The 72,089-nt window shown below is 44.3% G+C and overlaps 2 protein-coding genes across 2 annotated transcripts; both read left to right on the top strand.

Moving 5' to 3' along the window:
• The first annotated feature begins 44,010 nt into the window (after positions 1-44,010).
• On the top strand, positions 44,011-47,017 carry LOC125550388 (14-3-3-like protein A). Its single transcript, XM_048713377.1, has 6 exons — positions 44,011-44,160; positions 45,132-45,572; positions 45,673-45,751; positions 45,953-46,075; positions 46,454-46,570; positions 46,663-47,017. The coding sequence occupies exons 2-6, from the start codon at positions 45,166-45,168 to the stop codon at positions 46,720-46,722; spliced, it is 786 nt and encodes a 261-aa protein (XP_048569334.1). The 5' UTR covers positions 44,011-44,160; positions 45,132-45,165; the 3' UTR covers positions 46,723-47,017.
• A 3,518-nt stretch (positions 47,018-50,535) lies between these two features.
• Positions 50,536-58,920, top strand: LOC125550387 (protein CASP). The gene is made up of 18 exons (XM_048713376.1): positions 50,536-50,817; positions 51,587-51,876; positions 52,436-52,585; positions 53,190-53,278; positions 53,421-53,530; positions 53,628-53,722; positions 53,995-54,047; positions 54,231-54,396; positions 54,901-54,993; positions 55,321-55,449; positions 55,665-55,784; positions 56,046-56,126; positions 56,852-56,959; positions 57,153-57,296; positions 57,377-57,475; positions 57,564-57,643; positions 58,302-58,394; positions 58,472-58,920. Exons 1-18 carry the CDS (start codon positions 50,697-50,699, stop codon positions 58,536-58,538), a joined length of 2,088 nt encoding a protein of 695 aa, XP_048569333.1. The 5' UTR covers positions 50,536-50,696; the 3' UTR covers positions 58,539-58,920.
• Positions 58,921-72,089: the final 13,169 nt, after the last annotated feature.

Raw genomic sequence — 72,089 nt, 5'->3', positions numbered from 1 at the left:
CCCTCGACCCCCGCTGCCATTTCCCCTACGGCCCCAGTGAGCACGCGCCTCACTTCCTCCCTCTCCCTCGCCGCTCGCGCTCGTCGCCACAAGCCCCCGCGCGCGCTCACCGCATCGGCCGCGCGCCCCGGCCGAACCGCCCGCGCCACTGCCTTCCCTCTCCCCGGACTCTGCTGCCGCGCCCGCTGTCACATCCCCTCGCCCGAGCTCACACGCGCCGCCCCCGCCGCGGCCCCTGCGGGCCGCGCTCGGCCATCGCCGCAGGCGCATCGCCCTCCCCCCACCCCGCGCGTGTATGCTACTGCGCTGCTGCCGCGCTCGCTCGCCTCTGACCTCGCCTTGCCTCGCCTCCGGCCGGCGCTTGACCGCACCCCCCACGCCGCTCGCGCAAGTCCCGCTCGCACGCCTCCTCCCGCGTCCGTCGTCGACGCTCGCCTTAGCTCCGCTCCGGCGCCGATCGCCGCACGTCCTCCCGCATCCCTTCACTCGTCGGTGGCTGCTGCTGCCCGCCTCCACTCGTCGGCGGCTGCGGCGCCACAGTGCTGCCCCGGATGCCTCCCCTGTCGGGCGCCCGGCGCCCGTCGCCCGGGCTCGCCCCATCGGGCGCCCGTGCCCGTAACCCGTGTGCCCGCCCTGCATAGGCCCCCGGGGCCACTGACACGGGGGCCCCATGGCCCCAGAACGTTTTATTAAAAAAGGAAGAATTAAAAAAAAGGATAAATATAAAAATATATAACTAATTTTGTGCTAGCCTTCTTAAGGCAAACTTGTTTAACTTATGTCTGTACTCAGATATTGTTGCTTTCGCTGACTTGTCTATGATCGAGCTCTTGTATTCGAGCCCTCGAGGCCCCTGGCTTGTAATATGATGCTTGTATGACTTATTTTATTTGTAGAGTTGTGTTGTGATATCTTCCCGTGAGTCCCTGATCTTGATCGTACATGTCTGCGTGTATGATTAGTGTACGATTGAATCGGGGGCGTCACAAATATATATCCAGATTGAGATTTAGAGTCATCTGGACCAGTGTCAAAATTTGCATCGACATAACCCTTTACGACGAACCTTTTTGTCACCTCCATAATCGAGAAACATATCCTTATTCCACTAAGGATAATTTGACCGATGTCCAGTGATCTACTCCTAGATCACTATTGTACTCCCTTGCCAAAAATAGTGTAGGGTATACAATAGATCTGGTACATAGCATGGCATATTTTATAGAACCTATGGCCAAGGCATAGGGAATGACTTTCATTCTCTCTCCATCTTCTGCCGTGGTCGGGTTTTGAGTCTTACTCAACTTCACACCTTGTAACATAGGCAAGAGCTCTTTCTTTGACTGTTCCATTTTGAACTACTTCGAAATCTTGTCAAGGTATGTACTCATTGAAAAACTTATCAAGCGTCTTGATCTATCTCTATAGATCTTGATGCTCAATATGTAAGCAGCTTCACCGAGGTCTTTCTTTGAAAAACTCCTTTCAAACACTCCTTTATGCTTTGCAGAATAATTCTACATTATCTCCGATCAACAATATGTTATTCACATATACTTATCAGAAATGCTGTAGTGCTCCCACTCACTTTCTTGTAAATACAGGCTTCACTGCAAGTCTGTATAAAACTATATGCTTTGATCAACTTATCAAAGCGTGTATTCCAACTCCGAGATGCTTGCACCAGTCCATAGATGGATCGCTGGAGCTTGCATATTTTGTTAGTACCTTTAGGATTGACAAAACCTTCTGGTTGCATCATATACAACTCTTCTTTAATAAATCCATTAAGGAATGCAGTTTTGTTTATCCATTTGCCAGATTTCATAAAATGCGGCAATTGCTAACATGATTCGGACAGACTTAAGCATAGATACGAGTGAGAAACTCTCATTGTAGTCAACACCTTGAACTTGTCGAAAACCTTTTTGCGACAATTCTAGCTTTGTAAATAGTAACACTACTATCAGTGTCCGTCTTCCTCTTGAAGATCCATTTAATCTCAATGGCTCACCGATCAATGGGCAAGTCAATCAAAGTCCATACTTTGTTCTCATACATGGATCTCATCTCAGATTTCATGGCCTCAAGCCATTTCGTGGAATCTGGGCTCATCATCGCTTCCTCATAGTTCGTAGGCTCGTCATGGTCAAGTAACATGACCTCTAGAACAGGATTACCGTACCACTCTGGTGCGGATATCACTCTGGTTTACCTACGAGGTTCGGTAGTAACTTGATCTGAAGTTACATGATCATCATCATTAGCTTCCTCACTAATTGGTGTAGTAGTCACAGGAACAGATTTCTGCGATGAACTACTTTCCAATAAGGGAGCAGGTACAGTTACCTCATCAAGTTCTACTTTCCTCCCACTCACTTCTTTCGAGAGAAACTCCTTCTCTAGAAAGGATCCATTCTCAGCAACGAATATCTTGCCTTCGGATCTGTGATAGAAGGTGTACCCAACATTTTCTTTTGGGTATCCTATGAAGACGCACTTCTCCGATTTGGGTTTGAGCTTATCAGGTTGAAACTTTTTCACATAAGCATTACAACCTCAAACTTTAAGAAATGACAGCTTAGGTTTCTTGCCAAACCATAGTTCATACGGTGTCGTCTCGACGGATTTAGATGGTGCCCTATTTAATGTGAATGTAGTTGTCTCTAATGCATAACCCCAAAACGATAGTGGTAAATCGGTAAGAGACATCATAGATCGCACCATATCTAATAAAGTACGGTTACGATGTTCGGACACACCATTACACTGTGGTGTTCCAGGTGGCGTGAGTAGTGAAACTATTTCACATTGTTTTAACTAAAGCCCAAACTCGTAACTCAAATATTTTACTTCTACGATCATATCATAGAAACTTTTATTTTTGTTACGATGATTCTCCACTTCACTCTGAAATTCTTTGAATTTTTCAAATGTTTCAGACTTGTGTTTCATCAAGTAGATATACCCATATCTGCTCAAATCATCTGTGAAGGTCAGAAAATAACAATACCCGCCGCGAGCCTCAACACTCATTGGACTGCATACATCAGTATGTATTATTTCCAATCAAGTTTGTTGCTCGCTCCATTGTTCCGGAGAACGGAGTCTTAGTCATCTTGCCCATGAGGCATGGTTCGCAAGCATCAACTGATTCATAATCAAGTGATTCCAAAAGCCCATCAGCATGGATTTTCTTCATGCGCTTTACACCAATATGACCTAAAGGCAGTGCCACAAATAAGTTGCACTATCATTATTAACTTTGCATCTTTTGGCTTCAATATTATGAAAATGTGTATCACCACGATCGAGATCCAACAAACCATTTTCATTAGGTGTATGACCATAGAAGGTTTTATTCATGTAAACAGAACAACAATTATTCTCTAATTTACATGAATAACTGTATTGCAATAAACATGATCCAATCATATTTATGCTCAACGCAAACACCAAATAACATTTATTTAGGTTCAACACTAATCCCGAAAGTATAGGGAGTGTGCGATGATGATCATATCAATCTTGGAACCACTTCCAACACACATCATCACTTCACCCTTAACTAGTCTCTGTTTATTTTTCAACTCCCATTTCGAGTTACTACTCTTAGCAACTGAACCAGCATCAAATACCGAGGGGTTGCTATAAACACTAGTAAAGTACACATCAATAACATGTATATCAAATATAGCTTTGTTCACTTTGCCATCCTTCTTATCCACCAAATACTTGTGATAGTTCCGCTTCTAGTGACCAATTCCTTTGCAGTAGAAGCACTTAGTCTCAAGCTTAGGTCCAGACTTGGGTTTCTTCACTTGAGCAGCAACTTGTTTGCCGTTCTTCTTGAAGTTCCCCTTCTTCCCTTTGCCCTTTCTCTTGAAACTAGTGGTCTTGTCAACCATCAACACTTGATGTTTTTCTTGATTTCTACCTTCGCTGATTTTTGCATCACGAAGAGCTTGGGAATCGTTTCCGTTATCCCTTGCATACTATAGTTCATCACGAAGTTCTACTAACTTGGTGATGGTGACTAGAGAATTCTGTCAATCACTATTTTATCTGGAAGATTAACTCCCACTTGATTCAAGCGATTGTAGTACCTAGACAATCTGAGCACATGCTCACTGCTTGAGCTATTCTCCTCCATCTTTTAGCTATAGAACTTGTTGGGGACTTCATATCTCTCAACTCGGGTTTTTACTTGAAATATTAACTTCAACTCCTGGAACATCTCATATGGTCCATGACGTCCAAAACGTCTTTGAAGTCCCGATTTTAAGCTGTTAAGCATGGTGCACTAAACTATCAAGTAGTCATCATATTGAGCTAGCCAAACGTTCATAACATCTGTATCTGCTCCTGCAATAGGTCTGTCACTTAGCGGTGCATCAAGGACATAATTCTTCTGTGCAACAATGAGGATAAACCTCAGATCACGGATCCAATCCGCATCATTGCTACTAACATCTTTCAACTTAGTTTTCTCTAGGAACATATAAAATTAAACGGGGAGCAACATCACGAGCTATTGATCTATAACATAGATATGCTAATACTACCAGGACTAAGTTCATGATAAATTAAAGTTCAATTAATCATATTACTTAAGAACTCCCACTTAGAAAGATATCCCTCTAATCCTCTAAGTGATCACGTGATCCAAATCAACTAAACCATGTCCGATCATCACGTGAGATGGAGTAGTATCAATGGTAAACATTAATATGTTGATCATATCTACTATATGATTCACGCACGACCTTTCGGTCTCCGTGTTCCGAGGCCATATCTGTTATATGCCAGGCTCGTCAATTTAAACCTGAGTATTTCGCGTGCGCAACTGTTTTGCACCCGTTGTATTTGAACGTAGAGCCTATCACACCCGATCATCACGTGGTGTCTCAGCACGAAGAACTTTCGCAACGGTGCATACTCAGGGAGAACACTTATACTTTGATAATTTAGTGAGGGATCATCTTATAATGCTACCGTCAATCAAAGCAAGATAAGATGCATAAAAGATAAACATCACATGCAATCAATATAAGTGATATGATATGGCCATCATCATCTTGTGCTTGTGATCTCCATCTTCGAAGCACCGTCATGATCACCATCGTCACCGGCGCGACACCTTGATCACCATCGTAGCATCATTGTCCCGGATGAGATCCCGGACGTCACGAGGAGTTCCGGAATGGTCCGGAGGTAAAGATTTATATATAGGAAGTCCTGTTTTGGTCACCGGAAAAGTTTCGGGGTTTATCGGTAACGTACCGGGACCACCGGGAGGGTCCCGGGGGTCCACCAAGTGGGGCCACAAGCCCCGGAGGGCTGCATGGGCCAAGTGTGGGAGGGGACCAGCCCCAGGTGGGCTGGTGCGCCCCCCACAAGGGTCCAAGGCGCAAGGGAGAGGAGAAGGGGGCAAACCCTAGGGCAGATGGGCCCTAAGGCCCATCCTGGTGCGCCTCCCTCTCCCCCTCCCCCTTGGCCGCCCCCTTAGATGGGATCTAGGCTGGCCGCCACCCCTAGGGGTGGAAACCCTAAAGGGGGCGCAGCCCCTCCCCTTCCCCTATATATAGTTGAGGTTTGGGCTGCTCATAACACGCGAGTTCCTCTCCTCTATATGACGCAGCCCTGCATCTCTCCTTCCTCCTCTCCCGCGGTGTTTGGTGAAGCCCTGCAGGATAGCCACGCTCCTCCATCACCACCACGCCGTTGTGCTGCTGCTGGATGGAGTCTTCCTCAACCTCTCCCTCTCTCCTTGCTGGATCAAGGCATGGGAGACGTCGTCGGGCTGTACGTGTGTTGAACGCGGAGGTGCCGTCCGTTCGGCACTAGGATCTCCGGTGATTTGGATCACGATGAGTACGACTCCATCAACCCCGTTCTCTTGAACGCTTCCGCATAGCGATCTACAAGGGTATGTAGATGCACTCTCCTTCCCCTCGTTGCTAGTCTCTTCATAGATAGATCTTGGTGACACGTAGGAAAATTTTGAATTTCTGCTACGTTCCCCAACAGTGGCATCATGAGCTAGGTCTATTGCGTAGATTCTATGCACGAGTAGAACACAAAGTAGTTGTGGGCGTTGATTTTGTTCAATATGCTTACCGTTACTAGTCTTATCTTGATTCGGCGGCATCGTGGGATGAAGCGGCCCGGACCAACCTTACACGTACGCTTACGTGAGACCGGTTCCACCGACTGACATGCACTAGTTGCATAAGGTGGCTGGCGGGTGTCTGTCTCTCCCACTTTAGTCGGATCAGATTCGATGAAAATGGTCCTTATGAAGGGTAAATAGCAATTGGCATATCACGTTGTGGTCTTTGCGTAGGTAAGAAACGTTCTTGCTAGAAACCCATAGCAGCCACATAAAACATGCAAACAACAATTAGAGGACGTTTAACTTGTTTTTGCAGGGTATGCTATGTGATGTGATATGGCCAAAAGGATGTGATGAATGATATATGTGATGTATGAGATTGATCATGTTCTTGTAATAGGAATCACGACTTGCATGTCGATGAATATGACAACCGGCAGGAGCCATAGGAGTTGTCTTTATTTATTTATGACCTGCGTGTCAACATAAACGTCATGTAATTACTTTACTTTATTGCTAACCGTTAGCTGTAGTAGTAGAAGTAATAGATGACGAGACAACTTCATGAAGACACGATGATGGAGATCATGATGATGGAGATCATGATGATGGAGATCATGGTGTCATGCCGGTGACGAGATAATCATGGAGCCCCAAGATGGAGATCAAAGGAGCTATATGATATTGGCCATATCATGTCACTACTATTTGATTGCATGTGATGTTTATCATGTTTATACATCTTATTTGCTTAGAACGACGGTAGTAAATAAGATGATCCCTTACAACAGTTTCAAGAAGTGTTCTCCCCTAACTGTGCACCATTGCGACAGTTCGTGTTTTGAAGCACCACGTGATGATCGGGTGTTAGATTCATACGTTCATATACAACGGGTGTTGACGAGCCTAGCATGTACAGACATGGCCTCGGAACACATGCAAAACACTTAGGTTAACTTGACGAGCCTAGCATGTACAGACATGGCCTCGGAACACAGAAGACCGAAAGGTCGAGCATGAGTCGTATGGCAGATACGATCAACATGAAGATGTTCACCGATGTTGACTAGTCCGTCTCACGTGATGATCGGACACGGCCTAGTTGACTCGGATCATGTAATCACTTAGATGACTAGAGGGATGTCTATCTGAGTGGGAGTTCATAAGATGAACTTAATTATCCTGAACGTAGTCAAAAGGATTTTGCAAATTATGTCGTAGCTCGCGCTTTAGTTCTACTGTTTAGATATGTTCCTAGAGAAAAATTAGTTGAAAGTTGATAGTAGCAATTGTGCGGACTAGGTTCGTAAACTGAGGATTGTCCTCATTGCTTCATAGAAGGCTTATGTCCTTAATGCACCGCTTAGTGTGCTGAACCTCGAACGTCGTCTATGGATGTTGCGAACATCTGACATACACATTTTGATAACTACGTGATAGTTCAGTTAAACGGTTTAGAATTGAGGCACCGAAGACGTTTTGAAACGTCGCGAAACATATGAGATGTTTCGAGGTCTGAAATTGGAATTTCAGGCTCGTGCCCACGTCAAGAGGTATAAGACCTCCGACGATTTTCTTAGCCTACAAACTAAGGGAGAAAAGCTCAATTGTTGAGCTTGTGCTCAGATTGTCTGAGTACAACAATCGCTTGAATCAAGTGGGAGTTGATCTTCCAGATGAGATAGTGATGTTTCTCCAAAGTCATTACCACCAAGCTGCTAGAGCTTCGTGATGAACTATAATATATCGGGGACATATATGATGATCCTTGAGATATTCGCGATGTTTGACACCGCGAAAGTAGAAATCAAGAAGGAGCATCAATTGTTGATGGTTAGTGAAACCACTAGTTTCAAGAAGGGTAAGGGCAAGAAGGGATACTTCATGACACGGCAATTCAGCTGCTGCTCTAGTGAAGAAACCCAAGGTTGAACCCAAACCCGAGACTAAGTGCTTCTGTAATAAGGGGAACAACCACTGGAGCAGAATTACCCTAGATACTTGGTAGATTAGAAGGCTGGCAAGGTCGATAGAAGTATATTGGATATACATTGTGTTGATGTGTACTTTACTAGTACTCCTAGTGGCACCAGGGTATTAGATACCGGTTCGGTTGCTAAGTGTTAGTAACTCGAAATAAAAGCTACGGAATAAACGGAGACTAGCTAAAGGTGAGCTGATGATATGTGTTGGAAGTGTTTCCAATGTTGATATAATCAAATATCGTACGCTCCTTCTACCATCGAGATTGGTGTTTGTGTTGAGAATAGACATGATTGGGTTATGTCTATCGCAATACGGTTATTCATTTAAGGAGAATAATGGTTACTCTGTTTATTTGAATAAAACCTTCAATGGTCTTACACCTAAAATGAATGGTTTATTGAATCTCGATCGTAGTGATACACATGTTCATGCCAAAAGATAGTAATGATAGTACCACCTACTTGTGGCACAGCCACGTAAGTCATATCGGTATAAAACGCATGAAGAAGCTCCATGTTGATGGATCTTTGGACTCACTCATTTTTGAAAAGTTTGAGACATGCGAACCATGTCTATTGGTGTGTGTGCATGAAGAAACTCCATGCAAATGGACCGTTTGGACTCACTTGATTTTGAATCACTTGAGGCATGCAAATCATACCACATGGGCAAGATGACTGAAAGCCTCGGTTTCAGTAAAATGGAACTAGAAAGCAAATTGTTGGAAGTAATACATTTTGATGTGTGCAGTCCAATGAGTGCTGAGGCATGTAGTGGATATCGTTATGTTCTTTCTTCACAGATGATTTGAGTAGATGTTGAGTACATTTACTTGATGAATCATGAGTCTGAATTATTGAAAGGTTCAAGTAATTTCAGTGTGAAGTTGAAAGATCGTCGTGACAAGAGGATAAAAGATCTATGATATGATCATAGAGATGAATATCTGAATTACGAGTTTGGCACAAAATTAAGACATTGTGGAAATCGTTTCACAACTAATACAGCCTGGAACACCATAGTGTGATGGTGTGTCCGAACATCAGAACTGCACCCTATTGGATATGATGCATACCATGATGTCTCTTATCGAATTACCACAATAGTTTATGGGTTAAGCATTAGAGACAACCACATTCACTTTAAATAGGGCACCACGTAATTCCGATGAGATGACACCGTATGAACTATGGTTTAGAGAAACCTAAGCTGTCATTTCTTAAAAGTTTGGGGCTGCGACGCTTATGTGAAAAAGTTTCAGGCCGATAAGCTCGAACCCAAAGCGGATAAATGCATCTTCATAGGACAACCCAAAAACAGTTGGGTATACCTCCTGTCTCAGATCCGAAAGCAATAAAGGATTGTTTCTAGAATCGGGTCCTTTCTCGAGGAAAAGTTTCTCTCGAAAGAATTGAGTGGGAGGATGGTGGAGACTTGATGAGGTTATTGAACCGTCACTTCAACTAGTGTATAGCAGGGCACAAAGAGTTGTTTCTGTGGCACCTACACCAATTGAAGTGGAAGCTTATGATATTGATCATGAGACTTCGGATCAAGTCACTCCCAAACCTCGTGGGATGACAAGGATGCGTACTACTTCAGAGTGGTACGTAATCCTGTCTTGGAAGTCATGTTGCTAGACAACAATGAACCTACGAGCTATGGAGAAGCGATGGTGGGCCCGGATTCCAAAATGGCTCGAGGCCATATAATCCGAGAGAGGATCCATATATGAAAACAAAGTGTAGACTTTGGCAGAACAGCTCGATGGTCGTAAGGCTGTTGAGTGCAGATGGATTTTAAAAGGAAGACGGACAATGATGGTAAGTATTACCATTAAGAAAGCTCGACTTGTCGTTAAAATGTTTTCTGACAAGTTCAAGGAGTTGACTACGGTGAGATTTTCTCACTCGTAGCGATGCTAAGAGTATGTTGGAATTATATTAGCAGTCACTGCATTATTTATGAAATCTTGCAGATAGGATGTCAAATCATTGTTTCCTCGACGATTTTCTTGAGGAAAGGTTGTATGTGATACAACCGAGAGGTTTTGTCAATCCTGAAAAGATGCTAATAAGGATGCAAAGCTCCAGCAATCCTTCTGAGGACTGGAGAGAGCATCTCGGAGTTGGAATGTACACTTTGATGAGATGATCAAAGATTTTGGGTTTATACAAAGTTTATGAGAAACTTGTATTTCCAAAGAAGTGAGTGGGAGCACTATAGAATTTCTGATGAATATATGTTTTAACATATTGTTGATCGGAAATGACGTAGAATTTCTGGAAAGCATATAGGGTTATTTGGAAAGTGTTTTTTCAATGGAAAACCTGGATTAAGCTACTTGAGCATTGAGCATCAAGATCTATAAGGATAGATCAAAACTCTTAATGGTACTTTCAAATGAGCACATACCTTGACATGATCTTGAAGTTGTTCAAGATGGATCAGTCAAAGAAGGAGTTCTTGCCTGAGTTGTAAGGTATGAAGTTAAGACTTAAAGCTCGACCATGGCAGAATAGAGAGAAAGGACGAAGGTCGTCCCCTATGCTTAAGACATAGGCTCTACAGTATGCTATGCTGTGTGCCGCACCTGAAGTGTGCCTTGCCATGAGTCAGTCAAGGGGTACAAGAGTGATCCAAGATCGGATCACAGGACAGTGGTCAAAGTTATCCTTAGTAACCAGTGGACTAAGGAATTTTCTCAATTATGGAGGTGGTAAAAGAGTTCGTCGTAAAGGGTTACGCCGATGCAAACTTTGACACTAATCCAGATTATTCTAAGTAGTAAACTGGATTCGTATAGTAGAACAGTTATTTGGAATAGCTCCAAATAGAACGTGGTAGCTGCATCTAGGAGATGACATAGAGATTTGTGAAGCACACACGGATCTGAAAGGTTCAGACCCATTGACTAAAACCTCTCTCACAAGCAACATGATCAAACCCAGAACTCTTTGGGTGTTAGTCACATGGCGATGTGACCTGTGAGTGTTAATCGCATGGCGATGTGAGCTAGATTAATGACTCTAGTGCAAGTGGGAGACTGTTGGAAATATGCCCTAGAGGCAATAATAAATTGATTATTATTATATTTCCTTGTTCATGATAATCGTTTATTATCCATTCTAGAATTGTATTGATAGGAAACTCAGATACATGTGTGGATACATAGACAACACCATGTCCCTAGTGAGCCTCTAGTTGACTAGCTCGTTGATCAATAGATGGTTATGGTTTCCTAACCATGGACATTGGATGTCGTTGATAACGGGATCACATCATTAGGAGAATGATGTGATGGACAAGACCCAATCCTAAGCCTAGCACAAGATCGTGTAGTTCGTATGCTAAAGCTTTTCTAATGTCAAGTATCATTTCCTTAGACCATGAGATTGTGCAACTCCCGGATACCGTAGGAATGCTTTGGGTGTATCAAACGTCACAACATAACTGGGTGACTATAAAGGTGCACTACAGGTATCTCCGAAAGTGTCTGTTGGGTTGGCACGAATCGAGACTGGGATTTGTCACTCCGTGTAAACGGAGAGGTATCTCTGGGCCCACTCGGTAGGACATCATCATAATGTGCACAATGTGATCAAGGAGTTGATCACGGGATGATGTGTTACGGAACGAGTAAAGAGACTTGCCAGTAACGAGATTGAACAAGGTATCGGGATACCGACGATCGAATCTCGGGCAAGTGTCGTACTGATAGACAAAGGGAATTGTATACGGGATTGATTAAGTCCTTGACATCGTGGTTCATCCGATGAGATCATCGTGGAACATGTGGGAGCCAACATGGGTATCCAGATCCCGCTGTTGGTTATTGACCGGAGAACGTCTCGGTCATGTCTGCATGTCTCCCGAACCCGTAGGGTCTACACACTTAAGGTTCGATGACGCTAGGGTTGTAAAGGAAGTTTGTATGTGGTTACCGAATGTTGTTCGGAGTCCTGGATGAGATCCCGGACGTCACAAGGAGTTCCGGAATGGTCCGGAGGTAAAGATTTATATATGGGAAGTCCTGTTTTGGTCACCGGAAGAGTTTCGGGGTTTATCGGTAACGTACCGGGACCACCGGGAGGGTCCCGGGGGTCCACCAAGTGGGGCCACCAGCCCCGGGGGGCCACATGGGCTGTAGGGAGTGTTCCTTGGCCTACATGGGCCAAGGGCACCAGCCCCACTAAGGCCCATGCGCCTAAGAGATGGAGAAGGGGCAAACCCTAATGGGATATGGGCCTTAGGGCCCATATTGGTGCGCCTCCCTCTCCCATTCCCTCTTGGCCGCCCCCCTTGCTCCCCATCTAGGGCTGCCGCCCCCCCTAGGGGTGGGAACCCTAGAGGGGGCGCAGCCCAGCCCCTTCCCCTATATATATGAGGCCTAGGGCTGCCCATAACACACGCGATTCGATCTCTCGTTGGTGCAGCCCTGCATCTCTCTCTCCCTCCTCTTCTGTGGTGCTTGGCGAAGCCCTGCAGGATAGCCACGCTCCTCCATCACCACCACGCCGTTGTGCTGCTGCTGGATGGAGTCTTCCTCAACCTCTCCCTCTCTCCTTGCTGGATCAAGGCGTGGGAGACGTCACCGGGCTGCACGTGTGTTGAACGCGGAGGTGCCGTGCGTTCGGCACTTGGTCATCGGTGATTTGAATCACGACGAGTACGACTCCATCAACCCCGTTCACTTGAACGCTTCCGCTTAGCGATCTACAAGGGTATGTAGATGCACTCTCCTTCCCCTCGTTGCTGGTCTCTCCATAGATAGATCTTGGTGACACGTAGGAAAATTTTGAATTTCTGCTACGTTCCCCAACAATCTTCTCGTGAGTCCCTGATCTTGATCGTACATGTTTGCGTGTATGATTAGTGTACGATTAAATCGGGGGCGTCACAAGTTGGTATCAGAGCCGACTGCCTGTAGGAATTCCCCCTTCCACACTCCTTGGCCGAAGTCGAGTCTAGACATTGCAAAACTTTTACTAACATGGTTGTGTGCCTTACGGGCCCACGTCGCCATCTGGGTGGTATTAGGATCTTTTACTCCTCGATCCTTACTCTGGGACTCTGAGCTCTCTTCTACTCGGGTTAAATGAATTTTGCTAAATATAACATTAGGATCTCGTTATCACTTTCACCCGGAGAGCCCCTTATTACTGATGATCGTCTGCTGCACGTGAAGACCCTGAAGATACTCTCCGCTGTTAACCCGAGAACTTGTGTTCATCGCGTTTGCAATTCCCCTTCCACCATCAACCCTTATGGATAACTACTTGCAGTTGTTATTCTTACATTCATCCCCAGTTGGTCTTGTTATTACAAGATACCCCGAATTACTCGTCGATGTTTCAATAATCCTTTAAGCTTACTGCCTTGCAGTTATTTGTCACCTGAATACCCCTATGGAAAATTCTCACACTTATCGAGTATCCGCTCATCCCCCAGTTGTTCATGTGTTTCACAATGGTCTTCGAAATACTATTCGATCTTCTGAAAATCCCGAGCAGCCTATTGCTCTTGAAATTCTCGCTTTCTTAAATTGTGGTTAATCCGATAAGTTTCGTAATCTTATTGGCCTCCCTTGTCTTTATCATTTTAAGTCTGTTGGTTCAATATGTTGAGGATGCCCGCATTCCTCAGTCGAATCCTAGGATTCATCCTTCCGGCTCAGACGTCATTTGGATATGAGTTGGTTCTTGACCAATCAATGCCTTGATCGTTTGTGCTTCCAAGTCTATTGAACTTATTCATTTTTGATCAGAACGATTGCTTCTGATCCCTTGATTTGGGAATCATAAAATTTCTTTGCATTAAGCTTTGAATTAGTCAGTTGTTTCTGTAATCCGATGACTTGGCATTCCTTCTTCCTTTGATTGAGTACCGATACTCACATCAGCCCCGTTGTGGACCGCCATACCCATTGCCGGGTTATTTACCGACAGCGTCCTTCATATTCAATAACCTTGTGAGCCTTCCCTCGGATACATAATGCCTTTGGTAAATTGTATCATCTGCTTTTGAACATGCCCTACCATCGAGTTTGTGTTATTTACTCCTGAAGTTCGTGGTATATGTTCTAAGGAGCCCCGATAGCTTGAACCTATGCCTTCCTTAATCTGTGCAAACCCGGAAGATTTCACGGGTCATACTTATCTGGTATTGCACCAGGTAAAACTTTCAACAACTAATGTCATTATCAAAATACAAGAGGTGAATGAAAGGTTATGCGTTGAACAAGTGGGAGCCGACCTTAAACCCTGTGTTCATGCCCATGGACACGATGTATACCTGATCATGGAAGCTTCTCTTAAAATAATTATCCCCTTGTTACAAGATCATCTTGTATCCTTGGATGTGGTCTCGACCAAAAATTTCTTCCTTTGATCCATTTCTTGGACAAGTTAAAGTACTTGTCTTCTGCAGTTCATTATACCTGTCCAATCCTTATTCTGATCTACCTTCGAGTATTACCCTCTGGTGTCTCGAGAATAACATGGAACTACATAACTTCTTACGAGTTCTTCATCAACTATTATTCTCGTCGATTCCATTTTTCCAACGGGTTCTGAGTTGTTAGAACCCCTCAAGGACACCAACAAGTGAATCAATTCTGCACTCCGACTCAATAAGTTAATCTCCGTTGCTTATGAGTTTAATAATCCTTCAAGTCACTCCTAGCCTGATCGGCTATATCATTACCATGTTAAATTTTAACTGTGCTACCCGGTCCTTCTTCCCGTAGCACAATTATCTGACAATGAGCTAAGCTTACGTCGATTTTCCTCATCATATCATTTTGCCTTGAACAACAAGCTTGATTTCGAGTTGTGCCGTACCCATGGTTCCAATAACCTTTCGCTTCATCATTCCTTTGAATTGATGTCGTCGTTGGTTGATTACATCTTCATGAAACCTCTTGACAAAAGTGTCGTGATCATCATCAACATTCTGAGTGTTTCCAGGATATCAATTGAATTCTTGATGAGAAATAGCATCCTTTGCCCTCGATGATTTGGGTTATCATCGACGACATTATTGCATTCCCTCCAACACAAAACTTGTTCCTGATTTGTGTTGTACCTTGAGTTCCTTGCTATCCGACTTATGATATGTTCTACCGCAGAGTATTACCATATTTAATGTCAAGAAGGTTGTGAGGATTGCTCCACCTCTTAAGAATTCTTGCTATAATGATACTTCTCACCATCACCATTCTTTCTTGGTCCTCATGTTGATTCCAACCGGGGTACCCATAAGTGAATGGTGGGGTATGGATTCTGCACTTCTAGCAACCCTATTGCTTTGAAGTTAATGATCGATAATTCATTCTTAGACTATCGGTTGCTGAACCACCATTCTAACATTGATCATGCTACATAACCCCATAATTCGGGTGCACCTTTCAACCAATGTTTAAATGTGTATGTTTTCCTCAAGCATACCTCCTTATGTCATCTGATCTGAGAAATGTTATCTCCTTATTCACATAGTTGCGGAAATCCATCCTTTTGGAAATCTCGAGGAATTGACGCTGAGTCCATCAGCCACCTCCTCGTCCTCTCCTTGGTTAAATGATGAACTCTTGATTTGGAACTTGCTTCCACAGTTCAATTCCCGAGAATCTTACAATGTCATCTTGACAATTTGTGTTGCACCTTTTCTTCTCAGGCATCCTGAGTCTAAGGTATCCTAACACCGATCAGATCTGAATCTCGGTCAGATATGATGGTTGGAACATTTTCCAAGAGTTATAACACTGGTCTTTTATGACCCGGTAAGGTGATGGCATGCCCAACACACCTGGCCGGAGGCCCTATTGTTATAAATTCCTTTTCAGCAAGGTTAGCCATTCTTCCACGAGGAAATTGTAAGACTTATTCTATAAGTTGTTCCTGATGGATCCTTTGCATATCCAAAGTCCGATCTTTGCTTGAAGACCATGTCGATGCTATCTCGAAGCATGCCTGTGGTACTTCGATTTTCAATAAAAACATTTGTAGCATAATGCTAAATGTTACCTGCTCAATTATCCAAACACCGTTGCATGGGTAATGTCATGAAATTTCTCTCCCCTTACCTCAAGAGTTTTCGACATAATATCATGTCATGGATATCGTGCTCTGCTTGTCCTTGGGAAGGATATACCCCTGAAATATGTGTTTAAACACATTTTCCTTTCCCTTGTTCTGTTTAATTTGATAATCATATTTTCCTTTCCATTGTTTGGTTTAACCTTTCTTGTGATCTATATGATCTAAGCAGTAATATTCTCCTGCTTATGTAAACACCTCGGTGTACCATTCTGTCAGCAAGACCCTGTTACTATTGTTGAAAACTTTCTGGTAACCGCCGATGGACGAGAACTCTACCTATTGGTCCACCTCGTTCAACGAGCAGGAAAATGGTTCTCTTCGTCCCTCGCCCTTGGTACCGATGTTGTTGCTGACATAACCGACAGACTATCCTCTGACATGCCTTGCTTTCATGATCGTGCAATACGTCACCGCCCTTCCTGCTTTTAACCCACATGGTGGGCCCATAACCCACAGTTCCTCAGGATTGAAACCTGACTCTCCTGTACACCCCCTATTCCCAAAGTTATTCCTCACGCGTGGCCTCGTGTGTAAGTCATGAGCCACCTTCTAATGAGATCATTAATCTGGTATCTGACGCAATACTTATTCCCATTGCTCTGAACCCCTTTCACACTTCAGGCAACGAATGATTGCCTATGCGCTCGAAACTTCCCATGTTACCTCCTTACCTTGCTCTCGATATTTTCGTAAATTTCAATTCGAGAGTTACTTTTCGCCACGTTCCCTAATGATTATCTACCGGATAAGCAACCATGCAGAATTCCATTCTTCCGGTATACCCATCCTTTACTCATCTGTAAGTATGATGGAGCTCCCAAAGGAAGGACGACAGCTTCCTCATGATGCATGGGTGTAGAGAAATGAAGACATCAACGCTATGGATCAACCTCTTCAAGAAGGGCAACCAAGACCGAGAAGACACGTTAGAATTTCGTAACCAGAACTTCCCCCTACTCCCCTCTTAAATCTCGGGACGAGATTTCTTGTAGTGGAGGAGAATTGTGACGCCCGGATAATCAAGCTACAGTAACCTCTGCTAATGATGCCACGTCACCACTCTTACTGTTGTAAATCTCACGATGGTTCAATCCCGTTCGAATTCAAAAATTCAAAATCAGGTCAAACGGTAAAGTTTTCAAACATTAAAATTAAAATGTTCTAGAGGTGGCAAATAATGCTTAGTTAATTATGGTGGAGGATCACATTTTTATAAAATAATTAAAAGCACTGAACTAAATAAAACAGTGGCTTATACAAATAATTAGATGCATTTTATAAATATTAAAACATTAAACTATTTTATTAGGTATGAGAAATTAATGTGGCAATAGAGTATTTATAAATACTAATTTAGGGGCTAGTGGTATATTTTATAAAGCCAAAAAAATAAATAAAACAAAAGAAACTACAAAAAACAGAAACAAACAAAAAAAGGGGGAAAGAGAGAAAGGCCCCCACTGGGCTTCGGCCCAGCAGGCCGGCCCACTCGGCCACAGGCCCAGGCCGCCCCCCACTACCCCCTCCTTATCCACTCCCCTTGTAACCCTAACCCTCACCCGATCCCCACTCCCCCCCCACTCTCCCCTCACTCCCTCGATCCAAATCGGGATCGAGGCGACCACGCCCCCGACCCCGATGACATCGCCCCGACGCACGTCGCCGTCCTCGGCGCCCCCCCACCGGAGCACCACCCCCATCGCCCTGCCGTCTCGCCGTCCAGCTACCCCATCGGTCGCCCCCGACGCCGCCACCGGTTCCCGTCGCCATCACGCCGGCGCCCCAATCCGCCTGGACCGCGCCTTCGCCGGGCCTCCCTCACCGGACGCCGCCACCTCGCCGGCCCTCCTCCACTCCGTCGCTCGTCCACGACATCCCCCTCGACCCCCGCTGCCATTTCCCCTACGGCCCCAGTGAGCACGCGCCTCGCTTCCTCCCTCTCCCTCGCCGCTCGCGCTCGTCGCCACAAGCCCCCGCGCGCGCTCACCGCATCAGCCGCGCGCCCCGGCCGAACCGCCCGCGCCACTACCTTCCCTCTCCCCGGACTCTGCTGCCGCGCCCGCTGTCACATCCCCTCACCCGAGCTCACACGCGCCGCCCCCGCCGCGGCCCCTGCGGGCCGCGCTCGGCCATCGCCGCAGGCGCATCGCCCTCCCCCCACCCCGCGCGTGTATGCTACTGCGCTGCTGCCGCGCTCGCTCGCCTCTGACCTCGCCTTGCCTCGCCTCCGGCCGGCGCTTGACCGCACCCCCCACGCCGCTCGCGCAAGTCCCGCTCGCACGCCTCCTCCCGCGTCCGTCGTCGACGCTCGCCTTAGCTCCGCTCCGGCACCGATCGCCGCACGTCCTCCCGCATCCCTTCACTCGTCGGTGGCTGCTGCTGCCCGCCTCCACTCGTCGGCGGCTGCGGCGCCACACTGCTGCCCCGGATGCCTCCCCTGTCGGGCGCCCGGCGCCCGTCGCCCGGGCTCGCCCCATCGGGCGCCTGTGCCCGTAACCCGTGTGCCCGCCCTGCATAGGCCCCCTGGGCCACTGACACGGGGGCCCCATGGCCCCAGAACGTTTTATTAAAAAAGGAAGAATTAAAAAAAAGGGATAAATATAAAAATATATAACTAATTAATTAATATTAATTACAGAAATAATTAACTTAATTAATTTTGATTAATTAAACTAAACAAATAATTAATTTAATTAAACATTAGTTATCTAATTAACCTGGTTAGTTAAGTAGCTAATTAATTAGTATGACATGCGGGACCCACGCACCAGTTTGACCAAGTCAACTGACTGTTGACTGCTGACATCACCCTGATGTCATGCTGACATCATAATGGCATTTCCTAATTAAATTAATTCTGATAATTCTAAAAATGAATTAAAACTTTGAAAATTAATATAAAATAAACCGTAGCTCGGATGAAAAAACTTTGTACATGAAAGTTGCTCAGAACGACGAGACGAATTCGGATACGCAGCCCGTTCGTCCGCCACGCGTCCCTAGCATAGTGAACCTGCAACATTTCACCTCCGGTTCATCTGTCCGAAAACGTGAAACACCGGGGATACTTTCTCGGATGTTTTCCCCCTTCACCGGTACCACCTCGTACCGCGTTAGGGCACACCTAGCACCACGCTTTGTCATGTCATGCATCGTCATGCATTTGTTTGCATTATATTTATTGTTCCTTCCCCCTCTTCTCTCGCTAGACACCGAGACCGACGCCGCTGCTACCCAGTACGACTACGGTGTTGACGACCCCTCTCTCTTGCCAGAGCAACCAGGCAAGCCCCCCCTTTGATCACCAGATATCGCCTATTCTTCTCTATATTGCTTGCATTAGAGTAGTGTAGCATGCTACTGCTTTCCGTTAATCCTATTCTGATGCATAGCCTGTCCTTGCTACTACTGTTGTTACCTTTACCTGCAATCCTAATGCTTAGTATAAGATGCTAGTTTATCATCAGTGGCCATACATTCTTGTCCGTCTGCCATGCTATATTATCGGGCCGTGATCACTTGGGAGGTGATCACAGGTATATACTATATACTTTATACATGATACATGTGGTGACTAAAGACGGGTCGGCTTGTGGAGCACCCGCGAGTGATTCGCGGATTGGGGGCTGAAAAGACCTTTGTCCCAACGACCCTCTGTGTGGATCTTTGTGGCGGAGCGACAGGGCAGGTTGAGACCACCTAGGAGAGAGGTGGGCCTGGCCCTGGTCGGCGTCCGTGGTTATTTCAGAATAACACGTTTAACGAGATCTTGGTATTTGATCTGAGTCTGGCTACTGGCCTATACGCACTAACCATCTACGCGGGGACAGTTATGGGCACTCGACGTCGTGGTATCAGCCGAAGCCTTCGTGACGTCAGTGACTGAGTGGCGCGTGCCGGATTGGATCGTAAGCCTGCTCTTGTATTAAGGGGGCTAGTTCTGCTTTCGGCCGCGTTCGCAACGTGCAGGTGTGCTAAGGGCGATGGGCCCAGACCCCTGGGCGCTTAGGTTTAGACCGGCGTGCTGACCTCTCTGTTGGTCTAGGTGGGGCTGCGACGTGTTGATCTTCCGAGGCCGGGCATGACCCAGAAAAGTGTGTCCGACCAAATGGGATCGAGCGTGTTGGGTTATGTGGTGCACCCCTGCAGGGAAGTTAATCTATTTAAATAGCCGTGATCTTCGGTAACAGGACGACTTGGAGTTGTACCTTGACCTTATGACAACTAGAACCGGATACTTAATAAAACACGCCCTTCCAAGTGCCAGATACAACCGGTGATCGCTCTCTCACAGGGCGACGAGGGGAGGATCATCGGTTAGGATTATGCTATACGATGCTACTTGATGATACTTGGAGGACTTCCGTCTACTCTCTTCTACATGCTGCAAGATGGAGATTACCAGAAGCATAGTCTTCGAAAGGACTAGCTATCCCCTTCTTATTCCGGCTTTCTGCAGTTCAGTCCACATATAATAGCCTTATTCCAGTTGATACCAATGCATACATATTAGTGTATCTCCTTGCTTGCGAGTACTTTGGATGAGTACTCACGGTTGCTTTCTCCCTCTTTTCCCCCTATCCCTTCTACCTGGTTGTCGCAACCAGATGTTGGAGCCCAGGAGCCAGACGCCACCTTCGTCGACGACTACTACTACTCGGGAGGTGCCTACTACTACGTGCAACCCGCTGACGGCGACCAGGAGTAGTTTAGGAGGATCCCAGGCAGGAGGCCTGCGCCTCTTTCGATCTGTATCTCAGTTTGTGCTAGCCTTCTTAAGGCAAACTTGTTTAACTTATGTCTGTACTCAGATATTGTTGCTTTCGCTGACTTGTCTATGATCGAGCTCTTGTATTCGAGCCCTCGAGGCCCCTGGCTTGTAATATGATGCTTGTATGACTTATTTTATTTGTAGAGTTGTGTTGTGATATCTTCCCGTGAGTCCCTGATCTTGATCGTACATGTCTGCGTGTATGATTAGTGTACGATTGAATCGGGGGCGTCACAAATATATATCCAGATTGAGATTTAGAGTCATCTGGACCAGTGTCAAAATTTGCATCGACATAACCCTTTACGACGAACCTTTTTGTCACCTCCATAATCGAGAAACATATCCTTATTCCACTAAGGATAATTTGACCGATGTCCAGTGATCTACTCCTAGATCACTATTGTACTCCCTTGCCAAAAATAGTGTAGGGTATACAATAGATCTGGTACACAGCATGGCATATTTTATAGAACCTATGGCCAAGGCATAGGGAATGACTTTCATTCTCTCTCCATCTTCTGCCGTGGTCGGGTTTTGAGTCTTACTCAACTTCAAACCTTGTAACATAGGCAAGAGCTCTTTCTTTGACTGTTCCATTTTGAACTACTTCGAAATCTTGTCAAGGTATGTACTCATTGAAAAACTTATCAAGCGTCTTGATCTATCTCTATAGATCTTGATGCTCAATATGTAAGCAGCTTCACCGAGGTCTTTCTTTGAAAAACTCCTTTCAAACACTCCTTTATGCTTTGCAGAATAATTCTACATTATCTCCGATCAACAATATGTTATTCACATATACTTATCAGAAATGCTGTAGTGCTCCCACTCACTTTCTTGTAAATACAGGCTTCACTGCAAGTCTGTATAAAACTATATGCTTTGATCAACTTATCAAAGCGTGTATTCCAACTCCGAGATGCTTGCACCAGTCCATAGATGGATCGCTGGAGCTTGCATATTTTGTTAGTACCTTTAGGATTGACAAAACCTTCTGGTTGCATCATATACAACTCTTCTTTAATAAATCCATTAAGGAATGCAGTTTTGTTTATCCATTTGCCAGATTTCATAAAATGCGGCAATTGCTAACATGATTCGGACAGACTTAAGCATAGATACGAGTGAGAAACTCTCATTGTAGTCAACACCTTGAACTTGTCGAAAACCTTTTTGCGACAATTCTAGCTTTGTAAATAGTAACACTACTATCAGTGTCCGTCTTCCTCTTGAAGATCCATTTAATCTCAATGGCTCACCGATCAATGGGCAAGTCAATCAAAGTCCATACTTTGTTCTCATACATGGATCTCATCTCAGATTTCATGGCCTCAAGCCATTTCGTGGAATCTGGGCTCATCATCGCTTCCTCATAGTTCGTAGGCTCGTCATGGTCAAGTAACATGACCTCTAGAACAGGATTACCGTACCACTCTGGTGCGGATATCACTCTGGTTTACCTACGAGGTTCGGTAGTAACTTGATCTGAAGTTACATGATCATCATCATTAGCTTCCTCACTAATTGGTGTAGTAGTCACAGGAACAGATTTCTGCGATGAACTACTTTCCAATAAGGGAGCAGGTACAGTTACCTCATCAAGTTCTACTTTCCTCCCACTCACTTCTTTCGAGAGAAACTCCTTCTCTAGAAAGGATCCATTCTCAGCAACGAATATCTTGCCTTCGGATCTGTGATAGAAGGTGTACCCAACATTTTCTTTTGGGTATCCTATGAAGACGCACTTCTCCGATTTGGGTTTGAGCTTATCAGGTTGAAACTTTTTCACATAAGCATTACAACCTCAAACTTTAAGAAATGACAGCTTAGGTTTCTTGCCAAACCATAGTTCATACGGTGTCGTCTCGACGGATTTAGATGGTGCCCTATTTAATGTGAATGTAGTTGTCTCTAATGCATAACCCCAAAACGATAGTGGTAAATCGGTAAGAGACATCATAGATCGCACCATATCTAATAAAGTACGGTTACGATGTTCGGACACACCATTACACTGTGGTGTTCCAGGTGGCGTGAGTAGTGAAACTATTTCACATTGTTTTAACTAAAGCCCAAACTCGTAACTCAAATATTTTACTTCTACGATCATATCATAGAAACTTTTATTTTTGTTACGATGATTCTCCACTTCACTCTGAAATTCTTTGAATTTTTCAAATGTTTCAGACTTGTGTTTCATCAAGTAGATATACCCATATCTGCTCAAATCATCTGTGAAGGTCAGAAAATAACAATACCCGCCGCGAGCCTCAACACTCATTGGACTGCATACATCAGTATGTATTATTTCCAATCAAGTTTGTTGCTCGCTCCATTGTTCCGGAGAACGGAGTCTTAGTCATCTTGCCCATGAGGCATGGTTCGCAAGCATCAACTGATTCATAATCAAGTGATTCCAAAAGCCCATCAGCATGGATTTTCTTCATGCGCTTTACACCAATATGACCTAAATGGCAGTGCCACAAATAAGTTGCACTATCATTATTAACTTTGCATCTTTTGGCTTCAATATTATGAAAATTTGTATCACCACGATCGAGATCCAACAAACCATTTTCATTAGGTGTATGACCATAGAAGGTTTTATTCATGTAAACAGAACAACAATTATTCTCTAACTTACATGAATAACTGTATTGCAATAAACATGATCCAATCATATTTATGCTCAACGCAAACACCAAATAACATTTATTTAGGTTCAACACTAATCCCGAAAGTATAGGGAGTGTGCGATGATGATCATATCAATCTTGGAACCACTTCCAACACACATCATCACTTCACCCTTAACTAGTCTCTGTTTATTTTTCAACTCCCATTTCGAGTTACTACTCTTAGCAACTGAACCAGCATCAAATACCGAGGGGTTGCTATAAACACTAGTAAAGTACACATCAATAACATGTATATCAAATATAGCTTTGTTCACTTTGCCATCCTTCTTATCCACCAAATACTTGTGATAGTTCCGCTTCTAGTGACCAATTCCTTTGCAGTAGAAGCACTTAGTCTCAAGCTTAGGTCCAGACTTGGGTTTCTTCACTTGAGCAGCAACTTGTTTGCCGTTCTTCTTGAAGTTCCCCTTCTTCCCTTTGCCCTTTCTCTTGAAACTAGTGGTCTTGTCAACCATCAACACTTGATGTTTTTCTTGATTTCTACCTTCGCTGATTTTTGCATCACGAAGAGCTTGGGAATCGTTTCCGTTATCCCTTGCATACTATAGTTCATCACGAAGTTCTACTAACTTGGTGATGGTGACTAGAGAATTCTGTCAATCACTATTTTATCTGGAAGATTAACTCCCACTTGATTCAAGCGATTGTAGTACCTAGACAATCTGAGCACATGCTCACTGCTTGAGCTATTCTCCTCCATCTTTTAGCTATAGAACTTGTTGGGGACTTCATATCTCTCAACTCGGGTTTTTACTTGAAATATTAACTTCAACTCCTGGAACATCTCATATGGTCCATGACGTCCAAAACGTCTTTGAAGTCCCGATTTTAAGCTGTTAAGCATGGTGCACTAAACTATCAAGTAGTCATCATATTGAGCTAGCCAAACGTTCATAACATCTGTATCTGCTCCTGCAATAGGTCTGTCACTTAGCGGTGCATCAAGGACATAATTCTTCTGTGCAACAATGAGGATAAACCTCAGATCACGGATCCAATCCGCATCATTGCTACTAACATCTTTCAACTTAGTTTTCTCTAGGAACATATAAAATTAAACGGGGAGCAACATCACGAGCTATTGATCTATAACATAGATATGCTAATACTACCAGGACTAAGTTCATGATAAATTAAAGTTCAATTAATCATATTACTTAAGAACTCCCACTTAGAAAGATATCCCTCTAATCCTCTAAGTGATCACGTGATCCAAATCAACTAAACCATGTCCGATCATCACGTGAGATGGAGTAGTATCAATGGTAAACATTAATATGTTGATCATATCTACTATATGATTCACGCACGACCTTTCGGTCTCCGTGTTCCGAGGCCATATCTGTTATATGCCAGGCTCGTCAATTTAAACCTGAGTATTTCGCGTGCGCAACTGTTTTGCACCCGTTGTATTTGAACGTAGAGCCTATCACACCCGATCATCACGTGGTGTCTCAGCACGAAGAACTTTCGCAACGGTGCATACTCAGGGAGAACACTTATACTTTGATAATTTAGTGAGGGATCATCTTATAATGCTACCGTCAATCAAAGCAAGATAAGATGCATAAAAGATAAACATCACATGCAATCAATATAAGTGATATGATATGGCCATCATCATCTTGTGCTTGTGATCTCCATCTTCGAAGCACCGTCATGATCACCATCGTCACCGGCGCGACACCTTGATCACCATCGTAGCATCATTGTCCCGGATGAGATCCCGGACGTCACGAGGAGTTCCAGAATGGTCCGGAGGTAAAGATTTATATATAGGAAGTCCTGTTTTGGTCACCGGAAAAGTTTCGGGGTTTATCGGTAACGTACCGGGACCACCGGGAGGGTCCCGGGGGTCCACCAAGTGGGGCCACAAGCCCCGGAGGGCTGCATGGGCCAAGTGTGGGAGGGGACCAGCCCCAGGTGGGCTGGTGCGCCCCCCACAAGGGTCCAAGGCGCAAGGGAGAGGAGAAGGGGGCAAACCCTAGGGCAGATGGGCCCTAAGGCCCATCCTGGTGCGCCTCCCTCTCCCCCTCCCCCTTGGCCGCCCCCTTAGATGGGATCTAGGCTGGCCGCCACCCCTAGGGGTGGAAACCCTAAAGGGGGCGCAGCCCCTCCCCTTCCCCTATATATAGTTGAGGTTTGGGCTGCTCATAACACGCGAGTTCCTCTCCTCTATATGACGCAGCCCTGCATCTCTCCTTCCTCCTCTCCCGCGGTGTTTGGTGAAGCCCTGCAGGATAGCCACGCTCCTCCATCACCACCACGCCGTTGTGCTGCTGCTGGATGGAGTCTTCCTCAACCTCTCCCTCTCTCCTTGCTGGATCAAGGCATGGGAGACGTCGTCGGGCTGTACGTGTGTTGAACGCGGAGGTGCCGTCCGTTCGGCACTAGGATCTCCGGTGATTTGGATCACGATGAGTACGACTCCATCAACCCCGTTCTCTTGAACGCTTCCGCATAGCGATCTACAAGGGTATGTAGATGCACTCTCCTTCCCCTCGTTGCTAGTCTCTTCATAGATAGATCTTGGTGACACGTAGGAAAATTTTGAATTTCTGCTACGTTCCCCAACAGTGGCATCATGAGCTAGGTCTATTGCGTAGATTCTATGCACGAGTAGAACACAAAGTAGTTGTGGGCGTTGATTTTGTTCAATATGCTTACCGTTACTAGTCTTATCTTGATTCGGCGGCATCGTGGGATGAAGCGGCCCGGACCAACCTTACACGTACGCTTACGTGAGACCGGTTCCACCGACTGACATGCACTAGTTGCATAAGGTGGCTGGCGGGTGTCTGTCTCTCCCACTTTAGTCGGATCAGATTCGATGAAAATGGTCCTTATGAAGGGTAAATAGCAATTGGCATATCACGTTGTGGTCTTTGCGTAGGTAAGAAACGTTCTTGCTAGAAACCCATAGCAGCCACATAAAACATGCAAACAACAATTAGAGGACGTTTAACATGCAAACATGCAAACATACAAACATGCGCGACACCTTGATCACCATCGTAGCATCATTGTCGTCTCGCCAATCTTATGCTTCCACGACTATCGCTACAGCTTAGTGATAAAGTAAAGCATTACAGTGCAATTGCATTGCATACAATAAAGCGACAACCATATGGCACCTGCCAGTTGCCGATAACTCGGTTACAAAACATGATCATCTCATACAATAAAATTTAGCATCGTGTCTTGACCATATCACATCACAACATGCCCTGCAAAAACAAGTTAGACGTCCTCTACTTTGTTGTTGCAAGTTTTACGTGGCTGCTACGGGCTTAGCAAGAACCGTTCTTAACTACGCATCAAAACCACAACGATAGTTTGTCAAGTTGGTGATGTTTTAACCTTCTCAAGGACCGGGCGTAGCCACACTCGGTTCAACTAAAGTTGGAGAAACTGACACCCGCTAGTCACCTGTGTGCATAGCACGACGGTAAAACCAGTCTCGCGTAAGCGTACGCGTAATGTCGGTCCGGGCCGCTTCATCCAACAATACCGCCGAACCAAAGTATGACATGCTGGTAAGCAGTATGACTTATATCGCCCACAACTCACTTGTGTTCTACTCGTGCATATTACATCAACGCATAAAACCTGGCTCTGATACCATAGTTGGGGAACGTAGTAATTTCAAAAATTTCTTACGCACACACAAGATCATGGTGGTGCATAGCAACGAGAGGGGAGAGTGTTGTCTACGTACCCTTGTAGACCAAAAGCAGAAGCGCTAGCACAATGCGGTTGATGTAGTCGTACGTCTTCACGATCCGACCGATCAAGTACCGAACGCATGGCACCTCCGAGTTCACGCTTAAGGTTTCCATGGGGAGGGGTGCAGCCACCCTTTGAGGCCTTTCTCTCCTTTCCCGCATGGCCCATTAAGGCCCAATACGAATTCCCGTAACTCCCAGGTACTCCGAAAAATACCCGAATCACTCGGAACCTTTCCGATGTCCAATATAGTCGTCCAATATATCGATCTTTACGTCTCGACCATTTCGAGACTCCTCGTCATGTCCCCGATCTCATCCGGGACTCCGAACTCCTTCGGTACATCAAACACATAAACTCATAATATAACTGTCATCGAAACCTTAAGCGTGCGGACCCTACGGGTTCGAGAACAATGTAGACATGACCGAGACACGTCTCCGGTCAATAACCAATAGCGGAACCTGGATGCTCATATTGGCTCCCACATATTCTACGAAGATCTTTATCGGTCAGACCGCATAACAACATACGTTGTTCCCTTTGTCATCGGTATGTTACTTGCCCGAGATTCGATCGTCGGTATCTCAATACCTAGTTCAATCTCGTTACCGGCAAGTCTCTTTACTCGTTCCTTAATACATCATCCCAACTAACTCATTAGTTGCAATGCTTGCAAGGCTTAAGTGATGTGCATTACCGAGAGGGCCCAGAGATACCTCTCCGACAATCGAGTGACAAATCCTAATCTCGAAATACGCCAACCCAACAAGTACATTCGGAGACACCTGTAGAGCACCTTTATAATCACCCAGTTACGTTGTGACGTTTGGTAGCACACAAAGTGTTCCTCCGGTAAACGGGAGTTGCATAATCTCATAGTCATAGGAACATGTATAAGTCATGAAGAAAGCAACAGCAACAAACTAAACGATCAAGTGCTAAGCTAAACGGAATGGGTCAAGTCAATCACATCATTCTCCTAATGATGTGATCCCGTTAATCAAATGACAACTCATGTCTATGGTCAGGAAACATAACCATCTTTGATCAACGAGCTAGTCAAGTAGAGGCATACTAGTGACACTCTGTTTGTCTATGTATTCACACATGTATTATGTTTCCGGTTAATACAATTCTAGCATGAATAATAAACATTTATCATGATATAAGGAAATAAATAATAACTTTATTATTGCCTCTAGGGCATATTTCCTTCAGTGTCTTCGTCCCACTGGGCCGTTTGATGGTTCATCGTTGACACTTAGGAGGCGCAACTGGCGTTGTTCTCCTCACGATCGCCTGCAGCTGTGCCTCCACAACGGCCGCTTCTTGGTGAGCTATGGCTTGAGCGCAGACATCATTGTAGATGGCACGCTACTCCATGACAAAGTTCATCAAGAGGGGTGTGGCGTACCGCAAAACGGGACTCCACGGGCTACCGTTTATCCACCGTCTACTGCCTCGCTCTAGCCTCCACGGGCTACTGTTCATCCACCATCGACCTCCTCCAGCCTCCACCTCCTACTGTTTATCCATCGTCGACTTCCTCCAGCCTCCACCAGCTACTATTCACCACGGGTTCCTGTTCATCCAGCCTCCACCGGCTACTGTTCAACCAGCCCTCTCCACAGGGTCCTGTTCAACCAGCCGTCCACGGGCTACTGTTCATCCAACCCTCCACCGATTACTGTTCAACCATCCCTCCACCGGCTACCGTTCATCCATCCCTCCACGGGGTCCTATTCATCCACCCCCAACCGGCTCGAGTGTGTGGCGTCCTCCTCTCGATCGGGGTCATGTTCATCCAGCGGCAATGACCTCTACTATGAAGGGGTCCTGTTCATCCAAACCCCACCGGGAACTATTCATCCAACCCCCAACAACGCTCACTGTTCATCAAGAGGCAGCAGGTTCGCTCGGCTTCAGTTAGCAGCAATAGCGAAGGAATCGCTCGATTGGGTTCAGTTAACAGCCAGGGATCGATCGATCGCTCAGGTTCAGTAACGCGTAGCCAGTGCAATCGCTCGGGTTCAGTAGGCGAACGCCTTGCTCGGGTTCAGTTAGAGCCCAACGGCTCACACCCACGCGCGTATGTGTACGAGAGAAACGCGCAATCCCTCCATGCATCGCTCGGCCCCGACCACCCACCGTAACCGGGAACTCCCCGATATTTTCCTTGCCCTCGCTTCTACCATGGTTTTTTCCGTCATGGACAGCCCAAAGAATGTCATGCAGCTGCGTCTCCGGCCCGCCCAGGACGAAAAGCCCATTTTCTGTCATGATTTTTTGTCATGGAAGTAGGAGCCCACCACATCTATGATGATACCAGGTTTTGTCCCAATTATCGTCATAGAAGTGTCATAAGCATGACAGAATTTTTTTCGTTCGGCCCAAAATGTCACGGGTGTGTCCTTTTTTGTAGTGTAAGACCTGAGCTGGCGCATGTACTCGGGATGGTGACAGACTTGCTTTGGGCCAACCAAACACTACTCCGTGACTGGGTAGTTACAAAGGTAGGTTTCGGGCTTGTCCAGACCCATGATGCGAGACATGGTCGAGCAAGATGGGATTTGCCCCTCCAATCGGGAGAGATATACTCTGGTCCCCTCGTGTGATCCGACCAAGATAAGCATGGCCATGCGATTAGGATTATGAGATAATCCGATTTGTGGTCGGCATCACTGGAACGAGAAGGAGGTCGGGCTAGCACATGGATGACATACTAGCCTTGAGCCCGGCAACATATATCATGTGGCGAAGGGAACAGAAGTGTGATGTACGAGTTCTCCTAACTAGCTTTGTCGGACACTTGGAATCGGCACACTTTGCTAGAGGCCGTTAATGACTAGCTAAGTCGGATGTCATCTGACTCGCGACCAAGTGAACAAGAACCTAAGGGGTCGCATGCTTAAGGGAAGGAACCTGTGAGGCCCGGTCCGACTCCACGAGTCAGAAGTGATCCTACTCGGACTCGGATCCCGGCCGAATAGACTTTGGGCTTTAGGATCCGTGTGAGGCCCAAGGGTTGAGCCCACGATGGATGCCTATATAAAGTGGGGGTACGACACACTCATGGGGTTGATCGCTTCGGCGTTGTCACTAGGGTTGGCATGTGTTGCGAATAGCCACCTCCACTCACCGCCGATTGTGTGATCGGACCTAGCAGTCCACTGCATGGTGTTCCTCCTGCATGCGCAAATACCGTTAGAGGCGATGCACCTGCGCCGCTCCGGCGAACTTGCATGTGGGATCCGACAACCAGATGTTCGAGGGAGATCGGACGAGGAGGAGACGATCCACGCGGACGCGCTACCCTAACTCTTCTTCCGCTGCACGGCACTACGCGTCCAGTGGTAACAATCTGTGATTCATCTCCTGTAGCATGTTCTTGGTTGTTCTGAGCGTAGGAAAATTTTAATTTGCAGTCGACGCACTCTATCGTAGAACCCAACACAGTCTGTGGACATGTATGCGGGAGGAAAACATCCAATGCTAGTCGCATACATTTTGACTACAACTCAAACCAACCGGACAAAATTCGTCCAAACACGGGCAAATTTCATAATAAAATGACGCATTTCATACAAACACGACGGATTTTCATTACATTTCAAACATCTAGAACAAAAAAGACCCGACCCTAAACCTATCCTATGGCGGTGGCGCCTGGTATCCAAGCCCGTGTCGTCCTCCATCCGTCGTCTCCATGAGCACCAGCGATAAGACCGATGAAGTGAAGGTGCGATCTTCGACGAGGAAGAGTAAAACTCGGGAGACAGACCGGTCCACATGGGACACAAGGCACCACCGCCTCCCATGGCCTGCTCATCCTCGGAGGAGTCTGCGACCTGTCCTCACTAATGGACGTGAGGTACATGATGGAAATGGTGGCGCCGGCGGTGTCTTCGTCCCACTAGGTCGGTTAATGGTTCGTCGTCGATACATAGGAGGCGCAACTGGCGTTGTTCTCCTCCGCTATCACCTGCAGTTGTGCCTCCATGACGGCCGCTTCTTGGCGAGCGATGGCTTGAGTGCAGACATCATTGTAGATGGCACACTACTCCATGACGAAGTTGGGGTTCACTGCGACCATGGCTGCCAGGCCTCCTCGCTTGCCCGCTCGTCGTAGATCTAGCCCTCCGCCAGCCGGTGCTGCTCCAGGAGGAACATGTTGTACTGTTGTTCCTCCCGTGCCTGCTGGAACACTGACAAAGGCATTGACGCAGGCTACACCTCTGCCATGGCGGCGTTGTAGTGCGCCTGCGCCAGCTCCATGGTGAAGCCGGCGTGCATGGGAGGCGTGGGAGCCAGGGCGGTGTCGTCGGAGCCAGTTTCCATCGTGGTCTCGTCCTCGTTGTCGGAGACCTAGGGCGAGCTGGTCGGCAAGCCGGCTTCAATCCGCCTGGAACAGGGGCTCTGCCAGGTGGTGATGACCCACAAGTATAGGGGATCAATCATAGTCTTTTTGATAAGTAAGAGTGTCAAACCCAACGAGGAGCATAAGGAAATGACAAGCGGTTTTCAACAAGGTATTTTCTGTAATCATTGAATTTATCGGTAACAGATAGTTTGATAGCAAGATAATTTGTAACAAGTGACAAGTAACAATAAGTGCAACAAGGTAGCCCAATCCTTTTTGTTGCAAGGGACAGGCTGGAACGATCTCTTATAATAAGTAAAACGTTCTTGAGGAGACACGATAAATTCATCTAGTCACTTTCATTGTGATTGTTTGATTTGCGTTAGCTACTTTGAAATTTGATATGTGGGTGGACCGGTGCTTGGGTGATGTTCTTACTTGAAGAAGCCTCCCACTTATGATTAACCCCTCTCGCAAGCATCTGCAACTACTGTTGGTGCAATATCTGCCTACCTTGTGTTTTGGAGATTGTTGACAGAAACAGGTATGGACTAATCTATTTGCTAGTGCACACAGAGAGGAAAGTACATATACAACCGAAGAGAATGTTGTCTTCGGTGCTGAGTTCGAGGAACTTCACCGAAGCATATCTATGCTGCAGAGAAGTACACACTATATCTGTTGAAGTGATAGAGTTGAGAAGATTAATGTGAAGGAATCGACCCCTCAAAAGTTTACTACTGAAGTGAAGCTTTTGTTTCAATACTGTTGTCCGGAGAAATTGACTGCTGTGATTGAAGTCGAAGACAAAGTGAAGACGTAGCATTCATTTCGTTTTTCTTCTTTCAATCTATCAAGTCATAGGACCTCCATACTATTAAGAGGGGTATAGGTTCTCGATGCTTAGATCAGGTGTGATGCTTAGCCACAACCTATGAAAGATGCAAGAGAAATCTCTTTGTGCTCCAAGTAAATTCTTGCCGGCAAGAGATTGTGATCTTCTTCGCTGTGAGAGATTTGCCTTGGACCGAGGAGTTATCATTTCTTGCTCCACAAGGAATTTTACAACTGTGCTCAAATCCGACTGTTGAAATCGTGTCGTTCGGCCATTGGCTGAGGCCGATGTCCAATTTGGTCATTTCCCATCTGGGAAGGCTACGGCTATATATAGCCACCCTACTCCAACTTTGAATGTTGGCTGCTCCGCTGAAGATTTCTGAGAAGATTGATTTGAGCAACCACTCTTCGAGTGATTTGAGTTTAATATCCACCGAGAGAAAACCAAGATCCCAAACTTAGACAGTGGTTTTGCATCACAGTAGTTATGAGTGAGAGTTCTTGTACCTATTACTCTTGAGAGCTGCGCACTCTCTAGACGGATAGGTTTGGCTTCGAGTGTTGAAGAGTTGTTGTCTTCACCGAGCCTGATCTTCAGCAACCAAGAGTGATTGTGGTTTGCGAAGGTCGACCGAAGGTTTGGAGATCGCCGACAAGGATCTACCACGAGTGAAATCAACTTGAGTCTGATCAGCTCTGCGTTGAAGTAGAATAGGGTGAAGAGAGTTTATCCTCCGTGTTAAATCACAGCCCCTCCAACCAGACGTAGCCCTTTGGCAGAAGGGTGAACTGGTCTACCAAATCTCTTGTCACCATCGAGCACCACTGGTTAACTCTACTCTACTGCAATTCTTTCAATAGTTTTCATTTGTGCTCTGTGCCGACAGTTTACTTGATCGTTTATTTACCCTTATCCTGTATATTTTTGCTTACTCCTTTCTTAGTCCTCGTCTATTTTCCTTCGTAGCCATTCTGTACCTCTGTCTTACTTGAGTATTCACTCAGTTGCTTTTGTCTCGGTTTCAGCTATGCTATGTATAGTTCTGTTACATATGTTTGCTTGTTGTATAACCCTGATTGTAGTTAAACCTATTATCTATCAAGCTCACTCTGTTGTAAATGCCTTTCTTGAGGAATATGCCTCTAATGAAGAATACTGATTTTGTGCATTTCTCTCGATATTCTATTCCGCTGCTGTGATTGGGTTAAAGTTTCAAAGCTTTCGAAAGAAAATTTGAATCTCCCATTCACCCCCCTCTAGTCGATATACTCTCAGTCCTAAGAACTACGAAAAAAGAATTAAGATAAAATCTAATCATAGCATTAAACATATGGATTAAAATCAACCCCTTACAGAATAACGCATAAAATAGGGTTTGAGTTTCTGTTACTCTAGCAACCCATCATCTAATTACTACTCCACAATGCATTCCCTTAGGCCCAAATATGCTGAAGTGTCATGTAGTCGACGTTCACATAACACCACTAAGGGAATCACAATATACATATCATCAAAATATCAAACGAATAACAAAATTCACATGAATACTTATGACAAGAATTCTCCCATGTCCTCAAGAACAAAAGCAACTACTACAAATCATATTCATGCTCAATATCAAAGGGATATTAAAAATAGCATGATGCATTTGAATGTATAATCTTCCACCAAATAAACCAATTAGCATCAAATACAAGATGTAATCAACACTACTAGTCACCCACAGGTACCAATCTGAGGTTTTGATACAAAGATTGAACATAAGAGATGAACTAGGGTTTTGAGATGAGATAGTGCTGGTGAAGATGTTGATGAAGATTTATCCTCCCACGATGAGAGGGTTGTTGGTGATGACGATTGCTACCTCTTGAGCACTGCGTTGGATTTTCTCGAAGAGGAGAGGATGATGCAGCAAAGTAGCGTAAGTATTTCCCTTAGTTTTTGAGAACCAAGGCATCAATCCAGTAGGAGGCTACGCTCAAGTCCCTCGTACCTACACAAAAACAATAGCTCAACGCAACCAACGCGCTTAGGGGTTGTCAATCCCTTCATGGCCACTTACGAAAGTGAGATATGATAGAGATGATAAATAATTTTTTTGGTATTTTTGGTATAGAGATGCAAATTAAAAAGTAAAAGGCAAAGTAAAAAGCAAAGCAATAATAAAGTGATGGAGATTGATATGATGAGAAAGAGACCCAGGGGCCATAGGTTTCACTAGTGGCTTCTCTCAAGAGCATAAGTATTCTACGGTGGGTGAACAAATTACTATTGAGCAATTGACATAATTGAGCATGGTTATGAGAATATCTAGGTATGATCATGTATATAGGCATCACGTCCGAGACAAGTAGACCGAAACGATTCTGCATCTACTACTATTACTCCACTCATCGACCGCTATCCAACATGCATCTAGAGTATTAAGTTAAAAACAGAGTAACGCCTTAAGCAAGATGACATGATGTAGAGGGATAGTTTCATCAATATGATAAAAACCCCATCTTGTTATCCTCGATGGCAACAATACAATACGTGCCTTGCTGCCCCTTCTGTCACTGGGAAAGGACACCGCAAGATCGAACCCAAAGCTAAGCACTTCTCCCATGGCAAGAACAACCAATCTAGTAGGCCAAACCAAACTGATAATTCGAAGAGACTTGCAAAGATAACAAATCATACATAAAAGAATTCAGATAAGATTCATATATTATTCATAGATAGACTTGATCATAAACCCACAATTCATCGATCTCAACAAACACACCGCAAAATAAGATTACATCGAATAGATCTCCACAAGAGAGGGGGAGAACATTGTATTGAGATCCAAAAAGAGAGAAGAAGTCATCTAGCTAATAACTATGGACCCGTAGGTCTGAAGTAAACTACTCACACTTCATCAGAGAGGCTTGGATGATGACGTAGAAGCCCTCCGTGATTGATTCCCCTTCCGGCGGAGCTCCGGAACAGGCCCCAAGATGGGATCTCGTGGATACAGAAAGTTGCAGCGGTGGAATTAGGTTTTTGGCTCTGTATCTGATCATTTGGGGGTACATAGGTATATATAGGAGGAAGGAGTGCGCCGGTGGAGCTTCGAGGGTCCCACGAGGCAGGGGGCGCGCCCTAGGGGGAGGGGGCGCCCCCCACCCTCGTGACCACCTCGTGGCTTTCTTGATGGGGGGTCCAAGTCTCCCGGATCTTATGTGATGAGAAAATCACGTTTCCGAAGATTTTATTCCGTTTGGACTCTGTTTGATATTATGTTTCTCCGAAACACTGAAATAGGCAAAAAACAGCAATTCTCGGCTGGGCCTCCGGTTAATAGGTTAGTCCCAAAAATAATATAAAAGTGGAAAATAAAGCCCAATATAGTCCAAAACAGTAGATAATATAGCATGGAGCAATCAAAAATTATATATACGTTGGAGACGTACCAAGCAACCCCAAGCTTAATTCCTGCTTGTCCTCGAGTAGGTAAATGATAAAAAGAGAATTTTTGATGCGGAGTGCTACTTGGCATAATTTCAATGTAAATCTTCTTAATTGTGGTATGCATATTCAGATCCAAAAGATTCAAGACAAAAGTTTATGTTGACATAAAAATAATAATACTTCAAGCATACTAACAAAGCAATTATGTCTTCTCAAAATAACATGGCCAAAGAAAGCTATCCCTACAAAATCATATAGTCTGGCTATGCTCTATCTTCACCACACAAAGTATTTAAATCATGCACAACCCCGATGACAAGCCAAGCAATTGTTTCATACTTTTGACATTTTCAAAACTTTTTCGATCTTCACGCAATACATGAGCGTGAGCCATGGATATAGCACTATATGTGGAATAGAATGGTGGTTGTGGAGAAGGCAAAAAGAGGGGAAGATAGTCTCACATCAATTAGGCGTATCAACAGGCTATGGAGATGCCCATCAATAGATATCAATGTGAGTGAGTAGGGATTGCCATGCAACGGATGCACTAGAGCTATAAGTATATGAAAGCTCAACAAAAGAAACTAAGTGGGTGTGCATCCAACTTGCTTGCTCACGAAGACCTAGGGCATTTTGAGGAAGGCCATCATTGGAATATACAGGCCAAGTTCTATAATGAAAAATTCCCACTATTATATGAAAGTGACAAAATGAGAGACTCTCTATCATGAAGATCACGGTGCTACTTTGAAGCACAAGTGTGGTAAAAGGATAGTAACATTGTCCCTTCTCTCCTTTTCTCTTTTTTGGGCCTTTTCTCTCTCTCTCTTTTGGCCGCTTTTTTTCGCCCGGAGTCTCATCCCGACTTGTGGGGGAATCATAGTCTCCATCATCCTTTCCTCACTTGGGACAATGCTCTAAAAATTATGATCATCACACCTTTTATTTTTCTTACAACTCAACAATTACAACTCAATTCTTAGAACAAAATATGACTCTATATGAATGCATCCGGCGGTGTACCGGGATATGCAATGAATCAAGAGCGACATGTATGAAAGAATTATGAATGGTGGCTTTGCCACAAATACGATGTCAACTACATGATCATGCTAGCAATATGACAATGATGGAGCGTGTCATAATAAACGGAACGGTGGAAAGTTGCATGGCAATATATCTCGGAATGGCTATGGAAATGCCATGATAGGTAGATATGGTGGCTGTTTTGAGGAAGGTATATGGTGGTGTATGATACCGGCGAAAGGTGCGCGGTATTAGAGAGGCTAGCAATGGTGGAAGGAAGGAGGGTGCGTATAATCCATGGACTCAACATTAGTCATAAAGAACTCATATACTTATTGCAAAAATCTAGAAGTTACCAAAGCAAAGTATTACGCGCATGCTCCTAGGGGGATAGATTGGTAGGGAAAGACCATCGCTCGTCCCCGACCGCCACTCATAAGGAAGACAATCAATAAATAAATCATGCTCCGACTTCATCACATAACGGTTCACCATACGTGCATGCTACGGGAATCACAGACTTTAACACAAGAATTCCTAAAATTCACAACTACTCAACTAACATGACTCTAATATCACCATCCTCATATCTCAAAACAATTATCAAGCATCAATCTTTTCTTAGTATTCAATGCACTCAAAAGAAAGTTTTACAAATCTTGAATACCAAGCATATTATTATTAAGCAAATTTCCATGCTATTAAAGACTCTCAAAATAATCTAAGTGAAGCATGAGAGACCAATAGTTTCTATAAAACAAATCCACCACCGTGCTCTTAAAGATATAAGTGAAGCACTAGAGCAAAACTATAAAGCTCAAAAGATATAAGTGAAGCACATAGAGCAAAACTATAAAGCTCAAAAGATATAAGTGAAGCACATAGAGTATTCTATCAAATTCCAAATTATGTGTGGCTCTCTCAAAAGGTGTGTATAGCAAGGATGATTGTGGTAGACTAACAAGCAAAGACTCAAATCGTAAAAGACGCTCCAAGCAAAACACATATCATGTGGTGAATAAAAATATAGCTCCAAGTAAAGTTACCGATAGAAGTAGACGAAAGAGAGGATGCCTTCCGGGGCATCCCCAAGCTTTGGCTTTTAGGTGTCCTTAGATTATCTTGGGGGTGCCATGGGAATCCCCAAGCTTAGGCTCTTGCCACTCCTTGTTCCATAATCCATCAAATATTTACCCAAAACTTGAAAACTTCAAAACACAAAACTTAAAGTAGAAAATCTCGTGAGCTCCGTTAGCGAAAGAAAATAAAAGATCACTTCAGGGTACTGTAATGAACTCATTCTTTATTTATATTGGTGTTAAAACTACTGTATTCCAACTTCTCTATGGATTATAAACTATTTTACTAGCCATAGATTCATCAAAATAAGCAAACAACACACGAAAAACAGAATCTGTCAAAAACAGAACAGTCTGTAGTAATCTGTAGCTAGCGCAAAATCTTGATCCCAAAAATTCTAAAATAAAATTCTTGACGTGAGGAATTTATCTATTAATCATCTGCAAAAAGAATTAACTAAATAGCACTTTCCAAATAAAAATGACAACAGTTCTCGTGAGCGCTAAAGTTTCTGTTTATTTACAGCAAGTTCAATAAGACTTTCCCCAAGTCTTCCCAATGGTTCTACTTGGCACAAACACTAATTAAACACAAAAACACAACCAAAACACAGGATAAATAATTTATTTATTTAATAACAGCAAGGAAACATATTGGGTTGTCTCCCAACAAGCGCTTTTCTTTAAAGCCTTATAGCTAGGTTTAATATTTCAATGATGCTCACATGAAAGACAAGAATTGAAGCGCAAAGAGAGCATCATAAAACACGTGACAAACACGTCTAAGTCTAACATACTTCCTATGCATAGGCATCTTATAGGCAAACAAATTATCATCGCAAGCAAAAACTAGCATATGCAAGGGAGTGGACAGAAACAATAGCCATCTCAACATAACGAGAGGTAATTTAGTAACATGAAAATTTCTACCACCATATTTTCCTCTCTCGTAATAATTACATGTAGGATCATAAGAAAATTCAACAAAATAGCTATCACATAAAATATTTTCAACACGATCCACATGCATGCAAAGTTGACACTCTTCCAAAATAGTGAGATTAACATTAACTAAAGTCATGACCTCTCCAAACCCACTTTTAATAATATTGCAAACACTATTATCAATCTCATATTCATCATGGGGCTTAAATAAATTTTCAAGATCAAAATAAGAATCACCCCAATCATGATCATTACAACAAGTAGTAGACATAGCAAAACTAGCATCCTCAAGATTAGGGTTTTGCATATTATTAGCACAATTGACATTAATAGAATTTATACTATCATCATTGCAATCATGCTTTCTATTCAAAGATCCATCGTGAATCACTTCATAAAGTAATTCATCACACTTTTTAGATTCACGAATTTCAAGCAAAACCTCATAAAGATAATCTAGTGCACAAAACTCACTAGCAATTGGTTCATCATAATTGGATCTCTTAAAAAGATTAGCAAGTGGATGAGGATCCATAGGTCTTAGGTTCTCTGTTTAGTAATAAATAAACAACTATTCCAACCATACGAGCAAACAAGAAACAGGCAAAAGAGAGGCGAATAGAGAGGGAGGATAGAGAAAGAGAGGGCGAATAAAACGGCAAGGGTGAAGTGGGGGAGAGGAAAGCGAGAGGAAAACGAAAAATAATGTAATGCGGGAGATAGGGATTGTGATGGGTACTTGGTATGTTGACTTTTGCGCAAACTCCCCCGCAACGGCGCCAGAAATTCTTCTTGCTACCTCTTGAGCACCGCGTTGGATTTCCCCGAAGAGGAGAGGATGATGCAGCAAAGTAGCGTAAGTATTTCCCTCAGTTTTTGAGAACCAAGGTATCAATCTAGTAGGAGGCTATGCTCGAGTCCCTTGTACCTACACAAAAACAATAGCTCAACGCAACCAACACGCTTAGGGGTTGTCAATCCCTTCACGGTCACTTACGAAAGTGAGATATGATAGAGATGATAAATAATATTTTTGGTATTTTTGGTATAGAGATGCAAAGTAAAAAGTAAAAGGCATAGTACAAAAGCAAAGCAATAAAAAAGTGATGGAGATTGATATGACGAGAAAGAGACCCGGGGGCCATAGGTTTCACTAGTGGCTTCTCTCAAGAGCATAAGTATTCTACGGTGGGTGAACAAATTACTGTTGAGCAATTGACAGAATTGAGCATAGTTATGAGAATATCTAGGTATGATCATGTATATAGGCATCACGTCCGAGACAAGTAGACCGAAATGATTCTGCATCCGCTACTATTACTCCACTCATCGACCGCTATCCAGCATGCATCTAGAGTATTAAGTTAAAAACAGAGTAACGCCTTAAGCAAGATGACATGATGTAAAGGGATAGTTTCATGCATTATGATAAAAACCCCATCTTGTTATCCTCGATGGCAACAATACAATACGTGCCTTGCTGCCCCTTCTGTCATTGGGAAAGGACACCGCAAGATTGAATCCAAAGCTAAGCACTTCTCCCATGGCAAGAACAACCAATCTAGTAGGCCAAACCAAACTGATAATTCGAAGAGACTTGCAAAGATAACAAATCATACATAAAAGAATTCAGAGAAGATTCAAATATTATTCATAGATATACTTGATCATAAACCCACAATTCATCGGTCTCAACAAACACACCGCAAAGAGAAGATTACATCGAATAGATCTCCACAAGAGAGGGGGAGAACATTGTATTGAGATCCAAAAAGAGAGAAGAAGCCATCTGGCTAATAACTATGGACCCGTAGGTCTGAAGTAAACTACTCACACTTCATCGGAGAGGCTTGGGTGATGATGTAGAAGCCCTCCGTGATCGATTCCCCTTCCGGCGAAGCTCCGGAACAAGCCCCAAGATGGGATCTCGTGGATACAGAAAGTTGCGGCGGTGGAATTAGGTTGTTGGCTCCGTATCCGATCGTTTGGGGGTACGTAGGTATATATAGGAGGAATGAGTACGTCGGTGGAGCTTCGAGGGGCTCACGAGGCAGGGGGCGCGCCCTAGGGGGGGCGCCCCCACCCTCATGACCACATCGTGGCTTTCTTGACGGGGGGGGGGGGGGGGGGTTCCAAGTCTCCCAGATCTTATCTGATGGGAAAATCACGTTTCCGAAGATTTTATTCCGTTTGGACTCCGTTTGATATTTTGTTTCTCCGAAACACTGAAATAGGCAAAAAAAACAGCAATTCTGGGCTGGGCCTCCGGTTAATAGGTTAGTCCCAAAAATAATATAAAAGTGGAAAATAAAGCCCAATATAGTCCAAAATAGTAGATAATATAGCATGGAGCAATCAAAAATTATAGATACGTTGGAGACGCATCAACGATGGCTTCGATTTCCCCCTCTCCGAGGGAAGTATCCCCGGCGGAATCGCTCCGTCGGAGAGCAAAAATGCTCCTGCCCAAGTTCCACCTCGAGACGACGACGCTCTATCCCGAAAGTCCCCCCTTTTTTTCCAGGGCAAATGGGCTTATATTCCAGAAGATGGGCACCGGAGGCTGGCCAGGGGCCCCACTACCCACCAGGGTGCATGAGGGGTAGGTGCGCCCCGGTGGTTGGTGCCTAGTGGGCACCTGGGTGGCCTCCTCTGGTATTTCTTTTCTCCAATAATTTTTTTATTCCAAAATAAATCTCTGTGAAGTTTTAGCTCGTTTGGAGATGTGCATAATAGGTATCTTCGACGTAGCTTTTTCAGGTCCAGAATTCCAACTGCCGGCAATATCCCTCTTCATGTAAACCTTACATATTAAGAAAGAAAAGGCATTACAATTGCTCCACAAAGTGTTATAATGATACAAAACACTCTAAATAACAATAGAAAAACATGATGCAAACATAGACGTATCAGAGGCGGCGGCCACGACATGTTTCACCTCCATGGAAATGCTCTCCCACATAGCTTCGCTACTTGCAGTCATGGCAGATGCAGTGCAAGGGAGGAGGATGGGGAGGGGCTTGTGTTGTGGTGTGGAGTTAGCTGGGTGTGGCCACCTTTATATAGAGGATTCCGGTGAGGCGAGGCATCCTAGTGCATCAATGCGCAGCGTCAGAGTGGGTTTCTCGTCCGACGAGCTTGCTTAATGGCGGCATACGGACGAACAACAACATTGAACGAGCGTGGTAGGTATCCGTCCTGTCCCGTCTAGTCACGCGTCTCTGGCATTGAACAGGCGCGGACACCGGAGACGTGTCGCGGGAGGCGCGCCGCTTCAATGGCGGAGGCAGTGAGAGGTCGCGTCCGCCCCATGCCGTCTTCAATGTTGAGCGACGCGCTTTATAGCGGCATGAACGCGGGTAGCTGGCGCCGGGCGGGAACACGCGTGGGCGAGGGAGGTTTTTTTTGGTGGGACAAGACGGTCAAAAGAGGGAGTAGGATCGGTCCGAACTCCCGCAAAGGCCCACATGTTTCTCTTTGGTTTGCAGGAGAAATCGCGTCCGGATCGCCATGCGGACCGATACATGATCGCATTGGATGGCTTTCGCGGTCTAGACGGTTGCATGAGGTTTGTCGGTCCGCCTTGAAGATGCCCTAACAAGACACAATGGATGTAAAACTAAATTTGACCCGTCGTATACCTTTCTCGACCACAAATACCTAACGCCCTTTTCTGTTCTTTTAACAAAACCCCGCGCATCGAACGCTCCAACCCTCGTGTGAACTCACATCTAGGGTTTCCATGTCTCCCGTCGTCGGCCCCCCTCGTCCCCTATGGTTCTTGGACCATGGAGGTGCAGTGGATCCCGACCTTTGCCTGTGGGAGGGCTTCGTTTTTAGGTCATTTTCTGAATTTTGTTAGGGTTTGTGTCATGCTCAAGAAGACGAGGCGGTGACGGCTTCTTGAAGATGGAATGGGGTCCTTCCCGCCTAGCCCTGTCCCGGTGATGTTTCAAGCATCGTCGAAAGGTGTGTGAAGGTTTGTCTTCGACTGATCTCATGGGATCCATTCGCGTTTGTCTTTGGTGGATCCGACTGGATCCGGTCTTCGTTCGTCTACGTGTGTGTCTGCAGGTTGAATCCTTCCGATCTAACCTTCTCTTTATCGGCGACGGTTGCGGTCCTGGTGTGCTGGTCCTATGGGCCTTAGCACCATGACTTTTCGACTGCCTACTACAATATTGTTTGCCCGACTCCGACGAGAGAGGGGCGATGATGGCGGCACACATTCGGCTTGCTCCGGTGCTTGTAGTCGCCGCTAGCTGGTCTACAGACCTGGATGCAAATTTTACTTCTAGTGTTCTTTGTACTACCTTCACAGTTGGTGAATAGATCGAAAGTTTTCTTTAAAAAAATACCTTTGGACCTTTTGACTAAGACATCTTACTATTGTATATTTTTTTAACCCCGTTCAAAGTATCATCACCGCACTGATCATCGGAACCAATAATCTATCCTCGCATGTAAAATCAACAGTGACAACTATATTTTGCAAAAAACAATTAATAAAAGTAATAACACATATATAGGGACAAATAAATTGACAACCCCTAGCAGGCCAGCATTGGATTTGGATCCAATCACAGACAGCCCTAGCGGCGGCGGTTGGTGTATTTGTTGAGGGCACAGGGGGCGTAGCATGCGATGTGACCACGGGGGCGCGATCGGTGCACACCCTCTCCCGTGAGGTCAAAAGCTCCAAAGGAGGGCGGTCCAATGGTGCACCGACACGTACGTCCCCTTTCCCCACCGGTCCACTGGACACGTCCCACGCCGCCCGGCCACCCCCGCGCCCGGCTCGCGCGGACTCCCGGTTTGACCGGGCCCACCCACGCGCGGTGTCGCCGCCCGGGCGCGACGCGTCGGCCCGCGATTGGACGGCTGCCCCCGTAGCCAGGCGAGCTTCTCGAGGGGCCGCACCCATCGCCCTCCTATTTTTCTATCCCCCATCCCGCACCCCTCCCCTCCCCCACTCCTCCCTATTCCTATCCCCCCCGCCCCCCACGAACCCACAGCGCGCTCCCGAGATCCGCAGCCGAAGCCCGTGAGAAAAGCGAAGCGCGAGAGGAAAGGTACTCCCCTCCCTCCCTCCCTTTCCCTCCCCCATCCTTCGCTGTGGGTGCGAGCCACCGATTGATTGTTGATTCTGGTCGCGGGGATCCGAGGTGGAGCGATTCCGCTCGTTCTGTGACGGATCCATTTCCCGTTTCCGTTTTTGCGTCTGATTCGTGCGCGTCAGGCTAGATTCCGGCCTGGATCGTGCCAGATCTGGTGTTGGCTTGTTGGATCGGTTAGGGTTCGAGATCCGATCTGACGCGCAAGTTAGGGTTTCCGAGAGCAGCGCTTTTCCTGCCGGATGTACGGCTTGTTGAGCGTGTTTCCCCTCTATTTGGAGTGAGTTTAGTGGGGATCGACGGGGGATTTCGGCAAGGATCCCAGATCTGCCCAGAAGCATGAAAATGCGCACCGTGCTGATGTTCGTTGTATTACTAGTTCTGTAGATCCAGCGCGCATCTCGGTAGATGGGGTGCGAATCTCCTCTAGTGAGGTCTAGATCTAGTCGCCTTCCTAAGAGAAGGAAGCAGGTTTTTATTTGCTTGTGCCGATCTAATTTCAGCTTTTGAGTTCTGTTTGCTTGTTATTCCGTGAAAATATTGTTTTCTCAACCTGAAGCTCGGTGGTGTTAGGTTAGATTTGTCCAATAGAATATCAGAAAAGTCGGAAGGATCAAAGGCCAGTATTGATGGCTCCTTTTGAGGATGCCGTAGGATATTTAGATGCATGCACTCCCCAAAAGTGATTCCTTGCCCGGGTTGTAAAAGTTTGGCTAGCTCTCTTAACTATACTGTATCATATGAAAACTGCTTACACCACTTGCGAATCTGGCAAAGGAGGGTGATTTGTAGCAATTGCATATTCACTTTCGTTTGGTTCATTTTCTTCAGATTCTGGAATTAGTTTGCTTGTTGATCCCATATGCACTGCTTTTTGTAGCACGGTACATATATGGGCAAGTGGTAACAGTGACAATTTGTATTTGCAGGCACTGAACTAGTTTGCAACAAAGAAGAGGGAAAATGTCTACCGCTGAGGCAACCCGTGAGGAGAATGTGTACATGGCCAAGCTTGCCGAGCAGGCTGAGCGTTACGAAGAAATGGTCGAGTTCATGGAGAAGGTGGCAAAGACCGCTGATGTTGGTGAGCTCACTGTTGAGGAGCGCAACCTGCTCTCTGTTGCTTACAAGAATGTGATTGGTGCCCGGAGGGCTTCCTGGAGGATCATCTCCTCCATTGAGCAGAAGGAGGAGAGCCGTGGGAACGAGGCCTATGTTGCTTCAATCAAGGAGTACCGTACCAGGATTGAAACTGAGCTCAGCAAGATCTGTGATGGCATCCTCAAGCTTCTGGACTCCCACCTTGTCCCCTCTGCCACTGCAGCAGAGTCCAAGGTGTTCTATCTGAAAATGAAGGGTGACTACCACAGGTATTTACTTGCTGCATGCAGAGAATTATGCCAGTCCATAGTTGTTGGATGCTTGGATGTACACCAATTTACTTTCTACTCCCTCATTGTGAATCCATAGGTACCTTGCGGAGTTCAAGGCGGGCGCTGAGAGGAAAGAAGCAGCTGAGAACACTCTTGTAGCATACAAGTCAGCCCAGGTTAAGCTTTCATGGACTGTTTGCTAATTTGAAACATACAGTATCATGTACCAGTTTGCTTTATCATCATCTTTCTCTTACAAAGTTGAATACATGTTCTGTCATTCCTGGTTGGGATATACTGTGCAGGCTATTCTTTTGATTGTGTATATTGTTTCATTGAGTGTGCATGCTGACATTAATTTACTTATTATTATGTAGGACATCGCGCTTGCTGACTTGCCTACCACCCACCCGATAAGGCTTGGACTTGCACTCAACTTCTCAGTGTTCTACTATGAGATCCTGAACTCTCCAGACCGTGCTTGCAACCTTGCCAAGCAGGTTAGTCTTCTGTTTTATACATCACATCTTTTGTTGAAGAGTTCTTCTGTGTGGAGCCCTGCTTGTTAATTCTTTTATTTGATGGGAGCTACACCTGAGTCCCATTTGTCATGGAAGCTATATACAGTACAATTCTGATCTCTGGTGAAATTGTTGTTTCAGCATTTCTTATGCTTTACTTTATGGTACTATATCAGTTTAAAGTTTTTTATGAATGATGAACAACAATCCTTGTTAACTATGCCAACCAGTTGAAACGATTCCTGCTATTGAAAGTATAGTTTGAACCATTACTTGACATTGAGGAAAAAGGGTCTCAGTCTACATCTGTCATATATCTAGAATGCGATTAATTCTGGAATGTTTACTTGTTGGTAGGCATTTGATGAAGCTATTGCTGAGCTGGACTCCCTCGGCGAGGAATCCTACAAGGACAGCACCTTGATTATGCAACTTCTTCGTGACAACTTGACTCTCTGGACCTCCGATAACGCAGTATGTCTCCCCATCGAAACTTCTACCTGTATTGGCTTGTCATGGGTGGTGTTGAAAACCTTGTTACTCATAGTCGTGCTAAACTTTTCCAGGAGGAGGGTGGTGATGAGATCAAGGAAGCCGCCTCAAAGCCTGAGGGAGAGGGGCACTGATTGGCCCTCGAGCGTGCCCAAGTTTATTTCTGAGTCCATTTACGCAGCTACCTGTATCATTCGGATCATAAGATGTACTAGGGTCGGTTGCACTATGTGAATCATAAGATGTGGTAGGATGGTGCTATGCGAAGCGTGTCGAGCTGAAGTACCTAGTGGACTACAGTCATGAGGACGGTCATGTGGACATCGTCGCTTCTTAGTTCATTAGCAGATTTCAAACTATTTCCTGTATTGCAGCACATTATTAGTATTGCTGTATTAGCAATTTTCATGGCTTGTTGATGATTGATCATACTTGGCGTCAAGCACCCCCAAAGCTTGCCTTTCTTATGAGGCAACAACTGAGTTTTTCTTGTCTACTTCCCTCTCAAAATAATTGACTTCTAGGATTCTTCTAAGTCAAAAAGTTTGATCATTTTGATATGAAATTAAATCAGCTTCATTTTATTCCCTTAGTTCAATTATGAAATATATGTTTGATATCCTGTCGTGTTTTTACTTTTGGCATATAAATCCCCTTTATGTTTCTACTGTTACACAACTCAACTTTGTTTCAATTTAGTGGCTCAAATTTAAAATGCAAAATTCAATAAAAGATAGTATTTTGGAACATTAAATAAACATATTTCCCCTTGTGACACAAATGCCAGGCCAAGCGCAATAGGCACACTCTTGCCAGATGAAATGTGCGCTACCCCGAACCCGTGGGAGAATCCGTGTGATTCTGGGAAGCCAATATCACGGTCCTTCTAATTTCCCAAAAGTGATTCTTCTGTCATCCATCCCATTTGGATCATACCTTCATCTCTCGCGTCTACTTCATCTCCTTGAATGAACCATACGCACCATAAAGTCAGCCTGTTTCTTGAACGGGATTACTTCATGTACTATGCTTTGTGTCCTATTTACATACAATGGTCAGATGGATGGTTGTAGGCCCAAGATGCTAACATGGGCGAAAAGTGAAAATGGAGGACGGGGCCATTGATGGACTTTACAAAAAAACACATTTCCAAATTGCAAAAAAAATATAAAAAATTCTACATACACAAATACATATATAACACGTTCACGAAAAGTTTCATAACAATATACTTTCATACGCCGCGTAGACAAAAAAAATACATACACGGAAATGGGCCACCATTTTCTTTTTGTTGTTGGGCTGATTTTTTTTGTGCGGCTTGCAAATCATAATATTTTGATCAAAATTTTACAGACCCACCACAAATATGTTTAAGTTTTCATTTTTTAAAACTTAGAAATATCATTTTTGAATCATTTTAAATAAAGTCCTCCAATGCCCCGTCCGCACAAACTTCGCACTCCTAACATGGATGGTTAATATTGTGTGTTAGTACAAATATCGTACCGATTTTATTACATGTGTAGCGGTGCTCTTTCTTCAATGTCAATTCCACATTGTCTCTGCCAACTCATCCCTTGACAAAATCATTTCAAACTTTTCTCTCTAGGCATAAAACTTTGCTCCCTACCAAAGCCTCTCCTACTCTTTCTTCGTCCTACGAGCCTCTATGAAGTTAGTACGACTTTCTAGATCTCCCATCCTCCTCCCCATCTACTTCATCCTTGCTCTTTGAGGCCTCATTCGGTTTGGAGGATTTTCGTAGGAAAAACATAGGAATAAGGATTCCAGAGGAAAATTTCCTATGTATGCATTCGGTTTGTAGGAAATGCGTACAGGAATTTCGTAGGAATACTACTCATTTCCCGTGTTTTTGGAGGAAACTACACATCCACTCAAAGCTCATTTTACGCGTAGGAACGAGGCAAGTCAATTCCTTAGGATGGCAAGTGCCATCCTATCATATTCCTATACTACTCCTAATTCCTACGTTTTGATTTCCTCCAAACCGAATGAGCCCTGAAATTTGACATCGGTCTTTTAGGCGGAGGGTCACCATTCCTGGTTTGTCACTTTTTATTGCTCTTAGGAAATGCACAATAGTGATGGAGTGTAGAGAACTTTCGTTCGGACTTAGGCATATGCTTGTAGTAAATGTCATGTGGCATCGAACAATTCAGGATGAGAGATATGTCTTACCTTCTTATAAGAGATCAACTCTTAGCTATGAGAAGTCAAGTTTTTATTTTCTCTTCATTTCTTTCTTTCCCACATGATACCGCTAAGATAGTTTTAGTGTAAACGCCCTAAGCAAGCCCATTAATTTTTTCTTATTTTCTCCCACTTTCCATTAGTACAACCAACCGATGCAGATTCATGTTTTGCTATTGCGTGTTCCCAAGTTTGTAGTTGCTTTTGCACTACCTTTTATTTGTTCTTTATTCCACGGCTCGGGCCAGAACTCAAAATTGCTTAGGAGCATAAATAGAGATGTGTTGCTAATGATTTCTCCATTGCCATATCGATTATATTCAATGTCTAATTTATGGTTCCAAAGTATGGCATTTTAGACCTAGAGGAAATGTTGACCAATCGCTAGCCTCTTCTTTCCCCTCTCACAAAGCGAATGGGGCATAGTCTTCCTCCCCTCGATCTCTGTTAGTGAGATCGTGGATTCACCTCACCTCTATTTGCCGGTTCGACGACCCGGGGTGGGGAGGGAATCTTGGTGCCTTGGCTATGGTTAGTATATATGGTTTTAGTCCTAACAAGAGTGACACTTGACGGATGTCGATGCCTCATCTCCGAGTCAGTCTTTTGAGCTCCAACCCTCCACGAGTTCATCCGTCAGGACAGATTATGCAGAGCTCTGGCATAGGTTCCTGCCGGCCCCACGGGGCGGCTAGGTTGGGGTTTATTGCCGTGTGTGCGCGACGGTGATATTTGGTGTCATGTTCTTCAGACCAATTCGAAGGTTTAATGATGACGACTTCGACTTTAGGGCGCCAATCCTTACAGTCACATGCGCACAGAAGTCTCGACACGTCAACGCTTATTCTGTGGTTCAGAGACCTCAATACATTTTTATTTTTTTGATGTGCTTTGTACCTCATGATTTTTTCGTAAATAAAACCCTAGATGGAATGCTTACCGTGTCTTTTAAAATACTTCTAACTAGAAAGGCTCTCGCAACCTACCAGGTGCAAGGCTTCCTCTCGTTTTCTTCCCCTAACCCTAGGCGGATAGGGCAAACTCTCCTCTCCAAGCTTCGCCAGAGAGCCTGTGGATTTGCCTCTCCTCTACCCGCCGCTCCGGCGGCCGGTGGAGGGAAGAGGAAGTCCTGTGCCTTCGCCTCGATTATTTAGGTTAGGTTTTTTTTAATCCTCGCAGGTGCGGCGCTTGAACGGGCGGCGACACTTCTTCTTTGAGTTTGTCTTTCGTGTTCCGATCCTCCTCGAGTTCGTTCGTCTGGACGTAGCCGATGAAGCCCCGACATAGACTCCTAACATCTCCTTGGAACGACGATGTTAGGGTTTCTCGTCATGTAGCGAGACTAGCTATCAGATGCTTCAGATATATGCAAGGGTTCAACAAAGATGACCGCCGCTTCGGGGTCCTGGTCCTTAGGACACGTGCATGAAGACTTCCCAATTGTAATCGACAAGGTCAAGCTGGCTCAGATAGGGGAACGACGAGAGCTACGCGTCGGCGGCTCATTCTATTGGCAATAGTGGCCGTTTGATGATCTTGGAATCTCAATATAATTTTATTATATTTGAGATGCTTTGTACTTCCACTGAACTTTTATAATAGATCTGATCATTTTCACGGGAAAAAAACTTGTAGAAAAATAATATCATTGTCACAGACGTCACTCGAACGTTTGCTCCCACGCGGCTACCAGACGGAAGAGGAGAGCGAGCAGACGCACCCATCGCCGCAACAAAGCCTACAACTTACGTACTGAAGAAAAGAAAACCACTTGTAAAGCAGATCACATATACTCACCGCACCGCACCGCGCGTCGTCGCCGCGCCGCCCCGCCCCACCCCACCGGATCCCGCCAGATCCAGGCGCCCAGATCCCGGAGCGCCCGACTGGTCCGATGGACCCCTCGCCGGCCCAGGCGGCCGCGGCGGAGCGCGACCGCTCGCCGCCGCCGCCCCCTCCCCCGCCCCCGTCCTCCTCCGCGTCGCCTCTCGCCGTCGTCTGCAGCTTCTGGAAAGGTCCGCGTCGATCCCCACCTTCGCTTCGTTTGGTTCGAACTGGTGTGCCCGGAAGGACGGTTGGTTTGAATTGCCGCGGAGCATCGCGATTCCCAGTTGCGCGCACCTGTACTGGCTCGTAGGTGCAGAATCTGTGGGGTTTTGCACTAATCGCGGCTGGAGAGATCTTAATTGCCTTGAGATGCTTACATTTTCCGCCTGCATGCAAATCTGTTACTAGCATTTTTTTGCTTGCCACTTCCTCAATTGGCTCCAACTGTATGATATGCTCGTGACAGGGAGACCAAGTAGCTTCAGTAGAGAATGCCTGAGTCTTCGTCTCAAACTTAAATTCGCTATTTCTATGAAGCTTGGCAAGCTTTTGTTGTCCTAGTTTAGTTTCTGCACTGATCGAAAAAAGCAAATAATAGATATCACTTGTTTTTGTGCATAGGCCATGTATAGCCACTCTACATCATTCGAACAATGAGTTAGTGATTGATCACAGACGTCATGAACTTTTATTGTCTCCTTGAATTATTTGCATCCATACCAAGTAGGGAGAGTAGCTGTGAGTTGTCATGCCACGTGATCGATACCGTGGTTCCCATGTGGGGGTTTGGAAAGCTACAACGCCTAAATAGCTTCCAAGTGTGAATGCTCATGTGCTGTAGATAACATATTGATTTATTTAGTTATTGTATGTGGAATGTAGGTTGATGCCTTCGCCATGTAAAATTTTATGCTATCCATGGTGGAGAATCTGACTGTTGTCTCTTGTACAATTTAGACTTCGATTTGGAGAAAGAAAGAAGTGGGTTGGATGAGCAGGGTTTAAAGATTGCGGAGAATCAAGAGACGAGCCAGAAGAACCGACGTAGACTTGCTGAGAATACTCGGGACTTCAAGAAGGCATCTCCAGATGACAAGCTTAGTTTGTTCAACTCATTGCTTAAGAGTTACCAGGAGGAAGTTGACAATCTCACAAAGAGAGCAAAGTTTGGAGAAAATGCATTTCTCAACATCTATCAGAAGCTCTATGAAGCCCCTGATCCATATCCAGCTCTTGCTTCTATGTCTGTATGTCTTTCAAACTTACTCTCTACCGTAGCTTCTCTAATTCGGCATTGTTTGTTGTATTCATAGAGGAAACTGCCTTCATGGCTGTCCCGACTTCTCTAAATTGCCACCAATACTTAATATCTTGCCTTGTTGCAATAATTACTTGCCATCTTATTGGTATTCAGTATTGACACCTACTGATATCTGATAATAACAGATAATTATTTGTATGATTCTATTGTCACTCTCCGAACATAGAACTTTTGCTATAACATGTGTCAACTTGCACTAAATTAAACTATAGGTGGGAAGCTGTTAATCTGCAAATATAGATGCGAGTTAGTTTGTTCCAACTTAAAAGTAGCGGTCACGTGTTAACACTAGTGCATATCAGAGTTAGCAACTTTGGAAAAAAACATGATATGGCACTGCAGTTTCCTCCAACAAAAGTCTGATGTGTTCAGTTTTGTTTATTCCTTTGCTTGAATGTCAATAACTAGCATCTTCTTCGAATATAATAAATGACATTCAGTCAGATTTCACTAAAGTTTGTTGCTAATGATCTCAATTCATTCAGGATCAAGACCAGAAACTATCTGAACTGGAGACTGAAAACCGGAAGATGAAACTTGAGCTTGAAGAATACCGGGCGGAATCTGCGCACCTAAAGAACCAACAGGCGACGATTAGGCGACTTGAGGAGCGAAACCGCCAACTAGAACAACAGGTCTGTTCCAAGGTCACTTGGTTTCCCGCTCTGTTTTTTAAACTAGTTAGTTTTCCTTCTGGTTTTGATGTTCTGCACGAATGGTGTCAGTTTCACAGTCGAATAATGTTAGTTCCTTCACACTGGTGCTTTATGAAATTATCCAATTGACTTCCTGTATCCATACAATGGTATTCTTAATTTTCATTTTCATACTTGAATGGCCGTATTGTTCTTGTTTGCAAAGTTTCAGAAGGCTCATACTTTTCATGATAGAAAACTTAAGCCCTTCTTTTTACATTGATGCATGAATTCCAAATTTCACCTGAACTAAAAACAATCGTACCATGGTCTGTCTGCGAATATACTGGCCCACTAGCCACTGATACTGCTTTTTAGACATAACACCATTAGTCAAAATATTTTGTAAATATCTAAGTGGCATTGCACTCACAGCTGAAATATATACATTCCTTCCAGTTTATGAAGTTTGTGTATAGCGAGCAACTACTTTGATGAAAAAACATCGCTGATTTCTTGTTCCACATAGTTTTAACACACTTCCTGTTTCTTGAATCATATCTCTTTTACCTTCTAATGATTTATTTTATTTTTGTGATTTTAGATGGAAGAAAAAGTTAGAGAGATGGTTGAAATGAAACAGCGAAGCTTGGCAGAAGATAGTCAGAAAACTCTCGAAGCCCTGAAAGATAGGTATGATAAATAATTGCAACGAAGAAAATAATTGCTTAACGATTATCACAATTTAAATTTAAGCTTCTTGATTTCGAGAATTTGCCACATCATATATGATGATGCATGCGCTGATTTGAATTTTTGATTGCCATGATTGTAGGGAACGGGCGTTGCAGGACCAACTAAGGCAAGCTACAGAAAGTGTCAAGAATATGCAGAAGTTACATGAATCGGCACAAAGCCAATTGTTTGAGCTTCGTACTCAATCAGGTTTTCTTCCTTTCTTTAGTTGTGTTACCTTGACGATCGCTATGCTTAATGGTTCAATAATTATGGAAGTTCTAATGAAGTTTTATATTTTGTTCAGAGGAGGACCGGACAGCAAAGGAAGCTGAAGTGAGCCTTCTGATGGATGAAGTTGAACGCGCTCAATCACGATTAGTTAGCCTTGAAAGAGAAAAGGTAATGTTGCATGTTGCTGTTTTGGCTTTAGGAAAATCCCTTGCATTCATATGGTTGCAATTCTCCCACTATGGCAATCGAGATCTGTGCCTTGAGATCTATGCACATTCTCTCATACTACTGCACGAAAGTTATGGTGATAGACTATTATCAAATAATCCTCAGTCGGTGAATACATTGAATTGATGACTGACATGTCATGTGTTGACCAAAATGTGCACATCTATTATTGGCTTCCCTAACATACGATTTTATTCTTATGTTCACTGCAGGGGGATTTACGGTCTCAGTTGCAGACAACAAATGAAGACACAAGTAATAATAGGTAATTTTGTTTGCATTTTTCCTGTGTATGAATGAATATGCAAGTGTGTATTTGCATAATTTTTATCATTCATAATGCTGTTGATACAGTGACTTTCAGCAGTATTGCTATTATTTTAGCTGGGCCTTTATGATTATCTAGAACTTAATACTAACTTATTATCTGAATTATGTAATTATGCAGTGATTATGTGGACCCAAGTGATATACTTGAGAGTTCTTTGAATGCCAAGGAGAAGATTATATCAGAGTTGAATGCAGAACTGCGTAACATTGAAAGTACTTTATCAAGTGAGAAAGAAATGCATGTGAATGAAGTAAAGAAGTTGACTGCTTTACTCAGTGAGAAGGTACCCAGTCATTAAAATTGCTATGTCAAAATTCAGTTGTCAGTAACCAACTCACTACTCTTAATGTTGGCTACTGGGTGCCAAGCTATAAGTGAGGGACTCAACCATTCTCTTATTCAGAGAGTCCCCCTGTTTATTCTTTTCCATCATCTGAAGGGCACAGTAGTCTTCTTATGTGTATCATCAACCTGTCTATTTACTTACAATCCATATTCCAAATATTGTTCAATATATTAATTTCTTTGCTTTTATCACTATCAACATTCTGTGATAGGTGAGTTTCGTAGACATGGCTACAGCCACTAGGTTTGCATCTGAACCTGAAAAAAGCACACAGAGTGAATAGTTCTAATGAAGATAATAATAAGTTACTTTTTCTACTATACGTGTGAGCCATTTCCCAGTCACGAGTCGATCCACCATATATACGCTCTTGGAATGATTTGTATCTATGCACCCATGGTCCACTTATTTGTTGTTTTGCTAATTACTTTCTCTTTGTAGGAAACTGCGATAACGGAGTTGAAGAAAGAACTTCAAGAAAGACCTACGACTAGACTAGTTGATGATCTCAAGAAAAAGGTTCAGATTTTGCAGGTTGGAACAAAACAAGCTCTATGGATAAACATGTTTTTGTTAAACCATCTACTTTAGTTCGGACATTTGACGACGTACTGTCCATTATCAACTGGACCTGAACTTGAACTCATTGCTTCTTTATCCTTTAGTGAAGTTTCAAATACACATGATACATGAGATCAGATTTTCAGTGTTGCATCTTATACTAAATTTGCCCACATCATTTTGTTGGTGATCACAGAGATATGCTTGAGATACATTTTGTTATTCCTCCATATTACCCTCACTATCTTTGATTTTCTGTCCCCATGCTTGCTGAAATTCCTTTTTTTTTTTTTCCAATAGGCTGTTGGGTACAACTCAATTGAAGCTGAAGACTGGGAGCTAGCAACTAATGGTGAAGAAATGAGCAAACTGGAAGCTTTGCTTCTTGATAAGAACCGCAAAATGGAGCATGAACTTACACAGTTGAAGGTTGGTACCTACTCCCTCCGTCCCATAATGTAAGACGTTTTTTGACACTAGTGTAGTGCCAAAAAACGTCTTACATTGTGGGACGGAGGGAGTAGTTTATATGCTGGAAAATGGTTTGGCCCTTTGGAGGACAATCAGTATTTGTCATGTATACATACTTGTTATCTTCTCTGCTGTAACTGTCTTGTAAGTTTTTCTTTTTGCATCTCTTAAAGGTTAAAATATCAGAGAAGTCAAGTCTTCTTGAGGAAGCCGAGAGAAAGATCGCTGAACTAACTTCAAAGGTTGAAGAGCAGCAAAAATTGATTCTGAAACTTGAGGATGACATATTAAAGGTTGCTCTCCTTACCCTTGTGATATTTCACATATTGCCAGTAGATCCTATTGTCCTTTGAATTTGAATATATAATCCTTACGAGCATGTCTTCTGCATATACAGTTACCTTATTTAGTGCTACAGTCTGAATAGTGATATTATGTTATTACAATAAACTACACAATCCTGGATTTCGATGCTTAAGAAACCAAAGAATTTGTTATGCCTTTTGTTTTTTGAAGCACATGTGTAGCTGATATGTTTATTAACTTTGTTACAGGGCTGCAGTTCAACTGATAGGAGGATTTCTCTTTTGAATGATTGGGATCTTCAAGAAATAGGCTCAAATGAAGTATCGGAGGTAAAATTCTACTTTGGCTTCACTTATGGCGAACCATGTCGCTTTAATTCTGCATTACTCTTAGAAGCTGCATAGTTCAGCCGTGGACAATAAATGCACGGGAAACACAGTTCAGATGATCAACTTTAAGTCCTCATAGACATCATCTTAAAGCGAGTATAAAGATCTGCAATTGTCATAAATGTTACCGTTACAACTGTTAATACACAACACTGAAACATTGAAGAGTTAGAGAATTACCAAACACTTGTCTTTTTTGCACCATGATTTTCACAAATCATAACTGGTTTCAAATCAACAACTGTTACATTCGGTTGATGAATTTACTGTCTAATTCTGAATTCTATGTTACTACGTGGCCCACTAGTCAGCAAGTGGTCTGTGTTAACCATTTCTTTGTAGAACAGTTGTTCTCCTCGAAACAAAATAACTCTTAATATAAGCAATCTTTCTTATATGTTTTAATATTTAGCGCCTCAGTTTCCCAGAAAAAAACTCTTGATACACTGATTTTACAAACATGCGTGTGATTTTAATATTTAGCAGTATATGCAGTTGTTATCAACAGTATCCACAGTTCTAGATGTTAAGGCAAACACCAAATGTGCCTAAGAATCATTTCAATACTCACTTTTTTGTAACAGTGCATTTGATTTTGAGTTATCTAATCAGATGGTCACTACATCCATGTGTAGCTTCACTTGTTTCTTTTCATTTATTTACAGGGTACTGATCCAAGGAATTCATCACCAGACCAAGATCAAAGTTCCATGCTCAAGGTCATCTGCAATCAGAGGGACCGTTTCCGTACACGATTACGTGAAACTGAAGAGGTATATATTATAGGCTTCTATTTTCGTCAAGGTTTGGTAATGATATAAGAGGGTCATTTTCCTTGGTATTCTTGAAAGTTGTGGTTCTGTTAGGCTTTTCTTGGGTTTTTTTTATCCCATGACGCCTCTTTGCTTCATGAAATATGAAAATGCATCACCACTGACCATGTATTGTCATTTTTACATATCCCAGGAACTGAGGAGATTAAAAGAGAAGTATGAAATGCTAGCTGTAGAATTGGAAAAAACAAAAGCTGATAATGTTCAATTGTACGGAAAGATTCGATACGTCCAGGACTACAGTCATGAGAAGATTGTTTCTAGAGGACCAAAGAAGGTATAGCATAAATCCTTATGATGGACTTTACATACTTCACATTGTCTAGCATTTGACCTTTGTTATGTTGCGCCTTGCAGTACGCAGAAGATATTGAAAGTGGTTCTTCAGATGTTGAAACAAAGTACAAGAAAATGTACGAGGATGACATAAATCCTTTTGCAGCTTTCTCGAGGAAGGTAGATATATTTGAACATATCATCAGCAACACATGTTATCTCTGGTAGTGTACACAGCTCAATTATGTTCCTTTTTTGCCATATCCAGGAAAAGGATCAAAGATACAAGGAACTTGGTATAAGAGATAAGATCACTCTCAGTAGTGGCCGTTTTCTCCTCGGTAACAAGTATGATACTATCATTTTTTGTGGGGTGTGCAGTTCAGGTTTTCCTTTTCTTTGTATTTGTTGTATCACCTATCTTTGATGATAACTTTTAAATTGTTGTAGAAACAGCAGAGCTATACATGCCAAGTTTTTTATTTGACCATTCCTAATGTCGTATGTCTTTTTTGAATTAAATAAGTACAACACCGATGACTCAGGTGTGCATGGATCTGCCACTGAGATGTACTCCCTCCGTAATGAAATATAAGAGCGTTTAGATAGTGCTCTTATATTTCTTTACAGAGGGAGTAGTTAATTCGGTTCCAACTTCTTGAATTATACCCTTCGTCTGAATCTTTATTTAGATTTTATATTTGGTCATTGTGCTCATGTCTAAACTTTTAAACTGGCCACCATTGATTAATCCTAGCCCTTCATGGATAAGAATGCACAAGTGATTGTCATTTTGTATTACATGATGCCTGAGTTTCTTTATTGTATGATTTTATCCATGAAGCGGACTGAAAATAAATATATCAAGTGTTTTGTTTGTATTCACATATTTGCCTGGACTTTTATATTCTCCTACACTAATGAATTGCTTGAATTTCTGTATTTGACCAATGAAGCGGACTGAAACAAGAAATTAATGTAGCATGTGTTCTGTTTGTATTCACAGATTTGCCCGGACATTTATATTCTTCTACACTATTGGATTGCATCTCCTTGTGTTCACACTGCTGTACAGAATGTCAGCTTTGAGCTATCTGAGGTAAGCATGCATCGCATCGTCAATTTGAATTTGATGTCTTGAGCATGAGCTTGGCTAACTTGAAAACATTTGTGCAGCATAACACCTGCACATGATGAGATCATCCTCGACGCTGGCAATCAGACACTATCGCATATGCCCTGAGCCAAGTTTGATGTAACAGTATTATCACTTGATCAGTACTGAAAACGAAGCGTTCCCGGGGTTTTGGTCTCGAGAATCTCTGCATAGGATTATGACTGAAGTTTTTAGTTTACTATGCCCTTTAGGTGCCTTGATATGTTCTCTCCTGTAGATAAATTTCCAGTAAAGCGGGTAAGGACCAAGGGACGAGGTGGCGGATGAGGTGTGGTGCTAGAGTCATTCTGTAAACTGTTGTATTACCCAATTGCCCTTTTGATGACAAATGAAAGCACATATGTACAAACACAATGCCATCCAAAGTATGTTTCAGAACATATGGTCGGGAGTTTGTGGCGAGGACAGTTGTACAGAATTCTAGAAATAAAAAGGATTGAGTGAGCAACATTGGAGTTTCTTTACGTTAATTTAGCAGGGGCAGTCTTGAGCAGATATTCGGCAAAAGCAAGTTATCTGGAGTCCCTTGTATGTAAAAGATGAAGTTTGCAAGGTGAAGCATTCAAAAGTTGAATTCTCGCAATTGAAAGATTTTTCCTGAAAAAGGAGTGCATCCGAGAATTGAAAAGGAAGAAGAGAAACCACCGGAGGCGACGTTCCTGTCGACAGAGGCGCATGTGAGCACTCCCTTTGTAAAGAAATATAAGAGCGTTTAGATTATTAAAGTAGTGATCTAAAAGCTTTTATATTTATTTAGGGAGGAAGTACTTCATTAATCTTAAAACTCGCTGGATCGCCGGCTTAATCTTTTGGAGGTGTTCATAGGAATAGAGTATGCGTACGTGTGTTTATACTTTATCAATTTTATTAAAACCCGCTGGCTTAATTTTTTGGGTGTGCTCATGGAGATAGAGTATGCATACATGTGTTCATAAGAATGAACGTATGCATTTGTTTGTGTACTGTATTTCTAAAAGAACCGGGAGGCAGGGAGAGAAGGCGTGCAAGAGTTAAACTCGGCGAGCTTTATCCATTTCTTTTTTTTAAACTTGGTGAGCTTTATCTGAAGAGCGATCCAGCCGGATTACCTGTCGAGACCCACCCGCACGCACAGTAAACCCGCTTGTCTTCAACCACGATCAGTCGCTGTAGGCTGGCACGCCTACGGATTGTCCCCAACCACCGTGCATATCCACTGCAACCCGCAACCTCTCTCGAGCTACAAAAAATTCACACCGTTTTGCCGACCCTCCGGCACGCGCAAGTGACACCAACAGCGACGGCGCCGGGAACCTGTGGACCGGCGAGGAGCCGAGGGGCAGCCCACACACAGGCTCGCGCGCAGCTAGGAGCCAGAGCGGGGAGGCAGACCGGGCTGCACTAGGGTCACTGTCTGCGGTCAATTCACGGCGGCGCGTAGCGCAGCGCCGAATCGACAGGCGGCCGCAGGTTGGCTCCGGGAGGGACCTGGTAGCTGGCTACTACGGGCCATGCACGGTCGCGGTCTCCGATGCCTACGCGCCACAAGGAGCACGCGGGGCGGGCCGGGCCACGTCGAGCCCCGGGCGCCGTCGCCGTCCGCCGTGGTCTGGCGCCGCTATCCGCCGAGTCGCCGGAGGGCGAGGTGCTGGGAATATGTACGGGGTGGTAAGCCGGAGTGGCCGCGTCGGGTCGACACGTCGGTCCTTGCGTAACATGTGTATCCCTGTGGTAGGTGTGTTTCACTGTAGTTGTGGTGTGCTACCATCGCTGTCCTGTGAGCATCACCGATAACCAATTCGGCTAAGGTACAGTACTTGTTAGGGTTACATGTTGTAAAGCCGTGGAAAGGATTATACACGTAGAGAATCGGTGTACAAATATTTTTGTTGATTTTTTTGATAAAAAAGGCGTAACTATTGCAAGCCATGCAAAAGATAATATGTAAAATGCATTATTTCATAATAAATGTAAAAAATGACCATTAGCAAGTCGTGCAAAGATTGTAAAATGAATTATATTTCATAATAAACCTCTTACACATTTATGCAACTTATCGTGCATCAAATTTTCCCTTGGAGACATTTCTATCCATCTTTTCCCCGTAATTTTCTTAGCACTTTTTTGATTTTTTCCATAGCATTTAAAGATGATTTCTGCAGTATGTTATTCAAGTTTTTTCTGCGGGCATGTTATTCTAGTGTTTGCTAACCACATGTTCCATGCCATTATGTTATTCAAGTGTATGCGTCATACTAGTACAATTATTAGGTGCCATGCCGTAACATCAATGTATTGCTTAGACTAGCCACAGTGGGAGTAACTTCAGCAGTAACATCGAGTCCAACTCAGCAAATTTGCTTATGTGACAATGAGTTAATGAGGAGAGAGATAGTTACAGTAACTTAGCTAGTTACTGTAACATCACATGTCCCAAAGCAATATGAGTCTATAACCTAATAAATGAATGTTTGCATGTTACTAGTGTATGTTACTCTCCATTGTGGCTAGTCTTACGTATATCATTTCGTTAGGCTGGTCACAATGGGCAAGAACATCGTCTAGTAACTTAGGGCATCTCTAGCTGCGCCCCCAACAGGCCCCCCCAGGCCACTTTTTCGGCGCCGGCGCCGAAAAAACGGCCCAGTCGCGTCCCAGGACGCCGAAAATCGCTGGTTCGGACCTTTTTTCCGCCCGGCGGTCACAGGCCGAACCCGGCGCGCTGGGGAGCCGTTGGGGGCTCTGGCGCTAGGGAAAATCACGCCTGGCCCACACCGCCAGGCGGAAAAGTCAAGGTTTTCATCCCCGACTCGCCTTGCACCCCCCGCGCCCTCGGCCACCACTAGCTGTTGAAGGAAATATGCCCTAGAGGCAATAATAAAGTTATTATTTATTTCCTTATATCATGATAAATTTTTATTATTCATGCTAGAATTGTATTAACCGGAAACATAATACATGTGTGAATACATAGACAAACAGAGTGTCACTAGTATGCCTCTACTAGACTAGCTCGTTAATCAAAGATGGTTATGTTTCCTAACCATAAACAAAGAGTTGTTATTTGATTAAACGAGATCACATCATTAGGTGAATGATCTGATTGACATGACCCATTCCATTAGCTTAGCACCCGATCGTTTAGTATGTTGCTATTGCTTTCTTCATAACTTAACATGTTCCTATGACTATGAGATTATGCAACTCCCGTTTGCCGGAGGAACACTTTGTGTGCTACCAAACGTCACAACGTAAATGGGTGATTATAAAGGAGCTCTACAGGTGTCTCCAAAGGTACAGTGTGGGTTGGCGTATTTCGAGATTAGGATTTGTCACTCCGATTGTCGGAGAGGTATCTCTGGGCCGTCTCGGGAATGCACATCACATAATCCTTGCAAGCATTGCAACTAATGATTTAGTTACGAGATGATGTATTATGGAACGAGTAAAGAGACTTGCCGGTAACGAGATTAAACTAGGTATTGGATACCCATGATCGAATCTCGGGCAAGTAACATACCGATGACAAAGGGAACAACGTATGTTGTTATGCGGTCTGACCGATAAAGATCTTCGTAGAATATGTAGGAGCCAATATGGGCATCCAGGTCCCGCTGTTGGTTATTGACCGGAGATTTGTCTCAGTCATGTCTACATTGTTCTCGAACCGTAGGGTCCGCACGCTTAACGTTACGATGACAGTTATTATGAGTTTATGCATTTTGATGTACCGAAGTTAGTTCGGAGTCCCGGATGTGATCACGGACATGACGAGGAGTCTCGAAATGGTCGAGACATAAAGATTGATATATTGGACGACTATATTCGGACACCGGAAGTGTTCCGGAGAAGTTTCGGATAAAACCGGAGCACCGGGGGGTTACCGGAACCCCCCGGGGGGTTAATGGGCCTCATGGGCCTAAAGTGGAGAAGAGGAAGGGGCTGCCAGGGCAGGCCGTGCGCCCCCTCTCCCCCTAGTCCGAATTGGACAAGGAGGGAGGGGCGGCGCCCCCCTTTTTCCTTCTCTTCTTCCACCTCTCCTACTTGGACAAGGAAAGGGACGGGAGTCCTACTCCCGGTAGGAGTAGGACTCCTCCTGCGCGCCTCCTCTAGGGCCGGCCGCACCCCCCCTTGGATCCTTTATATACGGAGGCAAGGGGGCACCCTAGGACACACAAGTTGATCCTCGTGATCGTTCCTTAGCCGTGTGCGGTGCCCCCTTCCACCATATTCCACCTTGGTCATATCGTTGTAGTGCTTAGGCGAAGCCCTGCGTCGGTAGAACATCATCATTGTCACCACGCCGTTGTGCTGACGGAACTCATCCCCGAAGCTTTGCTGGATTGGAGCCCGGGGAGCGTCATCGAGCTGTACGTGTGCTAAGAACTCAGAGGTGCCGGAGTAACGGTGCTTGGATCGGTCGGATCGGGAAGACGTATGACTACTTCCTCTACGTTGCCTCAACGCTTCCGCTTCAGTCTACGAGGGTACGTAGACAACACTCTCCCCTCTTGTTGCTATGTATCACCATGATCTTGTGTGTGCGTAGGAAAATTTTGAAATTATTACGTTACCCAACAGCTGTATCCCGGCGACGGCCGCCGCCCGACTCCGCTAGATAGCCATTCCCGGCCGGAAAATAGCAGCGCTTCGCCGCGGCAGCCCCTCCCGCAATAGCTGGGCATTTCCGGTCGCAGTTTCCGTCCGTGGAGGCGCGGTTTAACGGCGGGTTCACGGCCACCGAGCGCAAGGTGTTCGGCGATTTGCCCGTCTCGGCGATGGACTCGGACGAGGAGGAAGAGCTCGCCGCGCTGCTGGAGGAGGAAGCCGCGGCCGACGTCCAGGAAGAAGAGCATCTGATGGTGCTCGCCGCCCTCGCCCAGCTGCTGGCGAGCAGTGAAAAGCCGCGGCGAGGTGGCTCGGCGTCGGGGCGGGTGAAAGCAAAGAACCGGCATCGTCTGCAAGGCTACTGCATGCTCTACTCCGACTACTTCGCTGATGCTCCACTTCATGGCGAGAGAACATTTCGGCGCCGTTATCGGATGAGCTGAAAGCTCTTCCTTAGGATTGTGAATTCCATCTGGGAGTTCGACAACTACTTCAAGTGCAAGATGGATTGCACTGGCGCTCTTGGATTCACCTCCATCCAGAAGTGCACGACAGCGATGAGGATGCACAAGTTGATCCTCGTGATCGTTCCTTAGCCGTGTGCGGTGCCCCCTTCCACCATATTCCACCTCGGTCATATCGTTGTAGTGCTTAGGCGAAGCCCTGCGTCGGTAGAACATCATCATCGTCACCACGCCGTTGTGCTGACGAAACTCATCCCCGAAGCTTTGCTGGATCGGAGCCCGGGGAGCGTCATCGAGCTGTACGTGTGCTAAGAACTCGGAGGTGCCGGAGTAACGGTGCTTGGATCGGTCGGATCGGGAAGACGTACGACTACTTCCTCTACGTTGCGTCAACGCTTCCGCTTCGGTCTACGAGGGTACGTAGACAACACTCTCCCCTCTCGTTGCTATGTATCACCATGATCTTGTGTGTGCGTAGGAAAATTTTGAAATTACTACGTTACCCAACAGTGGCACCCGAGCCTAGGTTTTATGGTTTGATGTTATATGCACGAGTAGAACACAAGTGAGTTGTGGGCGATATAAGTCATACTGCCTACCAGCATGTCATACTTTGGTTCGGCGGTATTGTTGGATGAAGCGGCCCGGACCGACATTACGCGTACGCTTACGCGAGACCGGTTCTCCCGACGTGCTTTGCACAAAGGTGGCTTGCAGGTGATTGTTTCTCCAACTTTAGTCGAACCGAGTGTGGCTACGCCCGGTCTTTGCGAAGGTTAAAACGGCATCAACTTGACAAACTATCGTTGTGGTTTTGATGCGTAGGTAAGATTGGTTCTTGCTTAAGCCCGTAGCAGCCACGTAAAACTTGCAACAACAAAGTAGAGGACGTCTAACTTGTTTTTGCAGGGCATGTTGTGATGTGATATGGTCAAGACATGATGCTAAATTTTATTGTATGAGATGATCATGTTTTGTAACCGAGTTATCGGCAACTGGCAGGAGCCATATGGTTGTCGCTTTATTGTATGCAATGCAATCGCGCTGTAATGCTTTACTTTATCACTAAGCGGTAGCGATAGTCGTGGAAGCATAAGATTGGCGAGACGACAACGATGCTACGATGGAGATCAAGGTGTCGCGCCGGTGACGATGGTGATCATGACGGTGCTTCGGAGATGGAGATCAAAGGCACAAGATGATGATGGCCATATCATATCACTTATATTGATTGCATGTGATGTTTATCTATTATGCATCTTATCTTGCTTTGATTGACGGTAGCTTTATAAGATGATCTCTCACTAAATTATCAAGAAGTGTTCTCCCTGAGTATGCACTGTTGCCAAAGTTCGTCGTGCCCAGACACCACGTGATGATCGGGTGTGATAAGCTCTACGTCCATCTACAACGGGTGCAAGCCAGTTTTGCACACGCAGAATACTCAGGTTAAACTTGACGAGCCTAGCATATGCAGATATGGCCTCAGAACACGGAGACCGAAAGGTCGAGCGTGAATCATATAGTAGATATGATCAACATAATGATGTTCACCATTGAAAACTAATCCATTTCACGTGATGATCGGTTATGGTTTAGTTGATTTGGATCACGTGATCACTTAGAGGATTAGAGGGATGTCTATCTAAGTGGGAGTTCTTTAAGTAATTTGATTAATTGAACTTAAATTTATCATGAACTTAGTACCTGATAGTATCTTGCTTATGTATGTTTGATTGTAGATAGATGGCCCGTGCTGTTGTTCCGTTGAATTTTAATGCGTTCCTTGAGAAAGCAAAGTTGAAAGATGATGGTAGCAATTACACGGACTGGGTCCGTAACTTGAGGATTATCCTCATTGCTGCACAGAAGAATTACGTCCTGGAAGCACCGCTGGGTGCCAGGGCTGCTGCTGGAGCAACACCAGATGTTATGAACGTCTGGCAGAGCAAAGCTGATGACTACTCGATAGTTCAGTGTGCCATGCTTTACGGCTTAGAATCGGGACTTCAACGACGTTTTGAACGTCATGGAGCATATGAGATGTTCCAGGAGTTGAAGTTAATATTTCAAGCAAATGCCTGGATTGAGAGATATGAAGTCTCCAATAAGTTCTATAGCTGCAAGATGGAGGAGAACAGTTCTGTCAGTGAGCATATACTCAAAATGTCTGGGTATAATAATCACTTGATTCAGATGGGAGTTAATCTTCCAGATGATTGCGTCATTGACAGAGTTCTCCAATCACTGCCACCAAGCTACAAGAGCTTCGTGATGAACTATAATATGCAAGGGATGAATAAGACTATTCCCGAGCTCTTCGCAATGCTGAAAGCTGCGGAGGTAGAAATCAAAAAGGAGCATCAAGTGTTGATGGTCAACAAGACCACTAGTTCCAAGAAAAAGGGCAAAGGGAAGAAGAAGGGGAACTTTAAGAAGAACGGCAAGAAAGTTGCTGCTCAGGAGAAGAAACCCAAGTCTGGACCTAAGCCTGAAACTGAGTGCTTCTACTGCAAGCAGACTGGTCACTGGAAGCGGAACTGCCCCAAGTATTTGGCGGATAAGAAGGATGGCAAGGTGAACAAAGGTATATGTGATATACATGTTATTGATGTGTACCTTACTAGAGCTCGCAGTAGCACCTGGGTATTTGATACTGGTTCTGTTGCTAATATTTGCAACTCGAAACAGGGACTACGGATTAAGCGAACACTGGCAAAGGACGAGGTGACGATGCGCGTGGGAAATGCTTCCAAAGTCGATGTGATCACGGTCGGCACGCTACCTCTACATCTACCTTCGGGATTAGTATTAGACCTAAATAATTGTTATTTGGTGCCAGCGTTGAGCATGAACATTATATCTGGATCTTGTTTGATGCGAGACGGTTATTCATTTAAATCAGAGAATAAAGGTTGTTCTATTTATATGAGTAATATCTTTTATGGTCATGCACCTTTGAAGAGTGGTCTATTTTTGATGAATCTCGATAGTAGTAACACACATATTCATAATGTTGAAGCCAAAAGATGCAGAGTTGATAATGATAGTGCAACTTATTTGCGGCACTGCCGTTTAGGTCATATCAGTATAAAACGCATGAAGAAACTCCATACTGATGGACTTTTGGAACCACTTGATTATGAATCACTTGGTACTTGCGAACTGTGCCTCATGGGCAAGATGACTAAAACACCATTCTTCGGTACTATGGAGAGAGCAACAGATTTGTTGGAAATCATACATACCGATGTATGTGGTCCGATGAATATTGAGGCTCGTGGCGGATATCGTTATTTTCTCACCTTCACAGATGACTTAAGAAGATATGGGTATATCTACTTAATGAAACACAAGTCTGAAACATTTGAAAAGTTCAAAGAATTTCAGAGTGAAGTTGAAAATCATCGTAACAAGAAAATAAAGTTTCTACGATCTGATCGTGGAGGAGAATATTTGAGTTACGAGTTTGGTGTACATTTGAAACAATGCGGAATAGTTTCGCAACTCACGCCACCCGGAACACCACAGTGTAATGGTGTGTCCGAACGTCGTAATCATACTTTACTAGATATGGTGCGATCTATGATGCCTCTTATTGATTTACCGCTATCGTTTGGGGTTATGCTTTAGAGACGGCCGCATTCACGTTAAATAGGGCACCATCAAAATCCGTTGAGATGACGCCTTATGAACTATGGTTTGGCAAGAAACCAAAGTTGTCGTTTCTTAAAGTTTGGGGCTGCGATGCTTATGTGAAAAAAGCTTCAACCTGATAAGCTCAAACCCAAATCGGAGAAATGTGTCTTCATAGGATACCCAAAGGAGACTGTTGGGTACACCTTCTATCACAGATCCGAAGGCAAGACATTCGTTGCTAAGAATGGACCCTTTCTAGAGAAGGAGTTTCTCTCGAAAGAAGTGAGTGGGAGGAAAGTAGAACTTGACGAGGTAACTGTACCTGCTCCCTTATTGGAAAGTAGTACATCACAGAAACCTGTTTCTGCGACACCTACACCAATTAGTGAGGAAGCTAATGATAATGATCATGAAACTTTAGAACAAGATACTACTGAACCTCGTAGATCAACCAGAGTAAGATCCGCACCAGAGTGGTACGGTAATCCTGTTCTGGAAGTCATGCTACTAGATCATGATGAACCTACGAACTATGAAGAAGCGATGGTGATCCCAGATTCCGCAAAATGGCTTGAAGCCATGAAATCTGAGATGGGAACCATGTATGAGAACAAAGTCTGGACTTTGGTTGACTTGCCCGATGGTCAGCAAGCAATTGAGAATAATTGGATCTTCAAGAAGAAGACTGACGCTGACGGTAATGTTACTGTCTACAAAGCTCGACTTGTCACAAAAGGTTTTCGACAAGTTCAAGGGATTGACTACGATGAGACCTTCTCACCCGTAGCGATGCTTAAGTCTGTCCAAATCATGTTAGCAATTGCCGCATTTTATGATTATGAAATTTGGCAGATGGATGTCAAGACTGCGTTCCTGAATGGATTTCTGGAAGAAGAGTTGTATATGATGCAACCGGAAGGTTTTGTCTATCCAAAGGGAGCTAACAAAGTGTGCAAGCTCCAGCGATCCATTTATGGACTGGTGCAAGCCTCTCGGAGTTGGAATAAACGCTTTGATAGTGTGATCAAAGCATTTGGTTTTATACAGACTTTCGGAGAAGCCTGTATTTACAAGAAAGTGAGTGGGAGCTCTGTAGCATTTCTGATATTATATGTGGATGACATATTACTGATTGGAAATGATATAGAATTTCTGGATATCATAAAGGGATACTTGAATAAGAGTTTTTCAATGAAAGACCTCGGTGAAGCTGCTTACATATTAGGCATAAAGATCTATAGAGATAGATCAAGACGCTTAATTGGACTTTCACAGAGCACATACCTTGACAAGATTTTGAAGAAGTTCAAAATGGATCAAGCAAAGAAAGGGTTCTTGCCTGTGTTACAAGGTGTGAAGTTGAGTCAGACTCAATGCCCGACCACTGCAGAAGATAGAGAGAAAATGAAAGATGTTCCCTATGCTTCAGCCATAGGATCTATCATGTATGCAATGCTGTGTACCAGACCTGATGTGTGCCTTGCTATAAGTCTAGCAGGGAGGTACCAAAGTAATCCAGGAGTGGATCACTGGACAGCGGTCAAGAACATCCTGAAGTACCTAAAAAGGACTAAGGATATGTTTCTCGTATATGGAGGTGACAAAGAGCTCATCGTAAACGGTTACGTTGATGCAAGCTTTGAAACTGATCCGGACGATTCTAAATCGCAAACCGGATATGTGTTTACATTAAACGGTGGAGCTGTCAGTTGGTGCAGTTCTAAACAAAGCGTTGTGGCGGGATCTACATGTGAAGCGGAGTACATAGCTGCTTCGGAAGCAGCAAACGAAGGAGTCTGGATGAAGGAGTTCATATCCGATCTAGGTGTCATACCTAGTGCATCGGGTCCAATGAAAATCTTTTGTGACAATACTGGTGCAATTGCCTTGGCAAAGGAATCCAGATTTCACAAGAGAACCAAGCACATCAAGAGACGCTTCAATTCCATCTGGGATCTAGTCCAGGTGGGAGACATAGAGATTTGCAAGATACATACGGATCTGAATGTTGCAGACCCATTGACTAAGCCTCTTCCACGAGCAAAACATGATCAACACCAAGGCTCCATGGGTGTTAGAATCATTACAGTGTAATCTAGATTATTGACTCTAGTGCAAGTGGGAGACTGAAGGAAATATGCCCTAGAGGCAATAATAAAGTTATTATTTATTTCCTTATATCATGATAAATGTTTATTATTCATGCTAGAATTGTATTAACCGGAAACATAATACATGTGTGAATACATAGACAAACAGAGTGTCACTAGTATGCCTCTACTAGACTAGCTCGTTAATCAAAGATGGTTATGTTTCCTAACCATAAACAAAGAGTTGTTATTTGATTAAATGAGATCACATCATTAGGTGAATGATCTGATTGACATGACCCATTCCATTAGCTTAGCACCCGATCGTTTAGTATGTTGCTATTGCTTTCTTCATAACTTATACATGTGTAGGATCGGAAGTATGTCTAGAGGGGGGGTGATTAGACTACTTGACCAAATAAAAACCCAATTTTAGTTCTTGGCAGATTTTAGCTATCTTAGGACAAGTCAAGCAATCATCACACGATTCAAGCAAGCATGCAAAGAGTATATTGGCAGCGGAAAGTAAAGCATGCAACTTGCAAGAATATAAAGGGAAGGGTTTGGAAAATTCAAACTCTATTGGAGACACAGATGTTTTCCCGTGGTTCGGATAGGTGGTGCTATCCTACATCCACGTTGATGGAGACTTCAACCCACGAAGGGTAACGGTCGCGCGAGTCCACAGAGGGCTCAACCCACGAAGGGTAACGGTCGCGCGAGTCCACGGAGGGCTCAACCCACGAAGGGTCCACGAAGAAGCAACCTTGTCTATCCCACCATGGCCATCGCCCACGAAGGACTTGCCTCACTAGCGGTAGATCTTCACGAAGTAGGCGATCTCCTTGCCCTTACAAACTCCTTGGTTCAATTCCACAATCTTGTCGGAGGCTCCCAAGTGGCTCCCAAGTGACACCTAGCCAATCTAGGAGACACCACTCTCCAAGAAGTAACAAATGGTGTGTTGATGATGAACTCCTTGCTCTTGTGCTTCAAATGATAGTCTCCCCAACACTCAACTCTCTCTCACAGGATTTGGATTTGGTGGAAAGAAGATTTGAGTGGAAAGCAACTTGGGGAAGGCTAGAGATCAAGATTCATATGGTGGATGGAATATCTTGGTCTCAACACATGAGTAGGTGGTTCTCTCTCAGAACATATGAGTTGGAAGTGTAGATGTGTTCTGATGGCTCTCTCCACGAGTGAAGAGGAGGTGGAGGGGTATATATAGCCTCCACACAAAATCCAACCGTTACACACAATTTACCAATCTCGGTGGGACCGAATCAAAACTCGGTCTGACCGAAAGTAAACCTAGTGACCGTTAGGAATTTCGGTGGGACTGACATGCAACTCGGTAGGACCGATTCGGTTAGGGTTTGGGCCTAACGTAATCTCGGTGAGACCGATTACACAAACTCGGTGAGACCGTTGGTAATTAAGCTAACCAGAGAGTTGGTCAGGCAAACTCGGTGGGACCGATTTGCTCTTTCGGTGAGACCGAAAAGTTACAAAAAGGAAACACTGAATTTACATTGCAATCTCGGTGGGACCGATTCGCTCTTTCGGTGAGACCGAAAAAAGTTACGAAAGGGAAACAGAGTGCAATCCCATCTCGGTGAGACCGAGATCCTATCGGTAGGACGAATTGCTAGGGTTTGGCAGTGGCAAATGACAAGTGAAACTCGGTGGCGCCGGATTGAAAGAATCGGTATGACCGAGTTTGGCTTAGGGTTTAGGTCATTGTGGCTATGGAAAAGTGGTTGAGGATTTTGGAGCATATCACCAAGCACATAAAGCAAGAGGCTCATTAAGCAACACCTCATCCCTCCTTGATAGTATTGGCTTTTCCTAAAGACTCAATGTGATCTTGGATCACTAAAATATAAAATGAAGAGTCTTGAGCTTTTGAGCTTGAGCCAATCCTTTGTCCTTAGCATTTTGAGGGTTCCACTTTCACATCCATGCCATGCCAATCATTGAGCTTTCCTGAAATAGTCATCTTTGAATAGCATTAGGAATAGCATTAGCTCAATGAGCTATATGTTGTTATGAATTACCAAAACCACCTAGGGATAGTTGCACTTTCAATCTCCCCCTTTTTGGTAATTGATGACAACATATAGATCAAAGCTTCGACAAATTATAATAATCATGAACTATATTGTCGCTTTGAGAAGTATGTGACAAGTAAGAGCTCCCCCTAAATTTGTGCATATTTAAGATTTGCTTTGGACTGCAAATGCACAAAGAGTTAGAGTCATGGGTTACTCTTCCATGTCACATACATCTTGGTGGAGCGCTTAAAATGATAAGAATGAAATACATGCACTCGTCACCAAGAAAAGTGAATGATCACATAAGATAGATAAGAATGATAATATTAAGCAAACATTAAGTGTAGCTTATGATCAAACACATGATCATCAATGTCTCACAGATAACGGCATAGTATCTCAAGCACTCAAAAGCAAACAAAGTTCGAAAAACCACCAAATAAAGAAAGAGAGAAAAAAACAACACTCTCTCTCTCTCTCGAAGCCTATGATCTATACATTTTCTCCCCCTTTGGCAACAAGTTACCAAAAAGTTCCTAGAAAATGCATAGTGCTAGATCGACTCTCAGGCTTGATCTTCTGGTGGTGGTGGAGTCCGGAGCACTCCAAGGACGAAGCCTTCTATAGACGTGGTTGGAGTTGAGGCTGAAGTAGATGCTGGAGCTGGTGGAACTGAAGCTGTAGCTGGTGCAGAAGTGGTGGCTCATGTGTCAGCAACTGGCACTGCATGTGATCTCTGAGCTCTTGGCACCCTGGCAAAGGCATCAGTCGTAGTCCTGC

Source organism: Triticum urartu, chromosome 4 (genome assembly GCF_003073215.2).
Source record: "Triticum urartu cultivar G1812 chromosome 4, Tu2.1, whole genome shotgun sequence".
In the NCBI taxonomy this organism is placed as follows: Eukaryota; Viridiplantae; Streptophyta; class Magnoliopsida; order Poales; family Poaceae; genus Triticum; species Triticum urartu.
This window is presented reverse-complemented; position numbering and strand designations above follow the sequence as displayed.

Excerpts from the sequence above, each read along its gene's own strand:
- LOC125550388 (XM_048713377.1), top strand. The coding sequence starts at position 45,166 with ATGTCTACCGCTGAGGCAACCCGTGAGGAGAATGTGTACATGGCCAAG. Across the intron at positions 45,573-45,672 it reads ATGAAGGGTGACTACCACAG|GTACCTTGCGGAGTTCAAGG; the intron begins GTATTTACTTGC and ends GTGAATCCATAG. Across the intron at positions 46,571-46,662 it reads TCTGGACCTCCGATAACGCA|GAGGAGGGTGGTGATGAGAT; the intron begins GTATGTCTCCCC and ends AAACTTTTCCAG.
- LOC125550387 (XM_048713376.1), top strand. The coding sequence starts at position 50,697 with ATGGACCCCTCGCCGGCCCAGGCGGCCGCGGCGGAGCGCGACCGCTCG. Across the intron at positions 55,450-55,664 it reads ATGAACTTACACAGTTGAAG|GTTAAAATATCAGAGAAGTC; the intron begins GTTGGTACCTAC and ends CATCTCTTAAAG. Across the intron at positions 56,127-56,851 it reads GCTCAAATGAAGTATCGGAG|GGTACTGATCCAAGGAATTC; the intron begins GTAAAATTCTAC and ends ATTTATTTACAG.